The 72,089-nt window shown below is 40.1% G+C and overlaps 2 protein-coding genes across 3 annotated transcripts; both read right to left on the bottom strand.

Annotated features, from left to right (window-relative positions):
* Positions 1–5,065: 5,065 nt before the first annotated feature.
* LOC137273051 (uncharacterized) lies at positions 5,066–17,080 on the bottom strand. Its single transcript, XM_067805491.1, has 7 exons — positions 17,038–17,080; positions 16,883–16,928; positions 11,264–11,647; positions 10,029–10,892; positions 9,334–9,447; positions 8,560–8,676; positions 5,066–6,065 (listed from the first exon to the last, which is right to left on the bottom strand). Exons 1-7 carry the CDS (start codon positions 17,047–17,049, stop codon positions 5,545–5,547), a joined length of 2,058 nt encoding a protein of 685 aa, XP_067661592.1. The 5' UTR covers positions 17,050–17,080; the 3' UTR covers positions 5,066–5,544.
* Positions 17,081–24,201: 7,121 nt separating this feature from the next.
* Positions 24,202–67,650, bottom strand: LOC137273050 (sodium/myo-inositol cotransporter 2-like). 2 transcript variants are annotated; one of them, XM_067805489.1, is made up of 15 exons: positions 67,467–67,650; positions 54,558–54,629; positions 52,328–52,432; positions 51,523–51,582; positions 43,965–44,069; positions 39,633–39,738; positions 35,332–35,412; positions 30,530–30,738; positions 29,920–30,055; positions 29,361–29,468; positions 28,922–29,072; positions 28,324–28,492; positions 27,885–28,100; positions 27,101–27,203; positions 24,202–26,267 (listed from the first exon to the last, which is right to left on the bottom strand). In XM_067805489.1, the coding sequence occupies exons 1-15, from the start codon at positions 67,542–67,544 to the stop codon at positions 26,080–26,082; spliced, it is 1,887 nt and encodes a 628-aa protein (XP_067661590.1). In that variant the 5' UTR covers positions 67,545–67,650; the 3' UTR covers positions 24,202–26,079. The 2 variants fall into 2 exon arrangements, with proteins under 2 accessions (XP_067661590.1, XP_067661589.1); XM_067805488.1 differs by lacking the exon at positions 67,467–67,650 and adding an exon at positions 56,519–56,696.
* Between the last annotated feature and the right edge of the window lie 4,439 nt (positions 67,651–72,089).

Genomic DNA, 72,089 nt, shown 5'->3' with positions numbered 1-72,089 from the left:
GACTTGCATAAGCTACGCATTATTAGCTCCATGCATTGATTTAGGCATCGCATCAGAATAGGGAAAGTGTGTACAGCACTGCGAGGATTACAAATGCCGTTAGATTGCTCGAAATTGTGACAATATCTTGTTAATATTGAAGACTACGAGGTGTTTGTTTTTACATGATTGGTATGAGTCAAAGGAATTTTTAACTGTCATGCACCAGTGGCATAAGGGCACGGTCTAAATTAGACTCTGCTGAAGGGATGGTATAAATCCGGGTGACCTGACTTCAGTTTTTGCTCAGATCTGTAGCTCGTTTTCATAGTATATTGTTGCATATGTAAGTATTGTATAATTATTGTATTATGAAATTGCTACTTTTAGGTCTTAATCTGTGATAGCCTAGTTATCTTACTGTCCTTTGTCGATGGATATATATTTTGTCTAATCTTATGTTGATCTATACAACTCTCAGGGTCACGATGTGGCTGAAATAATGCCGAGGTGACTTTAATTTTTAAGTCACTCACTCACTCATTCACTCACGTACCCCAGAATGTCTCTGGCACCATAGCTTCTCTTAACGATAGCTACGGGTGAATTACAGTGTATATCTAAAATAGAATATTAACAGTGTCCGAATGTTTCAGGTAACGTGTGTGTGACATAATGAACAAATAAACAATTATTGTGGTTAGTGCGTCCTTCTGAAGTCGGGGAGTGACTGAAGCCACATCGGGGATTGGATCTCGGGTGACACTTTCCTCACTTTCAGTTTAATGAAATTCAACTTCTAAAGCCAGTTCAACATGCCATGTCACAATATGACTACTAGAGAGCTGAATGCTGCTTGCGTCAGGTTTCAGCGTGGCGTTGTCGACTCAAAGTTGATAGGAACACGATTTGGCAAAAAGATCAAGTTATAGACCGTCACCGTATTGTCGGCCGCTCATTATTAACGACCCCACAAGATCGACAAATTCCAACCGGGCGCCTCCTCCTCTGGTCGAGTCAGCAACCTGCAACAAAGTATCTGCAACGGAGGTGTGCCTGCTGGAACTTCTCGACTCTCTACCGCCAGACGAACAGCCCCGGCAGCTTATTTTGACGCAGTAGAACACTTTCTCAAAGGAAACTGTTTGTGTCTTGCCAGATATTCCATACGATAAACATAGTCCCAAATGCCAAGCGATCAATTCACACTTAATCACCGCATATGCACCATATAGTTTCCTTGAAAAGTGTCAAAGAATATAATATTTGAGAAAGTATATTACGAAAGCTTCGAGAGCATGATATTTTGCGAAAATTGAGCTCGCAAAAAATACCTTTTGATTGGTCAAACGCAATAAACAATCAACAAATAACGAGTGTCATTATCTCATCAGTTCATATAATCAACACAGATCTAGGCAATATATGAATTAAGTAATGACAAGAATTTGGGGGACCATTACTTGCTAGCATTACTCGTACTCACATGTTACATTTTGTACTTCCGGTTGTGACAGAGTTTAAATTCAATCATAGAAATTATCCCCCTTGTGATAAGCATCGAGAAAAGTATTTAAATGACTTCTATAAATGAAATAGTATTCGCCAGGTAGGTCAGCGTAAGTTTTGACATTCTGGAGTGAACTGCAGAAGGAAATGGCAATTAATACGGTACCACAAATGATGCCTGACATGAGTATGACACAACAATTGTCACAAAACTCTCATTTTACACAGAAACTATACTACATCTGCAATCTGAGATTGCCATTGATCGCAGCTAGGAATAAGTGACTCAGTTCTAGCTACACTGAGACAGCATTCTTGCAAACTGTCTGTGAAAATCCGGGTTAAATGATGTGACCAACGTGATCGGATGGGCAAGCTTACTGAGCTGGATGTCATGTTATCCAAATTGCTCGCGCTGTTGATCACTGGATTGTGTGGTCCAGGCTCGATTCTTTACAGACCGCCGCCGCCGGAATATTGATGAGTGCTGGGTTAAACTACAAACAAGCCAAACCAATCCTTGCAAAATTCGGGAAACAGAATGGGAAACCCATGTTTTTCTTTGGAATTACATCACTACGAAATGCGCCTCAACAACACTGGTTTTTTGCCTGTTGAAGTGTACGAGACCGGTTCAGTCTCGACCATATACTGACCGCCATTATCTACATTGTAGATAGATCCTCTGTGTTCAAATTTTGCATCCCTCGAAAATATGATATTTGTAAGCGGGAAAACAACCCGCATAAAGACCACAACGTGTGTCCTGCTGCTGAAGATGAAATGGTAAAACAGGAGCATCCCGGTACAACGTGTGAAGCCCATGTCAGGTGTCCCCCGCCGTCATATTGCTGGTATATTGTTCAAAGCAGCGTAAGACCATACCCTTTCATAGTAGTCAGAACACGAGATTTAAGTCTGCAATGAATGCACTTGTCAGCACATACTGAGAAAGTGACGAACAAGTTTCGACGTGGCAGTGATCTAGTTCATCAGTATTTGCACGGCCAAGGCCGTGGCATGTAGGTCAACACATGTTTCCATTCAAGTTGTGTGAGTAGTAATCAGCTGTCTTCATTAACACATATACTGATGTCGGTCGGTCACGCTGTGAATGGGCACGTATACTTATGCCGTTCTTGGACTTTCCTCAGAGAACATGTGGTGACCTTATTTGTTTGTTGTTTACTGTCACACTCAGTCATATTCAAGTTATATGTGCTGATAGTCAAGTCTGAACCGGGCAATCCTTTCACACAAACAGACACACATTCATCACATCGAATCAGATTAATCTTTAGCATTATGACAAACAGGAGAGGCTACCATGTTCCGCAGTTTATGATGTTGTCATGCGATATAAACATGGTCTTTCTCCTCAGTTACATTTGTAGGCTTATCGTTATATTTTCGAAACAAAATGTTGAAAGGGTTCTTTATCGTTCTTTACGTGAAATGTAAAGACATACGTCATTTTACGTTTTTGACAATTTGACGTTCATTTTATCACTGCCCCAAAACTCGGATATATTGACATGTTTAATAAAAATCAAACCACAAATCAAATTAGACATCTGTATAACGCTACTTATTCGGAACGCTACAGGCCACCATCATTTGACTGGTGTCGGGCTGTAAGTTCTTACGTTTCTCGGGGAACAGCGGACAGAAGCACAGGTCATGCCTACCCTTAAAGAGAACATTTGGTGTCATCTCTGATTTTTTGTGATTCTTTAAATTCATTTTCACAACGTCTTTGCACATAGCACCTAACAGGATCTAGTTCTAAGGACAGCCAACATACGAGCCACCATTATCGGCATTTGCAACATTATTGTCATACAATATTGTTAATGTTTACGTCTAATGTCATTAATAATGCTGAACTCGTTAATATAAATGAGCATGAACTCACTCAATGAGTGAATGAGCGTAAACATTGAAGTAACTTCGGCATTATTTCAGCAATATCGTGATTATGAAATAAGATTTCTATGACTAAGACCCTGACTGAATATAGCTGACCTAGATGTATGTGCTCTGTTGTGTATAATGTTTCTTTTCATGCAAACAAGAAACGCTTACACAGCCAAGTAGTGTCCTGAATGAACGCCACAAAGGCCGTTACATGATATCCTGTGATAACGTGTGTATTATCAGGGATCCTTACTCACGGTCACGATTCATTCATCACTTCAGATAACCCACTGACGCTGCACCTGGGTAATCCTGTAATCTTCTTGTTGTTTTGTTGTTTCTGTTTGCAAAGCCTCTCCTCATAGCGATGCAGTGTTGAAAAACCGCAAGCCTGATAAGTTGGTGAGCGGTCAACTGACATGCAAGAGGAGGTCGCTTTGGCACGGTATTATGAAACCAAGTTATAAACTATTTTCTTGAAATACGACAATTATTACAAGGAAGGCTCATGTTTGTACAACTGAAATCTGTCATGCACATTGTAGTAACGTCTTACTTTGCCTTATACTGTCTGTGTGCTAATTATCTGTGTGCTCGACGTTACAGCATGTGATTTATGAGAATAAACTTCCTCTTCTGTATACTAGCAATATATCCCAAACATGCATTATTATACATGTACATATGAATGAGTATCTGTTTGAAAAGAGCCCACGGAATAACCTACCAGACACATTTAGTGTGTTTATAAAGTGACAACACAGAAATCAAATTCGATGGAACTGTCCATGTTTTGTAAGTGCTAATGTGTCTTTGACTACCCTAAAATTGTTTGCTCTCTTTTTTGTGTTAACAGTCATCTGATGAGACATACAGTGGACTTAACCGACAACTGCAGCTACTCTAGTTTAGTGCCAAAGCGACATATCTTTATAGAAGCTTAAGCGCTGCCGTTGTCCATGAATGCTGTCCACTTTTTCAGTAATTTTAGTAATTGCGTATGAAGCAAAAAGTGTTTTAGAAAGTATCAGTGATGTATGGGCCTTTGTCGATCTTTTTGTCATGAGCACCGAATAAGAACCGATTTTTTGTCATACGTACCGCATAAGGACCGATCTTTTGGTCATAAGTACCAAATGTAGAATTGTGTCTGAGGTACATGGAGATTATTTATAATAACCCAAACACTGGATGGTGCGTTACTTGGTTGCGATGGTACATGATCAAGCTCAGATTATCAAGCCAGTCCTGAAGACATTACTGCCGAAATGTAATGAGAGAGAGAGAGAGAGAGAGAGAGAGAGAGAGAGAGAGAGAGAGAGAGAGAGAGAGAGAGAGAGAGAGAGAGAGAGAGAGAGAGAGAGAGAGAGAGAGAGAGAGAGAGAGAGAGAGAGAGAGAGAGAGAGAGAGAGAGATGATGCACAATATGATCATTGTGCCCATGTGCGTGCTTATAACCTAATATCTTGGTATGAAATCTAAGAATGACATTTAGAAGTGACGCATATATAAAATGGAAAATGTTTGAATATGTCGATATATTACTTCTTTCTTGGTCTGTTCGACTACCATCTTTCGTCGGGCAGTTAATGAAAGACCACGGGCTTCTTCTGATGCCCTGAAAATGGACATTTCAATAAAACCAAAACAAACAACGGCATCGCTTTTGAAGCATTAGTTTACAACAGACGGAGGTCATTGACCCACATTTTGACAATAAGGAGACGTCACAGAACAGAACTATCGAGCGTGACGACATTCGAACTTGGCATTTGCCCATTCTACCAGCTGCCATTTTTTCAGTGCTTATCAGCGTGATTTCCAGTTGATGCTTACATTGCTGCACCGGCTAAAAATGCTAAACCGGAACGCGAAACAGGTACATATGACGATGTGAATCATAAATCTCGTCAGTATTGAACCCAAGTTCAAACAAGCCGTAGGACATACCGACGTGTCAGTGAAAGTGAGACATCACTTTCGTCATCAAGGCCTGAGTTCCTTATGACGTCACCTAACAACGGGTGTGTTAATGGCCGCCGTCAAGCAATCTGGAGGCATCATCAAGTTACAGTGGGCGTTGGAATGATAATTCTTTCCATTATAGCCATAATGCCGAATATTGCTCACATTATAGTGTCATTGTTCATTTTTGTTTAAGTGTATAACAATTGCTTCTGGTCTCACATGCAGAATGTGCTTCCGACTGATACTTGTTTCTCGTTCTGCTGTTTGATGATGACGTGTCTTATGCTTTACAGATGCCAGCCATCTTGAAAGGAATGTTGACAAGTCCACCAGAAATATACTTCCAAACACCAGCGTTAGAAAGGCGCCGCCGATGTATCCAATTCCCGCAGCCGACATGCGAGTATCTTGAATGCTCACAAACTTTCTTTTAGATTTGGACAACATGATGGGGTCCACTGCAAGCTGTTTCCTAATTTCTTTGGCCTTTTCTTCTACTTCTTCAATTGTTATGTTCTTGCAAGTACATTGGCATGCATTTGAATTACTTGTGACCTTCACTTTGACTGGTACCTCGTGAACAGTTGTTGTCAAGTCTTCTCTTGTGACATGCATCTGTCTGTCGGTAGTGACGTCATCAATTACGGACGATGTAGTGTCTACAGACAAAGCAGGGGAGTCGGTTGTAACTCCTTCAAAAAACAGAAATGAGTAAAGATAAAGAAAGACGTCTGCACTAACTGTACACAAACTGAATATAGGTGCCTGTGAAACATTTCACCAGATCATTTCAAGTGTATGTTAGATCTGTCAGTGAATCATCATCAAGCATGGCTGCCATTAGTCATGTCAAGGTGTACTGGAGACCATCGAGATTTATCACTGCTGTATTCATTGGTAGGGTACTCGTAGAAGTACAACCTTCGGGACCTCCTTTCACAAAGCACTAAAGTGATCTTTAGTCATTAACGTAGTGCAATGTTAACAATTGGGAGTTAAGGGTACCATTAATAAAAGTCACGTAATGAAATGAGCCCATTTCAGTCATAAGGGTAAGAATTTAAATGTGTACAAAGTTGTACCTATCACAATGTTTCAAAATCAATTCTCTGTAAGGTCATAGATATTAACCTTTCAGTTAATATTTATGCCAAATATCCTTTCCACAACTGACACGGTGCATGGAAGTGAAAAAAACTCCACAGATTACTGATGACTTTATGATCTGACACAATTTAATGTGTCATCTCAGTTTGTAACAAAACCCCATTACTGAGCAGTGATTACATGTTGTTACGAATATTGTAGACGGACACAATGTAAGAAATATATACGACAAAACTCTTTCCGTATTCGTAAGAAGTACATGCATGTATATGAGTTGAATGTAGGTCGTAGCTGTATCTGAGCTGGTGTAGGCCGTGATGACACAAGACAACGTTGGCGAAACGCCATAAACACATGCAATGGCTTGCCAACTATTTACAAGTTCTCAATACTAAACATGCAGCACACAATGTACAGTCAAAGTGATCTGATCTACATGTTACATACAGTAAAATATAAGGCAGTCGAACTAGACTAGTGCGAGTTTTGGCGTCGGACAATGTATTGTCAAGAAACGTGTTATTTGGTCTTCAGTACATTTTCGATATTCATTGTATGAGATTCATGATGATCCAATGCCAGGTTTGTGTGTAAACACTTCGAGGTTTTCAGAGATATTCCTAACAACAACGTATTAACCAACATCACCCACAATGCATCGGAAACACGATTTACACATAACTGGATTGTTATGATAAAAAGAAGGAAAGATTTTTACACATAAATGTTAGGCCTTCTCTTGTCGAGTTGACAAGTGTGTTCATTATGATGAATGGAATTGATTAAGTCATCACCTTCACAGGGAAGCGTCAATGACGCAAACAGAGGCGTGTTACGTGGTGTTTACCATGACCAAACACACAGCGACAGGTACACGCCAACACAGTAACGAGTTATCGATTTCCGATGTTTTAGTCTGCCGTCATGTCTTTGACCACCCAAAACGTTTGCATTCGTAAGCGTATGTTTTTTATTGAAAAATGCTGAGATCTCTTAGATCAACTTGGATGATTAACATTAAGTGGTCCATGTTAAGTACAGATCTTCGGCCATGTGATATAAAATACCTTCCAGTTCATCTGAAAAGTGGCGAGGATAATACATGGAAGATGTATCAAACATTTCTTGCATGGGCTCCGAAAATGTGCACAACTTCACCAGCCTTCGTGTACCTTCTCATTTTCATGTATCTTGATTATAACATTTCGTTTCGTTTCACAATTGATGAATTGTGTAAGTGGCACTTGATATAGTGACTCGTTTTAATACGATTTAGTTGTAAATAAATGGAAAGTAACAGGCAACATATACTGGACAAAATAGTTAAAGATATTTGTAAATTTTGTAATTATGAACAATGACGTATTTATTCACTGACACCCATAAAAATACCAATATCCCTAACTTATTTTGTCCAGTATATTTTTCCATGGATGGATCGTTACCTTTTTTAGGTGCATGCTTGTGACTCAGAGATGTGTTTGTGTGCAGTTTTGGATTTCCACTTCGGGTGAGCCTTGTTTTTCAAACATAAAGCATGACAGTAGTTCTTGTGGCCCAGTATCCACTCATTTTGCATAAATTAAGAAGTTCCTCATTATTTCAGACAGACCGAGTTGTCATGACCCGTGTTATCACGGAAAGAATCTGGCAATGCTGTGTCTCAAACAACAATGATTGTTTGGCCGGAAAAAATGGACCACTTCATCTTCGATTGTCCAGGATATTATCCGTCCATCCTCTTGGTATATATAACTTGGACCTAATCGCAATATACATGTTACTTTCCTTAATAACTGTAAGCCTCATTTCCACATCAGCCATCTATAATTTAGCAAATACTTTCTCTCGTCTCTGGCTGTAATTTGATTGTACGCCTAGGCTTACCTCTGTGCCATAACATCCGGACGCACAACAAGTTATAGAAGGAAGAAACTAACTGGCTAACTGAGGATGAGTTCCTGTCTTACACAGGTATCTTTGAACACTGTCTGCATATATTTTGCGCTGGGGATGATGGGAACGTTTCTTAAGGTATATACAACGTGCACAAAATGTTGAGATAATAGACGGTCTTACCCGTGAAACATCTTTCTCCAGTGAAACGAGGTGGACAGATGCAGGTGTAGTTACCGACGAGGTCTTGGCACGTGCCGCCATTTCTACAAGGCTCTCCTAAACAGTCGTTGACTTCATCTGGACAGAGTATTGGATTATTGTTATAATTAATGACACTTTATTGTATTACAATTACCTCGTGTTGAACGGATTCCCAAGCATGTGGTACTTAGTAGATACCATACCCTAAAGGGTGCTACAGATTATATGAATATTGTGCTGAACCGGGCTAACATTCCTCAATTAAAACAAGCTAGTAATGAACCGTTCTCAAGGGATGTTATGTCTGTGGGTCAGTGTTGGTTTTCGTCAAAATCGTACATGTTCAAGCTGTATGACAATGACAGTGCAATGACAGGGACTCAACTCGAAGCTCAAAAAGGCACTAGAATTTGTAATTTACAGAGAAAGCGTAATCCCACTTTCGAAATGACATTGTGCAATCAATGGTCCATGCACAACATCAGACTCAGTGGTACATATCTATTTTTTTCAAGTAATTAAAAGGGCAGTTCGGTGATTCGGGTATTTCCCTAGGTGGTGTGCGTGTGATCATGCGTGCATGCGTGCATGCGTGCATGCGTGGGAGTGTCTTATTTTGAGTATCAGCGCAAGGTAATGTTTCATCCTGATGTAGCGAGACACCCGTAACACCCAAGAGAGCAGCATATTGTATCGCCTATATTCGTGATGTAAACCCTTCACTGCAGTTATCTAAATTGTTTACATGCCTACCGTTTTCACATAGCCGGCCTCTGAACCCTGCAGGGCAGTAACAGCGATAGGAATCCCCGGATTCGTAGCAGACTCCACTGTGTTTACAGGGGGAACCGTCGCAGTCTGCTCTCCCTGTGACATAGATCCTGTACTCATTCTGAATACAGCCATACATGGACGTTTCGATATTAACAACAGAGTTAGGAAATATGATAAATAGATATTATAACATTATATATCTGAATATGGTTACTAGTATATTAAATATGATGCTATCACATATGTTCGTGACTTTAATATTAAATGTTATGATAAAATGGTGCATTTTTCTTACACAAGTCGACCCGTGAAGGTCCCGGGGTAGAATAGGCCTTCAGCAACACATGCTTGCCATAAAAGGTGACTATGCTTGTCGTAAGAGGCGACTAACGGGATCGGGTGGTCAGAGTAGCTGACTTGGTTGACACATGTCATCGGTTCCCCTTTGCGCAGATTGATGCTCATGCTGTTGATCACTGGATTGTCTGGTCCAGACTCGATTATTTACAGACCGTCGCCATATAGCTGGAATATTGGTAAGTGCGACGTAAAACTAAACTCACTCACTCACTCACTTACACAAGTCACAGGAGGTTAATATTCCAGAAGATTGATCTAAAATATAGTTCAGACCCTTCCAAGAGAAAGCATGAACTATATAGTATAGGACTTACCAGAAAAATTGTCGAGGGCAATTCCAGCCAGATATCCATAAGCTTTGAATGTGATGAGGCCGTGTACTGTTGCCCCAAATACACTTCCGTCACGATGCGATAGAGTGAGTTCGCCTTGTCCAGCAGATATAGACGCTGTTGTTATGTCACAGCCAGGGATGTCACGGAAAGAGGAAGACTGTGGAATGAACTCCAGACCTGAACTGTCATTCTTGGCCACAAATACTGACACATACGGGACCAGGATGTATCCAGGTGTACTTGAAGATGTGATCAGATCCAGAACATAGCTGGAGGTGTATCTTTCAACAGGGGGCATGATTGCCATGAATGGATCTCCTTCTAACGCAGACCCATCAGCAGCCTGCCCCTTCGCAAACTGAACAACCATGACCGGCTTGCTGCTGGTGATACATCTGTAATCCGCCTGGGTAAAATCCAGATCCTTAAAGGTTCTTGCGGACAGGACGTGTCTGGTACCGTCCGATTCGAAGACCTCTGTGCCATGCTGTTCAGCAACGATCCGGTATACAACCCCACACTGGCGACCAGCAATTGGGCCTAGCGCATACTTCCTGCCGAATGCATATGTTGGGATCAGCATTTCAACCAGATTGTCTGGAAAGTCCACCTTCTTTGGGACTTGTGTGAGAGGATTTCCAGAGAGAACAGCAACTGGTTTATTAGCCTTGATTAGAGTCCCCGTGATGTCTCGATCACAGTACACTCGTACAACGTCCCTCATCTGCAACCTGAAGGCCAGGATATCCCCCTGCATCATCCGTGTGCTGTTGCAGTTTGCTGTTGTGCTCAGTGTCACGTTTACAATCGTGTCGTTTTCTGTTGCAGCAATTATCACATGCCCTGAAACCAATAATGTTGATTTCTGAATTATTGTCATGTTGGTTCGTATTATAGCAACAAGAGAAGGAATGACTGCTTTAGGGTGCAGGGTAATGTTTAGCTGGATGTAGACGTTCGAGGGTGTCAGAATGTGGACTCTAGCCTACACTCCAGGAACACATTTATGTAGCAGTGGATTTGTTTGATATGTACCCCTAAAATGACAGTAACATTAATAACACTAACCACATGAGGACTTCAGCCCTTTTTTCCAAGAGAAACCTAACCTAATTGTCGCTCGATCAGGGATGCAATGCTTGCTATGCGTGAGGCAAATGTGTGATGATCCTGTCGTGATACACTCACTCATTCACTCACGCACTCATGCTTACCTCCTGCACCAGCGTGGCTGTAGTAGGTTACGGCGATGTATTCGTTCGACAGGGTCTTCACAGGTAGAGCCAGGAATCCGTCCATGGCATTGTACTGATTGACGTATCCGTACACCGACACCTTGTCTGACGCTACGATGTGGATGGCTTTTCGCTCCACCACCATGTTTGAAAACACCGTCGTTTGGTAGGGGAAGTAAATGTGTCGAGAACTTCCGGCGGAAAGGAAATGTTCAGTATCATTTTCTCCGTCCATCATGACGTAAACTTTGACGTCAGTCTCTGACGTAATTACCAGGAGATTAACGTTGTCATTAGTGCCGCTGTCGGGAAATGCTACTATGAAATTATTTCCTCTCTGGTCTATCCTTACCCCACAAACACCTGAAGTAGAGAGAAAAAATATTAATGCACATGTACAATGGTATAATGTTATGTATGTATTTCGTGAGTGCCCGAGTCAAGCCAGCACATGTCATTAAATGATTTGGGTTGTCAGGTACGGTAACTAAGTACCCAGGTGGTGTTAAGTTGTTTCCCTAACCTGAATATTTACCGGCATCCGCGAATCACTTGGCATATTGCTGACTGCGGCATGAAACAACGACTAAATATAGAACTTTGTGCACATGAATGCAAGTCTTGAATGTGCTAAAAAAATCCGTTTTGTGTAAAGGCTGTGAAATTCATTTAAATGTACGACTGAAAACAAATGATGGCGGGTATTAGTGGTTATTATCCACGTAAATATTCCTAAGATAACTATATTCGGAGAAAGAGGACCATTTGTATGGATATACAACTTTTTATTCTGCATAGACGACGTTTCTCCATAGAATCTAATGTCGTTGTCAAGCGTTGTCAAAAACATAAAATATTGATATGAACCATATTCATTTTTCAACATAGTCCCCTTGTGAGTTAAGACACTTGTTCCATCTTTTCTGCCAGTCGCTGATGTCATCTCTGTAGAAGGCGCCATTTTGGTCCTCAAACCAAGCCTCAGTAGCAGCAATAAGCTCATTATCATCCTGAAATCTACGACCACGCAAGTGTTTCTTGAGATTTGGGAACAGATGGTAATCACTTGGTGCCAGGTCTTGAGAGTAGGGGGATGCGGCAAGATTTCGTACCCGCATTCCTGGGCAGCAGCGGCTGCAACGCGAGAGGTGTGTACTGGAGCATTGTCTTGATGTAGAAGAATACCACGTCTGATCTTGCCCCGGCGCTTCTCCTTGATTGACTGTCGCACTTGCCTCAACAAGTTAGCGTAATATTCCCCATTCATTGGTCTTCCTTTTGGTAAGTAATCTATGTGGATGGCGCCTTTGCTATCCCAGACGACTGTCGCCATTACCCTCTGCACTGATCTGGAGGCTTTGAACTTTTTGGTCCTGGGAGAAGTGACATGTTTCCATTCCATGGATTCTTGTTTGCTCTCAGGATCATAGTGGTGGATCCAGGTTTCATCACATGTTACTAGCCTAAAGTGAAAATCTTCTGGATTCTTGTTGTATCTGGTTAGCATGGAGTTGCTTATGGTGACCCTTGTTTGCTTCATTTCACCTGTAAGCATTTTTGGCACCCATCTTGCGCACACCTTAGACATGACGAGATGTTCGTGAAGAATTGTCTCGATGGATCCGTGTGAAATGCCTGTGGTCTCCTCTTACTCGTGTAGTGTGATTCGACGATTTTCCAGCACAAATCTATGCACTCTGTCAATGTTTTCCTGACTAGCGCTTGTTGTTGGGCGACCTGGACGGGGGTCATCTTCAAGACTCTCTCTACCATGCTTAAATTCATTGACCCATCGTTTGATGGTAGCAGATGAAGGGGAAAACTGGTGAGAGCCTTTCTTCAATGTTCTTCGCCGAGTTTCCTTCAAAAACTAAAAACTTTCTGCTCTATACTCAATTTTATTCATTTTCACTGCCGTGAGGGGGGTCTCTTTCTGTCAATGTGAGCTGTTCAATAACATCTGAGAGTAGGATGCCAAAACTTATATATCACATCAGCTACACCCCAAGGTTCAATGTCGTACCATAGGCTGTGACACCTGGGTATGAAAAATGCTCAAGGCTCAAAACGTATTGACATCCCCTCGTATATATCCATACAAACAGTTCTCATTCACCATCTCCTCAATTTTTCGATTGCCTGTCAAAGAAGACCACATTTTCAGACCAAAATCAATGCGTCACCGTCGTTTTCTTTGTATTTTTGTACCATAAACAGCCACGAAAAGCAATACCCAGCACATACATGGTTAGATTGTACGAAAGCCTAATGCTGCCACTTTTGTAGCATAAAATATTTTTCAAAGACAATTCTCGTTTATTCGATTATTTACTTCGAGTATTTTCTCGTTATTTCAATTATTTTTTCGTTCCTTCGATTAATTCCCCGTGGCTTCGAATATTTACTCGTTGCTTCATGTTTTGGTCAAAAACTTGAAATTTCGAGTATTTACTCGTTGCTTCGTTTTTTTTTCTTAATTTCTAAGTTTGATGAATTTAGCATGTATATTTTAGGAGATCTGCTCCGAGCAAGATGACATCTCCATAGTCACACACATCCTACACCCTACACCATCCGACTTTCAGTAGTCATAAAACCAAATTTCATTTCAATAGGGAGGTTGCGTACTCTTGCAACGACGGTATCTTCCCATAAGGCAGACCTCACAAAAGACAGACCACTTAAAACAACACACTTTAGGGTTGTTTGCGTAAGGCTTAATTAAGCTGATAATAATGACATGTGCCCAGGTATGTGATGTATAAACTATATTTTTATTGTTTTCTCAAAAATACAAAACGTGAAACATAGAACAAGTATATATAAATATAAATAAAATATTTACGTGATATTATTTGAAAAGGCACAGCGTTTGATATATCTGGATAATTTGAGAGTGAGTGGTTGATAAATCATATTTCATGAGAAAAATACATGTACAGATAGAGGGATTCACACAGAAATTTTTTGTTAAAAATGATATTCGTTGTTCGGCAAGTGGTGGGCATGTTAGTAAAATATGGGATTCGTCACATATGGCTTGACTACAAAGATTACAAAGTCGGTTTTCTTTCAAAACATTCAGACAGCGCCCTGTTTCCATTGGTAACCTATGATTTGCTGTCCTAAATTTTGTCAGTGAAATTCTACTTTGAAAGGCTGATTTAAGATAAGGTTCTGGAATAAGTGCATTTTCATACATTGTGTAATGAAATCCTTTTGATGGTTGAGTATTACTTGAATTCCAAGATTGTACAAACTGGTCTAACTTTACTCGCTATACTTTGTATTGACTCCGAGTGAGTTCATTAATTGAATAGGGGTGGAAAGGATGGCTGAGCTAATTAGTGTACTCACTGAGTCTATCTTACAGGAGGTCTGTCTTTTAGGAGTGAACCGCAACTAAGAGTTAGCTATGAAATGATACCATATAATAGATAACTTTGAGGATTTGACCGAAGTCAATGTGGTCAAAAAGCACACCATTTTGGCATGAATATCTGTACAAATTGGTTTCCTTCCAGTCTCCGCATACAACACGTAATGGCGAGCACTTTCCTTTACGCAAAGCAGTTTTCTTGAAAATATGAAATAAACATTTTCAATAACACTTAAACTTTCATATGGCCAGAGGTTGTATAACAATTTCTAAACCTAATGTTTTTTTTATCAGGCCACATACCACAATTTTCAAGGGTACAGCTTAATTAAGCGTTATGCAGCCAACCATAAAATGTGCTGTTTTAAGGGAAAATGTGTCTTTTGGGATGTCGATACCGTCCGAAGCATATTTCCTAAACTATTCGTGATAACTTCATCAGACTTGGTACACATATCAAGCACGATAGATAGGTTTGCCATATCAACTGCCTCTAAGTACAACCTTCATAATGTCATTTCGATCTTTATCAGTACTTGAACATTCCCCTGCAAAACCGAATGGAGAAGAATGGTATGTAACGCAATATCCATGTATGAGGAAAATAGGTGGAAAAACAGATTATTACTAAGAGAAGATCTGATCAAATACAGGTCAACACATTCAAAACTTAAGTTTCATATACTATGGAGATTAGCGCTAGCATATCCACATCTTAGATATTGCATCCAATACTCTCTAAAGATAGCATCTAGACCAATGATATCTCGCGAATGTTCCAGATGTGGTAGACATGCATTTGATTATGACAGACATGTAGTTTTACACTGTGAGTACTATGTAACTGAACAAAATGAATTCTTCTCCACCCTCATTGACCAACTGGATGTTGACAGTTATGTTAAAATTGAACTTTTGGATGAAAATGAAATGCTTGCATTATTCTGGGGAGCGGCTCAAACATTACCTGGAATTGTTAGCTTGACCACTTGGGAAAATGTGTCACTATTATTTTGTAAATATGTATTTCATCTCAAGAAGGTGTTGGACAGTCCTCTCTTTTCTGTGCAGCAATAACCGGCAGTCTGTGTACATATGTTATTGAATAGTTATTTACACAGCTTATGACGTTAGCATTCATATTTCTATTCTAGCATTCATATTCTATATATTAACATTATGTGTTTGCTCTGAGTAACATCAGAGATGCTGTAAATCTTCTGATGTAAATTCTGGAGGAAATAAAGAAATTCATTCATTCAATCATCTTGCTCGGAACAGATCTCCTAAACTATACATGCTAAATTCATCAAACTTAGAAATTAAGAAAAAAATTGAAGCAACGAGTAAATAGTCGAAATTTCAAGTTTTTGACTGAAACTCGAAGCAACGAGAAAATACTCGAAGCACGGAGAAATTAATCGAAGGAACGAAAAAATAATTGAAATGACGAGAAAATATTCGAAATTTCAAGTTTTTGACTGAAACTTGAAGCGACGAGAAATTAATCGAAGTAACGAAATTAATCGTTAACACCTTGGATCATCGCCGAATGTCTATTGGAGCAACGTCGAATATGATCCAGTGTTCCACATTGATAACTTCAGGAACGTTTCTCAATGCGCGCTATGATATAACATGGACATTCTTTGGCGATTATAATTCTTGGAAATACACACACATGATAAAGGCGGGATATAGAGAACAATATACCCCTTTGGCAGCAGACCTGTGAAGGTCCCGGGGTAGAACAGGCCTTCAGCAACACATGCTTGCCATACAAAGCAACTGTGCTTGTCGTAAGAGGCGACTAACGGGATCGGGTGGTCAGGCTCTCTGACTTAGTTGACACATGTCCTCGGTTCCCAATTGCACAGATCGATGCTCATGTTGTTGATCACTGGATTGTCTGGTCGATTATTTGCAGACCGCCGCCATATAGCTGGAATATTGCTGAGTGTGGCGTAAAACTAAATCACTCACTCACTCCTTTGGCAGCAAGCCTTAACAAATGGTGAACGTCTATTTAATTGTCCAGAATTTCGATTTTCCTTTTACTATAAGCTGACAATTCATGATAATACTGTTCGAAGTGGTTTAAAACCAAATTCATTTTTGCCTTCATTGCATTTAATTTGTCCCACTCTACAACACCATTCACTGAAAAAGTTGCTTTATCTCAACGAATATATCACTGGCTACATGCATTGACCACCTACCTGGGACAAAGGCTTGTACAATCCATGCAGCCACTACCATCTGAACCTAAAACAGATTTGCAAAGAATAAAATGCATAACAAGACACGAGAAAACAATTACATGAAATGTTCTTCAGCCGATAGCTTGATATCAACACTAAAACTCATATCTTACCCAAAACAACATTTCGCAGCCCTGCTAGAGGCGCCGATCCCACAAGTGTGTTTCTCGCTTCTTTCATACTGATATTTTAATTACGTGTCCTTTTCATCAATCAAGAGACGCTGGTGTTCATGTGCCATTTGATGATAAATGTTGCAATTAACGGAAACCTTTCAACGCAATTCTCTTCCCCGTGTGTGTAGCGGTCTGTCACTGTCAGGGCTTATACGCCCAAACACGGTGTGTTGTGTCACATGTGACTTTGTTTTAGGTGTTGTTGACAGATGTCGTCGTCATCAACCTGATAATGGTAAAAGAACAACACATAGTGACATACCTTTATTGGGTGGGAGAGGTTGATATGCTAGGACTGGACAACACATAGTGACATAGGTTTATTTAGGTGCGACAGGCTGATATCCTGTGTCTGAAACAACACATAGTGACATACCTTTATTAGGTGCGAGAGGTTGATATCCTGTAACTGAAACAACACATAGTGACATACCTTTATTATCATTGAAATCAGGGTGGCCCAGTTGACTAAGCTGACCATCAACCGCGCAGAGATGGTCCACTACGATACTTGTTAAAGGAGATCAGATCTCAGCTCGCCCTGATCACGTTCTTTGGTTTGTCACCACAACACCCATTTCGTCGGTCTCGGCAAACGATGAACATCTCGGACATACACGGGCTTTTCCCTCACCCTGAATCAACTGACATACTGATCATGGCACGAACCCTAACTCACCCACTCATGTGTCAGTGTTATAAAGCCCCTTGTCATTTGAAGGTGTCTTCACAAGACAAACACACTTCCTCATCTGATTCACCCATCCATATACAAACTCAGTTAAATAGACTCGAAAGACACTCTTCACGATCCATTTGTGTAGATCATTGATCACGCTGTTGATCACTGGATTGTCTGGTCCAGACTCGAACCGCCGTCATGTAGCGGAGATATTGCTGTGTGCAACGTTACAAAAAGTAAACTAAACCAAACCAAACGATAACCGTCGTGGAAATTAACTCCAGTATGTAACTTTCCGTTCATAAAGTTCCAACTCTAATTGTGTGTCCTGAAAAATAGACTATTGATGTCAATTCACAAACAGATGAGTACACTTGTTGACAACAGGAGACGACACTCACCACATTTCTTGGCGTTCTTCCGTCTATCGTGCCTCTGGCGTCTCCGACATATTTACGTTTCAGTTTGCAATTACAACAGACAGTATTCCGACATACTAGGGCATTGAACAAATTCATATATTTACCTTTTTGACGGGAATAGTGAAAATGTTGAAATAAACACAAGAGAACGATTTTCTTCCATGCACCGATAACGCATGAATACACTGACATGTTCTCGAGCAGATAGTTCTCCAAAACTGAACAAACTGACTGATGACGAAAGAAGTTCATGTCAAAGATTCTTGGATGGTTCATCACGATGTAAGCATGGTAGTTAGAGATTTCTTAAGTTCACACTTCACGATTTCTTGATAATTTCAAAGTGCAGTGCGCTTCTACACTGCCAGTGAAGTGGACAGACAGCGTAATGAGAATAATTTATTCTCAATTTAGACGTATCAAAGACGAAGTGCTGCAGGTTCTTTAGACTTTGACAACTGCGGGTATAAACTAATAATTCAACATGTTACAAACGTATCGATAAGTGATACATACAGCCTTCGAACCAGTTGAACCTTAATAAGAAACCACGTAACCTGATGTTCTTGCAAATGTGATTCAAGTGGCTGAGTGTGCGAATGCGGTTTCGCGCCGGTTTCAGTCACATTCCTCCAAATATCACGGCGATGACATCAGAATGATTCAAGTGTTCAGGTGAGAGAAGTCGAACCCGGGTGTTAACGTTTTATCCACCAGACAATATTACCGCCTTTTAAGAACTTACTTTATTTGTCTGTAAAGTCGCTGTTAATTAATCACATTAAACTAGCAGTTGGTGATTGTCCTTTCAGACAGAGTGTGAAATTTGACCAATTGAAATACCCAGACTTACAACCTAAAACTGGCACCGGTTCAAACCTAACCTGCCAGAATTATACATGTCTGAGGGCGCTCAGTATGCCAGTTATGACATTGCGCCTGCGTGGGGAGTCTGCAGTCAGGGTTACTTGTTTGACTTGGGTGCGTGGATCTACAACCAGGGTTACTGGTTTGACTAGGGTGCGTGGCTGTACAGACAGGGTGTCTGGTCTGACTGGGGTACATGCGGCGTTTGCAGACAGGGTTATTGGTCTAACTGGGGTGCGTGGGTCTGCAGCCAGGGTTTCTGTTGTAACTGGGGTGCATGTGAAGTCTGCAGTCAGGGTTTCTGACAAAGGTGCATGGGTCTGCAGCCAGGGTTTCTGTTGTACCGTGGGTGCATGTGAAGTCTGCAGTCAGGGTTTCTGATTAGGGTGCGTGGGTCTGCAGTCAGGGTTTCTGACTGGGGTGCCCGTGTCGGCAGCCAGGGTTTCTGTTCCTACTGAGGTGCATGGGTCTGCAGCCAGCGTTAATGGTCTGACTGGGGTGCGTGGGTCTGCATCTAGAGTTTCGGTTCTAACTGGGGTTCATGGAGAGTCTGCAGTCAGGGTTATTGGTCTGAGTAGGTTGGTTCCGTGGATCTGCAGCCAGGGTTCTAAGTCTGACTGGAGAGTTTGCAGCCAGAGTTTCTGGAATGACTGGGTTGCGAACGTGAATCTCCAGCGTGACGAGCGAACGCTTTAGCCTCTAGGCTACCAAAACGCCCCGAATCATTACTTTTCACTTGTATATGACAAAGATAAAGTTGTCGTATATAAACAAACTGCACTTATGATACATGATAAATTAGTCTGCAAATATGTCTGCAACTGTAACTTTGACAATTAGAGATTAATTATTTTGTTTATTTCTGGATATCATCACGTCTTTCGCAATATATATCAGTCTTGAAAAGAAGTTAAGAAGGGCCTCTGAATCTTTCCTATAACCACAGATATTTTGACATGGCATACGGTTATACTGTTTGGAAATAGTGACGTCCTCTCAACAAACCACAGAGAATCAAGACAAAGCTAATGTCTTCAGTTGGCAACGAAATATAAATACTGAAGGTCATTGTCGACACAGATAACTGGGTCTAATAAATTCGGACAATCATTCTCTGACCCAACTAGTACCCCTGAATGGCCATGCTTACTATGACACGCATGAAACGACACACCCAGGAACCGACAGAAGTATTCCTGGGTTGGTCCTGCAGGCACCATATTCCTACTCTACGTGGCATCAAAGCAACGTGATATCACACAGCTTGGAATCACTAGATGCATATTCTCCTCAACATCTCTCACTTCTATGTTATTACCTAAAGATCTAAGAACGACTGGTGCTGAAGAACTTTCGTTCCATACCGGACTTGTTGCTATGAATACAAACTGGGAAGCGTCATTCGAAGTTTCCATCTCGGGGAATCTGTAACGTAACTATCCTGCCCCCCTCAGTGCCAGCTCACCCATTTTCACTTATGATGAGTTACTCACTTCTAGGTGCTATGGTGCCAGAGCTCTTTGAGTGCTCATGGTGTCTCATCCTGCTCACACTGCGACGGAGAACCACCGTCTTCATCATTGGCAAGGTTTTCAGTTGTACTGTTTTCACTCACCCTGTGTCACCTTACAAAACAATACAATGGAACTGTGCAGTATCGTATTAAATCAAATTTTAGGTGACATTTTCAATCACGTTTTTTGCCACGAGTGCATCTGTTGTGCATCTACGCATATGTGGAAGAGCAGTTAAAACGAACATTCATATATATGACCTAGAGTGACCACGGCAAGGCAGGACATGCACGTCGCTTTACTTAACCGATTCGTGACCGTCGGTGACCATCAGACTGTTCATGGTGTCAGGATAAGCAGAAACACTATTTGACGCCAATTACTTGCTCCGTTCACGGCGACTAGCAGTCCGTCCACCACTTCTGCAACGCCATAGATGTGCAAGTATAGTCTGGAGCAGACGTCACGGACGTTGGAATCAAAGTCAATGGTCGTCCGTGCTCGTAACAGATGAAAGCTGGTTTAATTTGTCTTTTAATGATGGTCTTCGGAGAATATTCCACAGAAGTGCTAAACTGTTCACTTATGCTACAGCTGGCATACACAATTGGTTTGGCGGTGGGTCAGTCATGGTTTGGGTCGGTATCATGGCTACATGGAGAACCCAGCTTCACATTATTGATGGAAATTTGGTATTGAGATAAAATCTTGACCCTCACAGCTGTTCCCTTTTTGCAGGCTATGCGTGGATGTTATGCTCTTGATCCTCTTCTACAGGACGAAAAAGCCAGACCTCACAGAGTAATCACTGATTGTCGTCTTCAAAAGGGTGTGGAACGGATTGTTACGAGTGTGTATTGTGTGTATATTTTGTTAATTAAGTAATAATTATTATTGGGACACAACGTTTAGTGTTTCGAATAATAATTATGATGGGTCACATTTCGTATAATAGATGGTCAGCATTTTTAAGATTTTGGTAGCAGGCTATCCGGAAATTATCTGCCTTTGGTTTTCTATTTGCTGAATTCCATAGATTATTCGAGGGCATTCCACGTGAGTGGCGATGGTCATGTGTACTCGAACTTTCGGGAAATGACTGAATATATATACACAAAGGCTAGTTGCCGTGTTGGAGGGGACACATTCACATTCACTGGAGTATCATCATCAATCACTGCCAACGCTTCATCTTCATAACCGCCGTCAGACCTCTCGCTGTGTTACATTCTGCATAACTGTTTCTCTCTCGCACAAAGCCTTTGGTGAGTTTGCTATATTATATTTTGTGACCCACTGACTTACATTTTGTCTCTCTTGTATTGTATTTGAAATCGGTATTGTGAAATTGACTTGTGACTTTGTACAACTTGCTCTCTTTGCCAATAATAATATTTGAATGTTTTAGACTTCTCTTTGTTCTGTTTTGCTGGTTCACAGGGGGTTTCTTACATCGCAAATTCTTAACCGTAACAGGATGGACTGGCTGTCATGTTTACCAGACCTCAATCCAATCGAGCTCATGAACTTGCAGACGTGTTTACAGAGGTCATCCTGCTCCACAAGATCTACAGGGTTTTCGGGGAGCTCTTGTGCAAGAATGGGAGGCTGTTCCACAGGCGTTCTTCATGAACTTGATCGGAAGCATGAGATCTCGGTGTAACTTTGTTCAGGACCAAAGAGACGGCTACACAAATATTGATTGTTGTGACTTTCCTCTTTAGGGGAATCCCTTTGTTTGATACCTTTTTCTCATAACATAGCACCAGTCACTGTCCTCTGTTAATAAACTATGTCTTTTTTGTATAAATTTGCCACAACATATATTATTTTGCATTATATTACGTCATTGATACATTACCATTCAGTAATGACGCTGAGTATATATGATAATTATTTATTATAATTATTACATGCATTCGTCTCCCAGCACTTGATTCTCACAGATATACTCCCTGACAATAAACACAAATGCATGGTGTCGGTGGATTAGTTTAACGAATCAAATCATCGGAAAGCAGCTGGGTTTTCCCTCATGACACGCTTCTACAGCTGACAGCAGTTGCCCGTATTGACATGACATGTCTAAACACGTGTCACAATCCTGTACAACCAGTGCGCTTCCTGTGTACAGATTAGCGTCATTTTCGTCTTTACAAACACACCATTCTGCATTACTAAAGGATGGGCATGCCATGTGCCTCACTCTGGCTGGACAACCTGTTACAAGCTGGCGGTTCGTCTCTGACGGTGCTGATGTACAATACAAACCTGTCATGACAGACACTGTAAAGGATGTGACAAATCGGGACGTAGTGGTCTGAGGGTTATGATGCACACACGTGGTCTACAGGCGGAGAAACCATTTGTTCTCTGTTAGTGCAGGAATTCCAGTGTCAGGTTATGGTTACAAGGGATCAACGAAGGGTATACCCGATCTGGATTCACCAGTTTCCAAGTAACCAGTGGTCGGTGTCGGCTTCGGTCACAACATGTGTTAAATGTTGTTCATACAGATCAAAGCGTGTACGAACGAAAACACTACTCTTTAATCTCATGTTCATGCTTAGGTTGCTGGTCTCACACGTGCCAAGGCCACTTTGTCTGCACGTGAAAGCTCATTGATGTGTGTGTTTATGTTTGTGATTTTTGTGATACGTCTAAAGGCACATAACTGACGTAATACTCTCATCGTCTTCTCCAGCAAGCACCCTCTTCTTCTGTGGGCCGCCTGATCCCCTCAAGCTGGACATATCCATGCTCTCAAGTCACCGATCTCAACAAAGAAGAACTGGACAAAGTCACTGAAAAGGACGCAAGAGATTCCAATAGGAGTAGTGGGGGTCTGTCATATCACTGCATGGTGTGATCTCCGGGGTCATCCTGCTGGACACTGGAAGTCTAGATCTGGTAGAGACTTTCAAACAGTTTACAAAGACTTGAGGAATTTGCGTACGTCTAAGCTATAAGTGGGTGACTTTAGTTTCACGCCGCACTCAGTAATATTCCGGCGATCTGTAGATAATCCAGTCTGGACTAAAACAATACAGTGATCAACATAATGCGTATCGATATACGTATTGGGAACCGATGACATATGTCAACCAAGTCACCGAGCCCGATCCCGCGATCCGGTTAGCTGCCTCTGACGACAAGCGTGACTTTCTGAAGATCAACTCTAACCCGTATCTTTACGAGTTCTAAGGTTTGAGTGATCTTCGTAGGGCGTCTTTTGTCTTTGCTCCAAGTTTTTACTTTATATAAATATACCTGAAAGACATGTATTGTTGCAGATTACATTGATTGTAAATTGATGTAGTTTCAATTGTTTGGTCAATTCTTCTTGTCGCTCTGTCGTGTTTTACCATTCCAGTTGATGTGATATCTCTTGATCTGAATGTGAATTTAGGTAAACCAATACAATAAATCATTTCTGTCTCAAAAGGTGGCGACATATGTCCCTGAACAGTGTGTCAAAATACGAACAATAGTGGCCAGTGTCACCAAAATACCATGTGCGCACACACAGCCAATATGATCATTAGTGAGCGATTTTGGTTTTACTGTAACCAGTAGGCATCATCCACCGCCCTAAATATGAAAAGATAAGCCCCGGTCCTTTTGCTGTACAATAAGGTACATCGTTTATTTCTACAAGATATCGATACAAAATACTCTGTATACAAAGATCATGTATTACTGCATACCGTTCTGTATAATACACAAGCCATCATCCATGTTATTGTTGTTTGCGTTTTAAACCTGTACAGTTACAAAAGTTTACGATGTTTCTATTTGTAACACCTGAAAATAATCACAATCACACACATTTGTTATCATAGTGTAAAGATTGTCTGGTTATTTGTGACCCCGTGACTGCATACATTGATATTTCATTATATAACATATACTGTATGAAATAAAGTAGGAAACAATTGTTGAATGTTCCCCTAAGAAACACCAGATACTAATGTCGTATTTTGGACTAAAACGTTACTGTAGGATGTATGCTTCTCTTGAGGGGAATACGGTCTGATGTATGCAGGTTGCAACAGTGTTATAATAGCCGGTAGGCGAAGGATAATACTATAGGGAGAAGCATACAACATATTTATCTAACCGCCATGTTAACTGTACAAAATATCTTTTCTTTTATTTGAAAGATCACGACCGACTTTAAGACAGGTAAACAAATGCCTCTCGATTGGAATTTGAAAATGAGTGAGACATAATCTGACAAGCTTAAAACTGCATAAAAACGGTTACTTATGTTGAAGTCGAGTGTGCAAACGTTTCAGTGTATAAAATAGTTTAAATACAGCAGTGAAAGTCCGTGAAATAAATGTCTCCAAGGTGAGCTCCAAAACAGCGCGAACAGTTTCCAACTCCGTGCACTGCATGCGTCATGTTATGACTTCATGCGATTGTTACCGATTGCAGTTACCGGTTACCGTGGCAGCTGGAAATATTTTTTTTTCACTTGTCACATTTCTGAGAACTAACTTTAAAGCCTCATTGACCATTAAAATTAATGCATTTTACATGAAGGTAAGATAAAATTAGTAATGCCGTCCTCAAATACGCGGACACCTGAAACATACTGACAATGTAAACATATAGATCTCCGTCCCAGTTGTCCCAAACTTACTTCTTTAACGTTCAATGACATTTGAACCGATGGTAACGGGAGATATTAAAAATTGCACACAATTATCAAGTAAAATCTTAGGCGAACGGCCAATCTACACGATCGAAGTTTGGTGTGTGCATGCTTGGAGTGCATGAAAGGAAACACGAAGATTAATAACTAGTATCAACAAATGGTTTATATTGTCATGGTTGAATTGTACGATCTGCTTAGAAGGTTCAGCTATAGATAAAAGTCTGCTAAAAGTGATGAAAAACCTGATACATTCAATTTCACAGAAAATAAGAAGCAATGGTGTCCAATCTAACCCGCTCACTACTGACACCTCTGATGTTGACAGGACGCTTCCACAGCATCAAACAGAAGACTGTTGTGCGTATATGGTTTCAATGTCTCTATGAATATTCATATGCAATCACCTAGAAAATGAACTGATGCACACTTAATGCAAAATAATGACTTCACTTAAAGAATAACAGTGATGAATAATTCTACTGAAATAGGTAATTGCTCGTGGCAACCAAAGTAGGATGTATACGTCTCCTTTGTTGTTTCCAACAGTTTCATATTTAGTTCATTAAAGTAAATAATTTGTTTTCAAAATTCTAATGTTTGGCTTTTCCGAGGTAGTCGATATGCGACGTTGATCCGATACCTACTGGTATGTTCGTGAACAATGTGCTTTCTAACTTAAATTACTCTGCATCATGCAATATTTAGAATACATACAAAAATATTTTCTGAATGTCCCGAAAAGACTCTCGCAATTCTGAAACATTAGATTACAAGTTTTGACAAGACATTATTTTCTTAAGGTTACAGCACAACGGCTCTACATGCCCGCTCCTATCCATAATATCCATATAGAAATGCAAACACACACAGAAGCACAACAGCATTAACGTCGAGGAAGAGGTTTAACTTTTCTGAAATTTTAAGACTGAATTTCTCTTGTATTAGATCAATCACGTTGCCCTCCTCTGCGGCGTTTTCCAGCTTGACGTCCAGCGTCGTCGTCGTCTTGGCGTCATCATCTACAACGTCAAAGAAGTACGTATATCCACACAACTTATTTCACAGGTGACGTCTGTGTCATACTATTCGGTGTTTTATCCAAGAGGTACTACAATGATGGATATTTGTTTCGTTTTGTATTTTTTAAAAATGATGTTAATGATTTTTTAATGATTATTAGTTGACAGAAAATGAAAACAAGGAGTATTCCTTCAGAGGGAAATGAATTTGCATTCATAACTATTTGTTAATTTGAACACGATAGACAGTTATCTGCTCAATCTAAAACAATAAAACAACGTCGCTGTGTTTGTTTTATAACTACAAGTATGGAATAATATTTATGGTTTATACATGAAACACTGAGTTGAGAAGAATCCGTATCACCACTAGAGAGAGAGAGAGAGAGTCCTAAATCACACAACTGAACATCACTTTAATACTATATGAAAGGTAACAAGCTTAAGTAACACAATAACGACGGAATAAGTAAAATATGTTTTTAGGATTCTTGCGGTGGTCATTATTAGTATAAAAAGACTAGCATTGTACTATGTTGGCTGCTACGTTGAAATTACAAATAACACCAAAACATAACCAGTAATATGAACATTGGTGGCAGCAATATTCACGAAACTTACGTTGGGCTATATGGGAGACACACCATCACAGATCCACCTTAAGAAATTGAGAGAGCAAAGCGTTGAATTTTCTTTACGAGCCAGTTAAATTTGATGTGTGGCATCTACAAAGACATAACAAGCCAACGTCTAATATGATGTTTCTACTGACACGACCATCGACCAAACGGTTCTGGAAATATGTGTGTCAGCAGTTAACAACGAGTGCTTACTCTGAGTCATGCTCTTCTTGGTGTTATCTTGTTCCTTCACCCTGTATTTAGCGTTTTCATGGCGGATCTTTTTACGAATACTCCAGTACGTTAATCCGTCCGTCTGTAAACAATGAACATAGATATCATGTTAATAATACCCACGTTCTTCTACACCTACAACCTACATCTTTCACAGGTGCGTGACCATCAAATGTCGTTTCCATTCTTTTTACACTTAAATCATGTGATCTTCTCTGGAAACAGTTCATGTCGGTGTATTTTGGATAATCCGTATTTAAACATTAAATAATGCAAGTTTGGCCAATTCTGTAATGTGTTGTTTCATATCGTACATGCCGACATGGGTGTGTATATCTCAGTTTGTTTGCATTCACTGATTTCAGATTATAGCCTTATAAATGACAGGTACCCCGGTCGTCTTAGGTGCCGCTGTTTAGAGGTGTGTCTCCTGGGCACGTCAGATACATCTGACTGTTGGTTCTGATGCCGCTCCGACAATTGTTGTCTAACACTGGCAGCTCTATACCCGATATTCTTGGGTTCACAAAAGTAAACACCTGGATACTGCACCTCAGCGGGCTTCTCCTACATCACTTTGGCATAACTGGAATACGGCCATTGACCCAACTCACTCACATTGACGTCCAGTCTAACAATGTTGGTGAGCTCTTGCCTAACGCCACAATAGTCCAGCTATATGGCGGCGGTCTGTTAATAGTCGAGTCTGGACCTGTGTGTGTGAACATAATGAGTGAGACTACTGTCCAGTGTGACTACTTACATATATCTTGTCCGGCTCTTCCGTCATAAGGCTGACCGTAACGGCTACAATGGTGGTCACACAGAGGACGATCCCAGAGAAATACGTAAAATGCACCTTAGAGACGACACTGGGCCTGTTGTCCACATTACCACACCCAGGAGAGGGATACACGAAGTCCAGCACAAGACGACAGATCCCAACAACTTGTCCTACGGCTACGCCCCAAAATGCACCCTTGGGAGGAAGAGTAATTTAATATACTTGGCAGCTTATTAATTTTGTAGACCCGTTCTATTACGAGTCTTAGTTCACTGATCCGATTTGCGTCCCTTTGACAGATAGTTTACGGTAAGTCACAGTTCGGGTACTTTCCAGGTACAAATGAATAGTTGATCTTCATTAAAATTCAATAATAACATCTTTCACATTGAGAAGTCAGTAGTGTTAATGTACAAACCTTTTCATTGATTCTGGGTACAAATATAGCGAGGATGAAAAGTGCACAGATTGGTGGCGCTATGTAGCCATTGACAGCCTGGATGTAGAGGAAGAGTTGTCCTTCCTGAGACGACATAATCAGCGGAATCCAGCCCAGACTCACAGCTACAAGTACCAGAATAAACGCCCTGAAACAGTGGATAAGTGAGTGAGTGAGTGAATATTGTTGTATTTGTATCACTTGTCAGAATATCAGACATGTGCTCCACACACCCTGTCAATGTCCGTCCGTGCTGCTAAGTGCCAGCATGTCAGTGGATACCAACGCTTCCAGTGTGTGATGTAAAACGTCCTGTACAGGAGAAGTAACGTCACATGCCATCCATGCACTGCAGCCGTAGGGAAAACCGGCCTGTGCATACATGCATTGTTCTGATCAACAAAATAAAACTTGTCTGCTTTTTAGACTTAGATGTTCCCTAGCTCTGACTCCAGTTCAGTCCCTGTATGATAGTGCTGAAGACGACTAATTAACGTCGCTGAGCTATTATATCATTTGGGTCTGATCATGTACTCTCACCAGAGATAATGAAAACCGTCTTATCTTGTGGTTTTACCTGCCCACGATGAGAAGCTCCCGTTCAGTAGCCGCTGGTCTCGCCTTTCTCCACAAGTCCATAGTGAACACTGTGCCGGCACTGTTGAAGACCGACGTCAGCGAGCTCATCAACGCCGCAAGCATCACCGCCATCATCAGCCCGCGCAGTCCTACAGTAAACATACATGTTAAGTTGAAATATCGATACAACCCATGTACTGAGATCCTGTGTGTATGTGCATGTTTTCAGAGCTATTCCCGAGTGTGTCAGGAATATTCATTTCATATTCAGGAACGTTATAAATACTCTAAAAACATTGAACTTGCAGGCTCAAAATTAATGGGAATCGGTACTGAACACAATTGAATGCATGGAAACAGTGCTAAACTATTCTCTCAAACTACTCGCAGCCTCCTATTTCCAACAAGATGGTCTTTAGGTTGTGTGAGGAACTCACCAATGGGTGCTAGGGTGAGGATGAGCTTTGGGTAAGCAATATTGGAACATCCAGCCTCGTTCCCACACACCTCTAAACACGTGGCAGGGTCCGCGCAGGCCACTTCGGCTGCAATGTCAGGTCAAGGAATGAGGTATACTTCTACCGGTAATTCATTAAATCAGTGAGGTGAGACTGAGAAACTTAGGTATAAAATGACTGCTCGTTATACACAGTCACAGCTTGCTGATATTCCACGTTATGTACTTAGGACGTGCTCAAGTCGTTAACACTGCTATGTTCACCGTATTCACTAAACTATCACCCATGTTACCCATCATAATATAAACTACTCTCTTCCCCATCAACAAACTACATCCATATTAAAAGGTGCTTGCAATGTAGCATCTGGTCAAACACACGCACGCATGCATGTACATACACAACAAACAGAAAAAAACCCAATAAAATCAACAAACTGTTAAAGCCGATGCTTGTGCCAAGACTATTTTCCAATAGGTAAATACTGTAAAAAAGTTGGCCTTGGCCACAGCAACAAGATGAGAACACCGGCGATTACATGTATAGAGGATCCTGCTGACCATGCCGGGCAGAATGATGAGAAACAGTGGCAGTATCTTCAGGTAGCCTGCAAACACTGTGGCGCCCTTGGCGTGAGCCATGTTCTTGGCAGCTAGGGCTCTCTGGACTAAAATCTGAAACAAGACAAAAGAGCTGTCTGTAACTAAAAGAACACAAACTATGTGAATAAAAGATGAATACTCTCCAACTACCATTATAAGGGCATCCATCGTGCCGCTCTTTCTTGATGTGTGGGCGGTATGGGTAGCCTAATGGTTAAAACATTGCTGGAATATTGCGAATAGCATCGTAAACCCATACTCACTCACTCACTCACTCACTATTGAGACAACAGTACTCGTGCACCAGCATTAAAGTTATGTATTTGCTGTCAATGGCAACAACAATTCGTATTACTGAGACAATATATTGTGCACACTATAATGCTCACAAGCATGATAGAAGAATATGGATTAATTCAATGGTAATTTAAGTCAATACGTGTGAGCAAAATGCAGCTATATGCCTGAATACCAGCGCCTTGAGCAAGCACTAGTGGGTGGATATGTGCGCTTTATAAATATCCAATAATAGTAAATAAGTAATACCTGGTCGGCACACCACGCCCACAGCGATGCAACGGTTGACCTGATGATAATCCCTGGCCATGGCAAGTCGCCAGTCACGGGATCCCGGAAGATATGAAATGCGTCTGCACGAGGCATCCCGCACGTGTTGTTCCTTGTCGCATTGGTTTCGGGTATAGCATAGAAGTATTTGGTGTACAGGCCGTCAATACCCCCCACTTGCACGAAAGCTGAAGTTAAAAATTTGGATAGGATGTAAGAATGGGTAGGCCTATGTTCAGAGCCTTCCCAGAAGTGGGGAACACACGTACCTGTTAGCTCTACGTAGTTATCTTGGATCAATGTATAGCAAAATAAGTATAGTCACACAACATATAGGCATATTATAAATTGTTGGGGTTTGAGTTCAAAATCCCTAGCAATAGTTTCATAAAATTCTACCATTCAGATATAGAGAAAAATGCGATCAAACCTTGAAGGACTTTTAGAAGTGGAATGCATACAAAGAAACAAGCGTACGCTCGGAAACGTCCAGTGATTCACAACAGAGAAGTTGACACATGTAAAGTTTGCATTTCTTTAAAAACTGAGAAATCAACACTGACTTGTTATGGCAGGTAGATGTAGTTTAACGTGAGTTAAAATTTACAGTCACATTGGAAATATTTCAGCCGTCTCGTGCCTACAACAATAATTACAAGTAAATTATAAATATGTGTCAACGAAGAACAGCGAAACAGTAAGATAATCACACATATACAGACTGTACCCTTGCTACCTGCAGGGACCCTAACTGGATTTGCTCCATCCCTTCAGCCGCTGGCGAATGTAGGGAAATTTGGCCAAAATTTAAAACAACAACAACAACAACAACAACAACAACAACAACAACAACAACAACAACCCCAAACATTTTCAAGCCAAATTGACTTTGATAGTTTTGGGACTTACGTACCCTCTCAGAAGGACGATAATTTTACGATACTTTAAACTCCTTTGAGGATACACTATCATACAGCCACTAACAATCGCAGTTGTTAATTCAAAAATATATTTAATATTATAAAAATGTATCTTTTTACAAAATATACTGTTCAAAATCCATGCACTAATTTTATTTCCTATAAAAAAATCAATTATTTATAAGAAGAGCATCATATCATTAACTGCAATTGCGTATTACATGACTCACAAGCTGATGCGCCTGACAGGCGGCGAGGCTTTCACAAGCTGATGCGCCCGACAGGCGGCGGGGCTTTCACTTGTCTCTCACAAATGTGTGTTTTTCAAATTGATATACACCGTATAGACTTTCTAAAAGTTGCAAGGACATGCAGAATAGAGTTGGGTACCCAAAGATATGGAATTCAAGGTATTTTTGTCACAGAGAAATTGGTGTTTTTGGACCTTTTTCATTTTTGTTTTGTAACACCCAAGCTGGACTATTTCCAACAGCCATGGATAGTGACCTAACCAGTTCACAGTTCAGAAGCGAAGCAAGAGAAAGAAAAGAGGCAACCTTGAGAGAGGGACAAGGGCTGGGAGACAATAAGTCACTGGTTACAGACCAGCACATGATTCAACCAATCACAACACAGAACCAGTCAACACTCAAATCTTATACACATTCAACCCCCTAGACTTTCTCCAACTGTTAAAGTGTGTCTTTTAAATGCTCAGTCAGCTTGCAACAAGTGTGTGGACATTGTGTGGACATTAAATTTTTGCAAGCTGACTCCGAGGCGACATCATTTGAATACATATTTTTCCAAACTATTCATGGAAAAACTGCTACCAATGTTTTGGCTTTGTATCGACCGCCACCTTCCAGGAGGAACAAATTAACAATTACAATGTTTCTTGAAGAAGTCTCTAATTTACTGGATATGCCGTGTGTCAAGTCAAACAGGTAAGAAACGGAATAGTGTCACAGTAATAATGATAGAGCTCTTGCAATCGTACAACTGTCTTCAAATTGTAAATGATTCTACACATATTTTTGACTGGGTAATTAGATGTAAAACTGACAAATTCATCACAGACGTTCATGTGTCAGATCTCCAGCTATCAGACCATTTCCCTATCACACTGCATCTCGACATGACTCGACCCCCGCCACCTGTGGACACTGTCAGGTGTAGAAATATTCAAAAGATGGATATGGCGTCATTCCGTTCTGATATATTGAACTCAGATCTTCTTAAACATCCACTGACCGATTGTGAGGACTATGTCAAACTACAACTCTGTGCTTCTTGAACTGTTGGATAAACATGCTTCAGAGAAAGTGAAAACCTTTCCTCAGGGATCTGATGCAGGATGGTTTCTCACTTCAGATGTGAAGACAGCAAAGGCTGAGAGGAGGAGTGAAGAACGACGATGGAGGAAATCACGTTTTGAGGTACATCGTTAAATTTATTGTGCCGCAAGGAATAACGTCACGCTTTTACTGAACCTGTCAAAATAGGACTTCATAAACTCAAATATGTCTGAGAGTAAATCAGACACTAAATCGCTGTATGAAGTTATGTTCAAGCTGCTGGGTAAACAGCGTAATGTCTCACTCACTGACACTGTGTCTCTGTCCCAGATTGCTGAACAGTTTTTTTCCCTATTTCCAGAAGAAGATTGATGGCATTCAACTTCAGATAACTCTGGATCAGGCTGCACCTGACATAATTGGTGAAGTGGTAGAACATGGTTGTTCTAATCAACTCTCTTCTTTAAGTCCTTATTCAATAGATGATGTATTGAAGATTATTAAGGCTTCAAAACCAACACCTTGCATTTTGGACCCATTTCCTCCCAGAGTTGTGATGAGTAATATTGATATACTTCTCCCTGTCATCACAGGCATTGTAAATTGTAGTGTCCTGTGTGGATCCATGCCTGATTCCTATCGACATGCAGTGGTAAAACCATTGCTCAGAAACATGGACTAGATGTGGATGTTTTGAAACATTATGGGCCAGTCTCAAATCTTCCATTTATTTCCAAGGTTATAGAAAGGGCTGTTATAGATCGTTTGGCACAGCAAACGATCACCATTTCTACGATCCATACCAGTCTGCATATCGCCCACGAATCTGCACTTCTTCTCACGGTGAACTCATTGACCCTTGGTATTGACTCAGGAAATGCAGCATTTCTGGTGTTGCTCGATCTAAGTGCGGCCTTTGATACGGTTGACCATTGAAGATTACTTCACCGCCTAAAAACTGACTTTGGAATCGCAGGTTTATGTTTGAAGTGGTTTGAGTCATATCTCTCAAACTGTCTGTTCTCTTTGTCAAATCCAGTTAATCTTACTTGTGGCGTTCCAGAAGGATCGGTCTTAGGACAGATTCTGTTCACCCTTTATACCAAACAGTTTAGAGAAGTCCTTGACAAGTATCAGCTACCTCGTCGACAATCTGCTGATGACACCCAGTTGTCCAGTTGTCTTCAAGTCACAACCAGGAGAAGCAGCAACTGCAGCTGAGTGTGTCACTTCATGTTGTGCCCGTATCAAGAGCTGGATGAATGTTAAGAGACTGAGACTGAATGACAGTAAGAGAGCATGCTGTTTGGACCACGTTCAAGGTGCGAGCTGTCTGATCTACATGATCTACAGATTGGGAGATGTTTCATTCCACTCTCCACAGAAGTCTTGGGAGACTTGGATAGTGAACTATCGATGTCCAAACATGTCACGTATATTGCAAAAGTCTGCTCAAATCAGCTTCGCAATATTGGCAATATACGTAAATTCCTAAGTCAAGTTTCTGCAGCTGCCCTGGCACTTTCTCTTGTGATCTCGAGAATTGATTACTGCAATGGACTTTTCACCAACGCTCCAAAGTCGGCCATAAACAAACTCCAACACATTCACAATACGGCTGCCAGGATCGTGTCTTGCTCCAGGAAGTATGATCACATAACCCCAATCCTTCGTACCCTCAACTGGCTCCCAGTACAACAAAGGATATTAAGCTATCAGACCCTGTGCTTCGTGTACCAATGTCTGTCGGGAGATGCTCCAGAGTATCTCCGTGCCTGTGTCGCACCATATATCCCGGCTCGATCTTTGAGATCAGAGTCCCAAAATTTGCTGACTATCCCAGTTGGACAGAGATCCTTTTCATTTACAGCTGCGACTGAGTGGAAGCAGTTACCAAAATACATTAAAGACTGTGCCACTTTCTCTCTGTTTAAATCCAGACTCAAAACATATCTGTATAAACAAGCATTCTGTGGTGAGTCAAGTCAGTGAACCCTTGGACTGTGCGCTTAGAGCATCAAATATTCACGGAGTCATGCGCAATATAAATGAACTATTATTATTATTATATTTAAAAGCAACAATTTAAGATCATATCACTAATTTCAGTGTTACATTAAATCTCTAACTGCAATATTATGTTATCCTAATACAGCATATATAACATCATACAACTAAATGACTAATGACCTATGACTCAGAACGTTCATGAACTTAGAAATTCATTGTAATTTGACAGGACTGATTTTACGTATGCTCTGGTGTTGCATGATTGTCTCGAATACATCAATAACCTATAGGCACTAGGCCACGATGGATTCATGTGTGATCACAGTTTCATGTTTACATGTGAACAGAACAGACTGAATAACGCACACTCTCTGGTGATACATGTCACAGGCAAGAACGTGATGAAACAAATGTCGCATTCTCGTCTTGTCCCTTCGCTTCCTCGTCTCCCTGTCTCTAGCTACCTCTGTCTCTAGTTACCGCTACCCACAACTACAGGAGGTGATGTTCTCTCCAGGCCACAGTAGTGCTGCTTAGTGAACAGAATACTCACCCATGATAGCCAGTGTCACGGCTCCGATTAACATCACTATAGTTTGGAGGGTGTCCGTGAACACGACCGCGGCCAGACCTCCTGGAACACATGGGATGATTCATGCATAACCAGGGATTGTTCAGGGCGTCATAATGACCAATACGTGTGACGTGTATAGAACTTCATATATATCAAATGGATACATAAAATCTACAGGCCTGAATGAAATCTTCAGGCCCCACTAATAAAAACAAAATGGACTACCCTGTACTCAATTTTACTTTGTTCGATGCTGTTACTATATGGAATGAAATCACATTCCTGTCAAAAAAGGATATCGCCAGATAATTTATGCTGGGCGCTGGGCCTCCTTCGAACGCTACTGACAGCTGTTACTATTTGCTGCTTTCGAGCTGGAAATCCATGCAAAACTGACTACAAGGAAACAGAAACTCGATGAAAGCAGCCGGTGCACCACAAACAGCCAGAAATAAATGATATTTCTCTGGCGCTTCAACGACTATTGGAGACTGAGACAGGCATTATTCCTGGGTAGAGATAGGGGTTAGGGGTGACGCATAATAGCATACTACATTCTTGATCTTCTTGTTCTTGCATTTGCACGTCCACTCTATCAACACCCCAGCCGCCTTAACGATACGGTCAGCTTTAGAAGGGATAAAGTGAGAAGTGAGTTCTCTCGTAGCCCCAGTATTCCAGTCACAGAAGTTCACAGGGGTTCGGGAATAAGTTTTCTTAATGGTCAAGTGCGGCGTGATCAAATTATGCATTTATTCTTTCCATATTCTCCCATGACGCACTGTACTGAACACAACAATAGCGTTTCACTCTTGTGCAGTCCCTTCTTTGTCAGGCCTGGCCGGGACCATTGTTTAAGAGAGTAAACACTCAATGACGATAACAGCATATCACACAATCGCCTCTCAACAATGTTTAATAACCCTGGTATATGCCTCTCCATACACATATATCTAACAACTCAGAGTTGTAAATAAAAATGTTCTTGCAGAACGGACATATCTTGTGCGATAAGACATCTCATGGGGAAATGACCAAACAAACTGAAATGACATTTATGTAACGGAATGAACTATTTCCAACGTCTTTGCTGGGACATCTAAATGATTGAATCCGCAATGCTGTTATCGCCACAGTGAATAACGTCATCCAGTGAGAATTCATTAGAGGGGCGCTGATCCACACCTATTAATGCTCACTTGTCCACTAATCTAAATCCAAGGTATGTTCACAGATTAAATACGCTCCAAATAAAGAACTTGAATTACAATCGACGTACGCACGGGTCAGTGCGACCCACTTGTTGTGAATGATCTCGCCGACACACACACATGTGTATATATATTTGTGATCCAACAGAAAACTATATTGTATGTTTATTGACTTCTCTAAAGCACTTGATACCGTCTGGGGAATTGGACTATGGTCAAAGATGTAAAAAAATGAAATCAAGGGGAAGATTCTCACTTTAGTAGTTAATATGTATGAAGATATAAAATCTCTAGTACAAGTGAATAACACAACTTCTGATTACTCCCTGTGCCTTACTGACGTCCGACAAGGTGAGAACCTCTCTCCTTCTCTTTACTTGTCTCCCTATTCTTGAATGACACACAATCTTGTTTATACTCTAAAGGTTGTGAGGGTGTTAACGTTGATTCCATGATTATTGTGTGGATTCAATTCATTGTATTACTTTATGCTGATGGCCTACAGAAGTCCTTTAATGCTTTTAACGAGTGTTGCATTATGAAGAAGGTAAACGTTAATATTGTGAAAACTAAAGTTGTTTTATATTGAGGCTGTCCTGCTTTGTCATCTAAACTTGCCTTCTTGTACGGCAGAAATTGCTTAGAGATAGTTTATTCCTATACATATCTTGGAATTAACATGCACACAAACAGACGATTTATTTATGCAATAAAATCTCTATGCAAAAATGCACAAATTGCAATGTATGCTCTACTCAGGAAGTCTCAGAGGTTTGGGGGTTTGAAAACCTACCCTTGATTGAACAAATTCATCTTAAGCAGGCCTCCTAAACTCTACCCTAAACGTTATGGTATATGGGGAACAGGAAGGGAACCTCTAGATATCAAGATATACAAGCGTATGCTAAACCTTTGGCATAAATTACATTTCCAGACAGGTGTGACTAAGTTCTCTGAAACTCTCTTTAGTCTGTGAGGTTAGTTTTTGAAATTAATAACAATGACTAACCACGCCTAACGTGTATTGTTTAAACCATATTTGGAATAATCCATCAGGGTACTCCACCCCATGGTCAGTTTCAAACTCTGAAAGGATTCTAAAGGACCAGTTCTTCCAAAAGTGAAAGGGCGATATCACTGCAAGCTCCAAAGTCATATATTATTGCCATTTCAAACAATCTTTTGGATTTGAATCATAGCCAAAGATAACAACTGATGAAATTGCGAACATCAGACCATAACGTCCCTGTGATAACTGGCCGTTGGAATTGATTACCTACGGCGAAAAGACTTTGTCCTCTCTGTAACTCGCCTGCTAAATCAGATGAGTTCCATTATCTCTTTAAGTGCGAAACTTTCACCCAGGTGAGATATGAGTATATACCCAAAACATTCTGCCAATTCCCAAACGTATCTAAAATGGCCATTCTTCTTCAAGCAAAAGAGACATGCATCCTACGTAACATTTCCCGATACCTTAAATTAATATCATCAAAACTCAGGAGATAATTCCTGCATTCCATAAAAATTTCCTCCCGTTACTTGTTGCCATGTACGGTTTATTCGCAAGGCATTTGTGATGATATGTCTGACTTATGCATGCAGTTGTATTCATGTTCTGCGGTTTTACAAATGAATTATAACTTGTAACTTATATCCATGTATATTCTGTCATCTTGGTATATATATATAAGCCATACATATATGTAAACAGTTGTCAGGTGTGATGATCAACGAGATAAAAAACACCAATGTAAAAACTCTTGAAACAGTGACATGACCAGTTGAGAAACTATCGCTAGTTTTTACTTCTTTGAGTGGCATTTAGAAGGTGGTATGATGAGCAGGAACGATGTTTATGGAGAGAAAACGTGTTTATTGCAATTGCAGCGACGTTTCTACATTACTAATTGGCATGTAACCGTCGTATCAATTGCAACAATAATGCCGTCTATCCATAAAAACCCCTTCCTGTACATCACTAGATGTTTGTTTGCCAAGTTGAATCGGTTAGAGAATTTAAAAAACGAAAGTGAGTTGTGGTTGGTTCGCTCAACTTCCCAGCGTAGACACCTGATTGGATAAAAAGCCAGCCAAGGGAGGTAATAGATGTATCGGGCTGAGCCGTAGATGCATCCAGGGTATAGTGGAGACTTTTCGGAATGTATACCCTGGAGATATCGAGGATGTACACAAGGCCGCTTAGGAAACGTATAAAATGTATACATATTACAATCATGTTATCAGTTCTCTAAACACATGTGTACTTTTTATGAAGTTCCGAAGTGCATATTAATATAATAATATATAGGACAAAAATTAGACAAGAGTCTAAAGACATATATCAACATATATTTTCTATCACTAGCAGATGAAGTTATACTTTAAAATGGGTTCATTTGTAATCGTAACAATGAAGATGGAGAAAATAATGAGAAAAAAGATTTCATCTATGTTGATCAATGTCAGGATCTACATATCATACATATTATACCAGTTTCGCTTGCAGGTGGCGCAGCAGAAATGCCAACCCAGTCAAGTATTCTGGGATATTATCCGGGTACTGGCGGGAACAAAATAACAAAAGCAACAGCCAAACTCGTGGAATTGCTTTGGATCATTACAATTTTGACTAGATAGCAGGGGGACACTGTGGCGTACAGTAACTATCAAGTTAAAAGATTACGGGAAAGGTCACGTCGACGAAGAAAACTATCATCACAATCGGTTGTATCCTTGCCACATTTAGTGGCGTTCATTTGTTAGACTCAAATGTTCATACACTACAAAATAACATTTGTTAGACTCAAATGTTCATACACTACAAAATAACATTTGTTAGACTCAAATGTTCATACACTACAAAATAACATTTGTTAGACTCAAATGTTCATACACTACAAAATAACATTTGTTAGACTCAAATGTTCATACACTACAAAATAACATTTGTTAGACTCAAATGTTCATACACTACAAAATAACATTCTGCTTGGTCATATCATATGAATAATGCTTCAGTTTCATTTACGATTCTTATACTTGCTCATTGCACCTGGATAAACATACCGACAACTGTATAGAGAGCGGTCACGGCCAGCAGTGGTACAATGGACAGATAGATATTCCACCCCGCTGCCTGTTGGATGAATACAGCACCGGCGTAGATGTCTACCTGTAGAAAAAAGCATATGTTGAAACGGGGGCATCCCGCCAGGCCGACATTTGAAACAAATGGAGATACAGATGGGTACGCCAGACCGACGTTTGAACCAAATGGAGATACAGATAGGTACGCCGGGCCGACATTTGAACCAAATGGAGATACAGAGAGGTACGGAGATACAGATAGGTGCGTCAGGCCGACCTACCGGTGTCGTTTGATAGTACGGGGTGGTGTCAGCACATGGCGAGTTCACCACTTACTGTATATACTTTGTAAAAGGACTGCTTATTTGTGAATACTTGTCACAGAGAGTATGACAATAAAAGAATGATATACATATATTTACCAAACCAACACAGTGGAACCATCATGAAACACACGTACCAAAGACCATCGATCATTTTAAAATTTGGCGTGGTCGCCTTAAGATGTCCATTTCAGAGGCTCAAACATCACTGTAAATTACATCACTGTAATTAGTCGTAACTGGGGGAAAGGAGGAATGAAACCCTCTTTTACCAGGTAGAGGGTAGAGGCTTCCATAGAAGAGAAAACACTATTGTACTATAATATGGACACCCGGTTCTTGACTCTCAAGGACAGACTTGAAGCGCCAACCGCATCACTCCAAAGCATTTCGAGAGGATTTGCGCCATGCTTGCACTTGCCATGAATAAAAGTGTATGACATGTGAATGAAATAAATGTATAAATCTGACGGATTAATTGGAATGTCTGAATGTATTTAAGAAATGTATGAAACGTGCTTGTCATTCTATATGAAGTGCGCTTAAAATATATGTATTATACAGATAAATTGCCCAAAATGTATATGAAAAGTGCTTGTGAATGGTAAATTGTATAGATAGATGAAAGAACAAATGTTCCTGTTATGAAGTAGTGAAAATATTGGCTACAAATAAGCGAATCATCTTGCCAGGCGTAAGAAAAGGTTTCCAAAACTATTTTTTGACATGTTCCCCAGGTTTTTTCCGCCACTTTCATTGTTTCCTTTATAGATTGAAAAGGGCAAAATGTTGCGCCAAGCCGACTTGCTAGAAGGAACTAAAGTGAGCAAATTAACCCTATTGTCGGTGCCTCCCTGTTGACATGTCAATTCCCTATAATATTGTTAATGACATTCTCTTAAGAGATTATTTTGAAAAGTGAGAATTTGATCACCTCAGTAACACTATATAGCCGTCCTTAGCTTATCTAATTGAGATACGGGGACAGCATCACAATTTTGCAAGTTTATTGCACGTCCACAATGGGATGTCTCTTCAAAGTGTGTGTGTGTGTGTGTGTGTGTGTGTGTGTGTGTGTGTGTCTGTCTGTCTGTCTGTATGTATGTATGTATGTATGTATGTATGTACGTATGTATGAGAACAAGAACAAAAAACCCAAACAATAACAAAAACAAACAAACAACAATAACAAAAACAACAACTAAAAACAAGCACACAAAGGTCCAAACCCGAACAACAAAACACACACAAAGTGTTTGACAGTCCCTTTCAACCCTTATACGACCTGCATATAATGTTTACATTTTTATGTAAAAACAGTTGTTGACAAGATATAGATAGATATAACGTTACGAGTGTGTATTTTCTGTTATTAATTAAGTAATAATTATTATTGGGTCACAACGTTTGGTGGATTGAATAATAATTATGATGGGTCACATTTCGTATAATAGATGGTCAGCATTTTTAAGATTTTGGCAGCAGGTTTTCCGGAAATTATCTGCCCTTGACTTTCTATTTGGGTACTTCCGGAAGACGGTTGTGGAAGCGGTCCACGTGAGTGGCGATGGTCGCATTTGCTCGAGCTTTCATGACTTTGGTGAGTTTGATATATATATTTTGTGACCCATTGCCTTAGAGTTTGTCTCATTTGTATTGTATTTGAAATCGGTATTGTGAAACTGACTTGTGACTTTGTATAACTTGCTCTGTTGCTCTATTTGCTAAATAATAATATTTGAATGTTTTAGACTTGTGTTTGTTCTGTTTTGCTGGTTATCAGGGCATTTCTTACACCTTTTGCCACGGCAAATTCTTGACCGTAACAATCGGATATTTATATAGCGCACATATCCACGCACTAGTGCATGCTCAAGGCGCTGGTAGTTTTCCTCGATCACTGGATGTCAATATCAACAGCTCATCGTATTTCAATCTCAACCCCCTTGGGAGTATACAACTCTTGTTGCCCCTTGGCGCACCGAGTTTACTGAGGCTTTCTCATCCTAACGAGGTACCTATTCACAGCTGGGTGGACAACCATCACATCATTCATCACTATTGAATTGTCTAAAATAACCAACTCAAATTCATTTGCTGTAGGTGAAGTCTCATCATAAACGTAGGATGCATGCCATTCAAGTGGGTAATTCACATTCACTTCTATAGACACAAGAACTCTCTTATTATACAATATAAACGATGATCGCGAACAAACGAAAGAACGTCACCCTCTCTACATATCTTGCTGTTTAATTGTCTCCAAAATGATCACCAAAATGTCACAGTTTCCTGAATATGCTATCTCAGAACAATCATTGCAAATGGAGGAAGCGTGATAATCAAAAGGCAGTTCGTGTTTCGCCGGACTATCATACTCACGTGCATGTGACCTACATGCCATTGCTCTTAAAGACAACACTCGTTTATAACAACCTACTTAAGAACCTGGGTCATTACAGTGGAGTAGTCAGACCACTTCATTGCTATTCATCTGTTAATCGTGCTGATCCATCAACATCAAATCAGTGGCATTGGGGTAGCCTAGTTGTTAAAGCGTTCGCTCGTCACGCTGAAAATACGGGTTCGATTCCCAACATGGATACACAGCGTGAAGCCCATTTCTGATGTTCCCCGTCGTGATATTGCTGGAATATTGCCGTAAAAAACGCCGTAAAACATTACTCACTTCCTATAAACTCCCTATAAAACTCCGCTGAATAGTGTTTGCACCATGTTATATATGATCACCTGCGTCTCGTCGTTTCCCGTTGGCGTGAATCTTTATGTTCAGGTGTTTGTGCCAGATATGCTAAAGGATATGCTTACGTTTTCGTTCCATCGCCATCTGATACTCATTCATGTACAACGACTCACTGGCATACATTTTGATTAACGTTATATGATTAACAAGAGGTGTGTTTTGTTCAGACACCACTATCTGCAAACCACCAGTTTACAATTGACAATTGATACCTGACGCGTTAGCAGAAAATGGAGAACACAAACAGCAAGCCAAAACAAACAAACAACACACATCAACAAAACAAAAAATGCAAACAAACAAACAAACACACCAACAAAGAAAACCCCCCAAACAAACAAACTGCCTGAAACAAATTAAACATTTTGATTCAAAACCGCCTCCAGGTGGTTTTACTTGGCGACCCCTATGGCAACCGCTTCCACTGTCCGAACAGGCGTTCCCTTATAGTTTCGTGTAAAAAAACCCACCAGAACCCATTTTTCTCGTGCGTTTTGTAGATACAGAAAATCAGTAATTTTGTGCAAGTGTTTGCGGCAAGTCCAAGTCACATCTAAGAACGTGTCCTGACATCTTATACGTTTCTCGTTTCTTAAATTTCGCAGATGATCCAGGGCGACTGTATTATTTTATATAACGGGTATTTCGGAGTATAATTCAAGTAGTTATAAGCCTATCAACCAGCAGTAAGACAAAGTGCAGGATACAATTTCAGACGGTTTGAGATTAGCTCAAAGAATACATGGCGAGTAAGACTTGAAGTGTTTCTCTGGTACCAGCTAGTTCTAAAATTATTATTACTGCCAAATTTCCAAGACAGATCGCTAAACGTAATCATAAGAGATCGTTTCTAAATGAAGAAAGAATTTTACGATACCGTAAAACACTTTTCAATAATGGCGATATTAGCTGTGCATTCCGCCGAGTGGTGGTACAAGCCACAAACACACGTGAAGGCACAGTCACATTGACGGATATGTTATCTTGCACAAAATACAATAAAGACTATGAGTGACAGAATGAATGTTGCGTCTGTCACCAACTTCCATTCAATGAAAAGGTGAATATATGTTTCCATGATGTGGTCATGCTGAGAGTCAAACACGGTCTTTTGTTCAACGAGCGAACTTTGTAACCAATGGGCTTACCCAACAATCAATCTGTGGAATAAAGTATTGAAGGCGAAGTAACGAAGCAGTAAATACTGATACAGAGGTGACTTACCGAACATTTTGTGATGACATATAGAATCAGCGCCAACACGCTTAGATAGGGACGTAATCTGTTGCCACCAAACCGTTTCTGGAGATATTCAGGAATAGTAAATATCTGAAAAATGTGAAAACTTGATTACTTGATCCGAAAATTCATGCAGTCTGTCTACAAACTTGAGAAGAATAGCAATGTGTTGGGAGCACGTAATCCGAACGATGAGTCCTAATATACTTTCGTGACATCCAGTATGAACATACATATAGATGATTTTTAGTTGTCTGAACTTCACTTGAAGAAAGATGAACCTTGACGAACTTGTTAACTCAGAATCTCCTGAAAAAAGTAGAGGATCATGATAATATGATAAAATGCAATAAATTCACGTCAGTAATGAAACGAAGATTAGTAAACAATTTGTAATGTAAGTGCGTAACGTCGTTAATGTCTGCAAAACACAAAAACCCCACATCCTATACATTAGTTCAACGAAGTGCAACCACTGAACTGGCGTCACCTGGTCATCACACACGAAATGAAACCCTGGAGCAAGCGTATTCAGGCGTATTCAGTTGTGAGGTAATATAGCCTGCTGGCATCCCGATCAGAAAAAGATGTCAAACGGTAAGCTTGGCATTCCCAAACTTTTAGTTAGCTCAGCTACTGCTACGCAAATATAGCAGTACGCAGCTCAGACATATTTCCCACTGAACACAGGGAGACATGTGCGTCAACGCTTTACACCTCTGATCACTTTGGCGGAACTTGGCATTGCGCAGCATGAGGAGTCGGATAGATGCCCTTTAACTGTGAAAGGGAGATTCATATATATGCATCCTTAAGTGAATGAATGTTTGACAAATCATCATCACCGGAATTCTATCTCCTTTGACAGTTTAATGCATTCAGCGAACATTCGGTGTAAATGCCAATTAACATCTTACAAAACCTGACTGACCTAAGCAGTCAGAGAGACGGTCACCAACTTATGAGATCATCGGCCGAAACGGACGAATTGTGTGGTAAGTCGTGGCGTCCCACGACTTAATATACATGACTTCTGTCTCCGTCATCAATTCTTGTTACTTTCCAGGGACGCACACTAACGCTCTTGGTCGTATTTATAAATTTGTCATTCAGAATGTGTTGAACACAAGTATATCTTATGAATGGCAATACAGATGTAACATGCGTAAAGCGAATCAAACAAATCGTTTTCATGATGGAAATTACATTTCACCTATTTTAGATGAGTTGCATTCTAATATTGGCCCTATATTCGCATTGCCTTTTATCCCTGACAATTTCGTATTCCACACCATTCATTTTCACTGCGGAGAACTGGGCTTGTATTATTACAACAGTAGAATGTGTCTGTGGACGGTATGTGTATACCCTCTGAATATATATCTCTATATAGTCAAACAAGCTTGTCAAAAAGAGCCCTATGCTATTATCACTGCCTGTGGTCGGGAGTATGCATGATAGTATGTTAATACCATTTGACTCGCAAATTCATCTAATTTACGTTCAGGAAGACTACAACGCTTCACTACTTTTCAAAGATTAAAGATTCAAATCGTTTGAAAGTTTTGTGTACAGGTTGCAACTTATGCCAGTCTTCTGTTGAACAGTATTCTATGCTTTTAACACTGTGGCTTGAATAACAGCACACATATGTTGTTGTGACATATGTTTGATACATATTGAATAATTTCAACTTGAAAATATGAAAAGATCATATTTATATTGGCAGTAACTGATATTTTCTATTTTTCTGTATGCCCTGTACATGCATACTGGCATGTTTTAACATGAAATCCCCTGAATATCAATATCGTATAACTACTACAAAAGACTGTGTCTATTTATTCAAATGTCAAAACTGTAGTTGCTCTAACCATAATTAATCTAAACATTTTTTTTAATCCTTCTGAATATCATATGAAAATTCATTTGCACCAACGATATTAAAACACATTTTCCTTTCGGTTCATTAAATCAGCTTAACTTTTAACCAGAACAACAGGTTGTCCATAGTGCACAGTCAGAAACATTCTTTGCATGATTGAATATATTATTCATGATTTTCATGATGAAGGGAAAGGTTGGAAGTAATTAATACTTATACAATTGAATAGATATTAGCAATTTCTATTTCTTTTTGCAACTGTTTATGCTAGACTGTTTACATTAAAATATTCAGCAGTATACACTGATATGGTTAAATGTGCTGTCAGGTGTCAGCTCCCAGAGATATCAGGAAGTGTGTGAATGCTAAACCTGAGTCTGACAACTGATAGTTTATAAAACAATCTAAATACATGTAGTTCATCCGAGGTTTTAACGCACGGAAAACTCTTTGAAGTTGCACTTGTGGGAATTATGCATGTATTGGCAACTGATATTTATAGAACTTATCGACAGTCGTCAACAGTGACCATGGAAAGAGGTTTGTATTTTGTAGTCCGAAATGAGTGTGGCCGTACTATAGAATCTTGTACGTCTAAGATACACTCTTCAAAAAAAGAAACGCAAAATGAAATTCAAAAATAATACTTACAATGTTGTACAGATACGAGTAAACTGTACACTCGTATGTAAACTCAAACATTATTTTAAGGTTGCGCGTTGTTTCTGGACTGTTTTGCTTGACCAAACGCAACCAGAAATGATTTTGAATCAGGATCAATCAGGATTGTCATGATGTACGTGGAAGCACGAATATCAGGCACAATGATTGTTTCTCACCTGCAAGGCATGAGTACAGCATGTGACTATAAAAGACCCAAATGAATCTCACAGTTTCATCCACGATCTTTGCAAGCACTGTACACGAAAATGAGACATCTCAACGCTGCCGATCGATATAAGACAACTGGACGATTGCAAGCTGGCGAATGAAAGAGTGAGGTGGCAAGGATCTTCAACGTTCATCCCACCACGATAAGTCTATTGTGGGTTCGATTTCGTCAAACAAATTCGACAAATGGTCGATACATGGACCAGATTCTCCGTTCTTCACCTTGTTGACCATCAACAGTAGCTCTTCCAACAGGACTACACAGCACGTGCCACCGTGGACTACCTGGCCAATAACAACATCAGTACCCTCCCCTGGCCCTCGAACACTTACGGGTACGTCGACGTTGTAATCCACCACAGAATATTCAACAGTTGTTCCACATGCTTCAGGAGGAAGGATTCCACAACGAAACATCCAACGATTGATTCGACCTGTTCCCAGGAGGTGTCGAGCAGTGGTAGCAGCTGGAGGAGGTTACACGAAATACTGACTTCAACACTACCTGGTGGACAGCAGTAATGATTGTGGATGACTGTTATTCTCATGAAACATGGACAAGATAGCAATGCATTGCTCCACAAACTTTCATGAATGTACCTTTGTTTTCCGCTGATCCACACGTCCTTGAATAACACGAAAGTTTCATAGTTGGGTTTTGCGTTTCTTTTTTTTGAAGAGTGTATTACGACAAATACTAAGATAACAGTATATATGTTGATATTCCAGGTTGCTAGTTATGTAAATATCGCAAATCACTTTTGGGCTTTTTGAGTAGGTTTTTATATCATTACTTTCGTCCTCTGATCGACCTTAATGAAACAGGCGTGAACAATGCTGTATGTAGAAGCGCAAAGCGGGCATTAGTAGACGTCTTTAATGTTGCAGCACGAACATACATGTCAACAAACTTACACTTATCAAATGCTGATGGGCGACGAGGACAACCCTCGGATAAGTACATTGTGTCTATGCATTCGTGTTCTTAATTACATACTTGCAATGATATTTCATTTAGGGCAAGCTCTTTTAGGGTCATGGTACGCAGGGTGGACGCAGGGTTCATGGATATTTTCTTAATAGATAGCAGTGAGGTGTAACAGGTTTTCATAACGGGGTCTTGCACGTGCTTGCACGTGTTGGTGGTTAACGCCCCTAATATTGCGCTAGCCACCTTATATGCCATGCAGCAGTACACGGCTACCTCGTTCCCACACATCATACCATCATACTCGGAGCTGTTTTATCGCCTTATGCGGGGCATCAGGCAGGGTTATAACAAGTGCTTCTTTTGAAGCCTTTAGCCGGACGCTGTTGGGAATAGAAATGCAATATTTTGCTTCCCGACAGTTTTCTTGAAGAAGAGACATTGATATACCAGCGGTTACGTTATTTTGTAAAGACAAATGAGTGTTGTTTTACGTCGCATGAAACTATCATGACGGTGACGCCAGAAATGGCCAGCTGCTTTCATGCAGTTAAGCCAAGTGTGAAATCCGGATATTCGATGTTCAACCACTCTGTATCATCAGCAGGTGCGTGGTCTGATGTGAACTGCCGTATGGCATAGGACTCATGGTACCCCAAAGTTAAGTTCTTGTTCTCTGTAGTATCCCAAACGAAATGAATTTTCACGAAAATCTTTCCTCTCTGGTACTCACATTGGTTATTCCCTCGCCAGCATGCCTCACTGTATAAAGGTACTATAGGCGTTGACCTTAACCTTGAAGATTACGCAAAGACCCTGTTGATTACGCAGTGAGAAACTTGTGTCACCCCTATGATGTAAAAGTTGACTCTTGTAGTTGAGGAAGTAGAACCTTTAAAAAGTGTTTATTTATTTCTGTTTTTTTGTCATTTTCTGATCACAAATAAATGATAAATTAAATTTATTTATCATATATCACGTTTTATCTTCACATCATATCATTTTTGATCACAAGGAAATGATAATATATTTATCATTTATCATATATCATATCATATCACATCAGTATTGAGAAAGTTCACTTGTGAGATGTCCATTCTCACTTCAGCTGTTGATAAGATGGACAGCCGCGTCAATGAACTGAAGCGGTGATCTTCCCGAAGCAAGATACCCGCCGCGAGGTCTATCCAGGTTTCGATAGATCTTTGAGCTTGGTATGGCAACTGTTCCATGATCGATCTGTCTCAATGCCAGTCTGACCAGTGAGTCAGGGTCATTCTAAGAGTATGAGTATTTTCTATTCCCAAATAGCCTGTATTGTGTTTGTATGGGTTGAAGGCGAATTGTGATGTAGGCGAACTGAGACTAAACAGTCTGCGTTAGGTGATGACAGGCGTGTCTACGTTATGTGGTGAATGGCGTGTTATGTGATGAAAGGCGTGTCTACTTTACCTGGTGAATAGTGTGTCTATGTTATGTGATGAAAAGCGTGTCTACGTTGCGTGATGAATGGCGTGTCCACGTTATGTTTTTGAATGTCATGTCTACGTTATGTGATTAAAGTCGTGTCTACTTATCCTGGTGAATGGTCTGTCTGCACTACGTGATGAATTACTTGTCTTCATTACGCGATGAACGGTGTGTAAATGTTATGTGATCAAAGGTGTGTCTATGTTACGTGATGAATGATGTGTCCACGTTATGTGATGAAAGGCGCGTCTATGTTGTGTGGTGAAAGGCGTGTCTACGTCTACATTATGTGATGAATGGCGTGTCCACGTTACGTGATGAATGGTGTGTCTGCATTACATGATGAATGACGCATCTACCTTATGTGATGAATGGCGTGTCTGCATTACATGATGAATGACGCATCTACCTTATGTGATGAATGGCGTGTCTGCATTACATGATGAATGACGCATCTACCTTATGTGATGAATGGCGTGTCTGCATTACATGATGAATGACGCATCTACCTTATGTGATGAATGGCGTGTCTGCATTACATGATGAATGACGCATCTACCTTATGTGATGAATGGCGTGTCTGCATTACATGATGAATGACGCATCTACCTTATGTGATGAATGGTGTACAGTTCAGTTTACAGTATGTGACTTTACGTTCAGTTTATTGAATGGACGGTCTACGTTCAGTTTATTAAATGGTGGGTCTATTTTAAGTTTATTGATTGGTTGGTGTACCTTCAGTTTATTGAATGGTACACGTACGCAAAATCTGTACAGAATTGTAACCTCAAAACAACTGACATGGTTGTTGAGACCAGATTTAGACAATACATTTAGATACGTGTATTTAGAGAATATTACACGAGTCTTTGTTTGCAACATCCAATAGTTACCAACATTTACAAGTAAGACCAGTACTGGTGGACATTTCTTCCTGTGACTCGTGCAACAGACGGAAACATTCCTTCCTTGACGTCATCATATTGTTAGTATTATTATTGTTAGTTAAACAGAGGTCTTTAGATTAGAACACCGATACTACATGGCGCCAGTACCAATGGATATTGTAATCTTTTAAAATTTGAGTAATACAAAAATACAACTTGTTCAACTTGAATTCTTCTGACCGATCGTAATTGAACTCAACATACAATTTATTTTTCGGAAAAGAGAAAAAAGGCACAACCTTTCTCCCACGAGCATTAAATGATCGGCCGGTAGCTGTTTTAAGTCAGTGAGTAATGTAGGTTTAACTCCTATCACCAATACTTCAGTTGCATGTCTTAAGTTAACTACACGTTGGAGAAGACACCCGGTGATATCATGCATTAGGGGAAGACCCCTGGTCGCAGTACAGCGGAAGAAGCCCCTTTGATATCAGAGTTCAGGGGAAGACCCTGGTGATATCGCAGTACAGCGGAAGACCCCAAGTGATATCAAAGTTCAGCTTAAGATCCCGGTGATATCACAGTTCAGTGGAAGACCTCTGGTGATATCACAGTACAGCAAAAGATCTCCAGTGATATCATAGCTCAGCAGAAGACCCCCGGTGGTATCGCAGTTCAGCAGAAGACCCCAGGGATATCATAGCTCCGCAGAAGAATCCCGGTGGTATCGCTGTTTAGCGGAAAGTCCTTGTCGATATCACAGTCCTGCGGAAGCCCCAGTGATGTCACAGTTCAGCGGAAGACCCCCAGTCATATCACAGTTCAGTAGAGGATCCCCGGTGATATCACAGTTCAGCGGAAGACCTCCGGTGATACAGGTACAGGGATTCTGTACCTGCATGGTGTGTGATACCACAACTAGCCACGGACAGAGAGACAACAGTTCCTCCCAGAGTGTGAGGTTACCAATCTCTGGATTATCACAGGTGAAACTATTTGAACTCAAGCATAGATTTGGCATATATTTATCTGATTATATGTTGTTTGACATTTCACAATATTCCGGCAGAATAGCGGTGGTTTGTAAATAATCGAATCTAGACCAAACGATCCAGTGATCCAAGAAGTGTGACCATGCCAAGGGGGGAAATTTGTGGTATCATGACCATCTACGCAACTGGAATATGATCCGGGATTCTGACCCCCAGAGCCTGTTGACCGTCTCCTACGATGTGTTTAGTCGCTTTCTCCGAAAGAGTATTGGTTGCTGAAGATATTCACTGATACGAAACGAAAACGATCACGCAGTTAAACTAAACGTCCACTACCTGCTGCCTTAACGGCTTGAGGGTTTGGAACATTTGCGACGTGTTTACATTAGAAACACTTTGCCTCGCCAAACATCAAGCTACATACAAACATATTCAGACTAAAATATGACATGGAACATGAATATTGATGGTGAGTGTATTTACTTACCCCGGTGGATAGATAGATCGGTAAGAAGACCCACCCCAAGAGCAAGAGCAGCAACACAGCCTGAAATCACAACAGTAAACACTGTGTCAAGGAGAAACCTTCAAAGGCTGCTAGAATATAGAATCAGGTCAGTATATGTTTCAACAAATGCGCATGCATAATTTATATGATGTCGATCAGCGTTACACTCACACACGCACGCACGCACACGTACACGCACGCACACACGATATGCTGCGGTGAGGAGTGACACGGATTTTCATCTGGAAATTTCATGGGTAAGAATCACATATAGAGCCTTTTTGTCAACCAATTAAAGATAGTGGCTCACAATAGATCTGCCAATATGAAATTACAATTTTGAAATTTTAACATGGTCAAATGAATGACAGGGGGCAGAATAGCACAAAAATCGACTTAAAGAATTTTAGAATTTTAAATTTTAAACGTCAAACGTGACTATCCTCAGACACAAAATCCACTTAGATCATGATTTGGAAGTGGCAGTTATATAACTGAAATACTGTTCCAAGTGGCGTTTCACCAAACTCACTCACTCACTCCAACCACCTGGCTTCAAGCCATCCTATAGCTATAATCTGGGTTACCAGTGTATACTTTACATACTTGCACATTATCAAGATTCAGCAAGTGACAGTCCGCACACGTTCTTAGCAATGAATATGTATGTACTCAATTTTGGTTTTAGCTGGTTGGAATTAGAATAAGAACACTTATTCACATCTGTACACAATAAATCATTAATCATAGCTTTAGACCACATGACAGCATCAGTGATACTTACACCCCACTCAAATGCGACAACGGCTATTCCAGAGGCCGCTCCACTTCCAGCCAGCCCGACGAAGTGTTCACTACCAATGTTGCTCGCAAACAACGAAGCTCCAATCTGTTTCAATCATAATCTATCGTTGATTTATATAATACAATATATGTCAAGAGAAATGTCAGTTATCCTTTGAAGATGTATATGTGCGTGTGTATGTAGGGTCCGTGATGGTTATTAACATGACAGTATCAGAACTGCATTTAATACTAGACAGACTAAAACATGACCTTGTCATGCACTACTGCAAATACACACAGCTGTGCAACTTGATGCATGGATTGTCCCGTGCGATGAGTAACGTATGACTACACAATGCCAGTTAGGAAATGATCAAATGTGTTATATCTGGCATTATACATCTTAGGTAAAGTGCAGATTATTGTTAGGTCGAGTCACATATTCGAACGCACACTCTTACAGTCAAGCACTCGACCGCCAGCTATCTAACCCACTCAGTCTCTGCGCCTTCCGCCATCAAAGCCGGACAACACGACCAAAAGGTATGAAGACACAATGTCCTTAAGAAAGTGGTTATATCTGGGATTACACATCCTCACTTGTCCGACTTCTATTTGTGATAAAGGTTTTGATGTTCAAATGAATGACAAATCTTCTCTTCGTAATAACTCAATAACGTTTGAGTTAAAGTTTTAATTATTCGCTTGTTCACTCGCGAATATGCAGCTTATGGAAACTTGGTGAGTTCAGATTGGGAATCCGATTTACACACGTCCATTTACCAATTTATCATTTGATGTCCATGCATCATAATTTCATACCTATGTATCTGCGTACCAGACAGTGATTTGCTAAAAGTTACGCCCCTTGTGCACGCCAGGAGCCTATTATCGTGGGCTCGAATACTGGTTGCCTAGATAATGTTTCTAGTTTATCAACACCACAAAGTTGTGAGTTTGGCCACAATTTATGAAACATGCATCACTGCGGACACGATGTGATGCAACAGGCATGCCGTCCCTGACGGTGTGACCATCTCATCCAGTCTTGTTACTGACAGCTCCCTAAGAGGTTTAGAAATAGGACAGTGGATGTGATATGAATATCCTAATGGGATACGATCTCATGCTATATTTTATTAATGCCAGATGAAAATGTCACTCAAATTACATCCTTGATAGGCATTTAAAAGTTGAGTTGATCACTTGCTTGACAACGACATTAGAATCCATGTCGAAACGTCGCCTTTCACGGAATAAAGGTTGCATTTGATTCTTCACTGGAACTGGACTGTATTTCGTATGCCAAATGCAACAATACATTTAACACAGCGTAAAATGGCACAACGCAAGTCGTGAACGCCATATTTGCTATATGGTAATAGCGTTTGGAATCCCAGTGGTGTAATAATTTGTGAAGCTCATGTCAAGAGGATTTTGACCATGATCTGAATGGAATAATGCTGGGAGTGGCGTAAACCAATAAATAAGATTGGACATGCATACATTAATAAATAATATGTTTAGAATAAAAACTGCATTAAGTATTCAGTCAGATATGCGTATTGATCTTGCCAGGTGTGCAGATCAGAAGCAAGGACACTTACATATGCTCATTTTTAACACTGTTAATCTGGATAACACAAAGTAATTCTAATGAATGTGTTTCCCTGGTAACTGGTAAATTTGACATCTGTCATGACAGCACTAGAAGTAGATCAAATGCAAGTAGCAGAGATTCGTAACCTGCAAGGACTTAAAAAGACCTGTGTCCATTAATGTCTTGTTGCTAACTGCCACATAGCATTTCTGTCCCACAGGACCTCCCCCCAACCTCCCCAGACCTCCCACACTCACTTACGCACACACCAAACATTTTAACGCTAAAAGGAACATTTTCATATGTTTTTCAGTTTTCAACTGGCTAAAATGAATTAATTTACAGGGGATATACGTATTTACACCTTAAGCTGTTTGCGTATGCAAAAACCCTTTAACTTCCGTGGGATAGTATATTATGACATTTGGTAATGCCATATAATGTGCAAAATAATTTCTGTGAAATATGCATAGTATGGTGTATTCATTTGTCAACACAATATAACATGTGATCATGTACATGACAGTGTATTTACACACGAAGTACGAAATATGCGTCAAGCGTCACCACATATGAGTAGAGCGTCATATGTGCATATAGAACTTCATCTTGTTTCTACTATACTTACCGGAAACCAAAGCATTGTTCTTCCAGCTAGAAAGTATCCCTTCACGCTCTCTCTGTTCTTGCGGCACATTGACTGAAAGAGAAAAACAGAGACTGTGCAGAATTGGGGGAAGGTGATGTCAGGATTGACATTCAAACTGCTGAAAGGATGGACGATTGGATGATATCACGAACCTTTGCAGTACAGCACCTTACTTCAATTTTATTCCCTCGTAAAAACAAAACGATACACGGTAATATTAACACATACCATGTGTGATACCAGAGCTAACCCCATGGGAGACGACAAAGTGAGTAAGTGCTGCTCAGTTCATCAGGGTATTTTCACTATATCACGACCCTTTCAGCTGAATGTGGGAGTTCTGCTACCGAATGGGTGACGTTTGTTAGGGTGAATGCAAACCGAAAAACATATAATCAATGTGACTACGGGATTAGGTGGCAAAATCGTCGAACCCTGTCCATCTGCATGTCTGGCCTAAGGTTACTTGAACAACGACACTGTGGTCTCAAGTAACTGGTTGTGTTACTTGGAGCCCCACCCGGTTTTTAAGTTGATCGTTATAGAATAACCGAGTTTAAAATGCATCTACTATGCTCATAGTAGTGCGTGTCGACCGTGGTGGCGATTTGTATCTAGTATTCATTTGGGAATGAAAGTAACTACATCAGCCATTAGAGTTGCCGGATCTACAATGAAGAGTCCAAATTTAGTTATATCTATTGGAATGGAGATAGAAGAGCTGGATAGTGTCAGGTTGAACCCGGAGGTGTTTCCAGTTCCATGTAGGCACTCAGTACTTTGTGTTTATCTTGGGAGGATGTTAGACTGGCATTGTGTGGCCAGACTCTGCATCTATAGGTTGGGTGCATTTCTCTGAAGGATGGTTGACCTCGCCCTAAGGGTCGCGTTCTCCACCAACTATGCCGCAACACATTTCACTCTCCTGTTTTGTTTTTATCTTAGTAAAGTTCATTAACTGGCGATCTAGTTGGTGCAAAGCGGACTCGCCATTACCTGTATGATAACGCGAGTCCACCATGTAGCACTTCAGTACGACAGCTAGAGTCATAGTATTGACTCCAGGTTGCCACTTCTTGATCCACCAAGCATGAGACATAACAACGACAGATACCATATTTTTATCTTTGTCGGGCATGGCTTTACGAGGGGATCAAACACAGGCCTTTCACTTTTCTGGCTGACAGTTGGACTAAGGACGTAAATTGACGTAAACCTGATGAAGAAACTGAAATACTCTGAAAGACCCTTACTCCGAATATAACGTGGCCATAAACAGACATTCTACACCGAGGCGTGAAAAAATAGGTCAAATCTTTTTTCATAGTATATCTTAGGCTGTATTTTATGTATGGCGACAGTCACGTAGGTTAGGGGATCTGCGGCTTCAACATGCAGAGTGACAGGTTGTAGAGATGATACATGTCGACTCCATGTGTGAAGTCTTGTGAATGTAAACGTTCGTATGTGTGTTTGTGCGCATGTGTGTGTGTGTGTTTGTGCGTATGTGTGTGTGTGTTTGTGCGTATGTGTGTGTGAGGCAGACGGAGGGCTAAGGAGAGAGATCGAGGTACAGCGAGGGAGAGGATAAAGAGGCAGAGAGAGAGAGAGAGAGAGAGAGAAAGTGAGAGAAAGAGAGAGTGTGTGTGTCAGAGAGAGACAGACACAGAGAGACAGAGACAGATACAGACAGGTGTAAATTAATGCATACTTACCATCAAACTCACTGCCAGCACAAACAAGAAATACAAAAGACAGTGAGAGACACAGAGAGAGAGACAGAGAGAGAGTGTGTGTGTGTGTGAGAGAGAGAGAGACAGAGAGTGTGTGTGTGTGAGAGAGAGAGGCTCAGAGAGAGAGAGAGAGAGAGAGAGAGAGAGAGAGAGAGAGAGAGAGAGAGAGAGAGAGATAGAGACAGGTGTACATTAATACATACTTACCATCAAACTCACTGCCAGCACAAACAAGAAATACAAAACAAGGACTAGAATGTCCACCCAGTTGAAAACAGCTACAACCATCTTGAAGGCTTGAAGGCAGTCGACAGTTCTGCGTACAAGGCTGGGTAGCAGGTAGGAATATGTGCACGTGAATGACAGTAGCTTCTGGACTAACCCATGCAGTGTATACAACGCAGCTCATTTACTATGCATATGCAAATGAACTCGGGTCAAATGTATACGCACTCAGAGTTTACTGAGCCAGACTGGATGACGCGACAATGCCGTGTTACATTACAACGTGAGTATAACATCGTACGTGGTTCATATATAATTCGTTCTGTGAGTAACGTGATGGCATTGTTGTCTTGAAAATTGCTCATGTCATCAGTCATTGGCATATATTCATTTCAAATCCTACACAAATTGTCCCTACGTTCACCTTTGCAAGTCACTGTTTTTGTTTTCCCGAGTATCTGCTGTCCTCGGTTATTTACTATATGCCATTAACATATACTCAGTCATTTTGTCCTTTTCACTTAATGGAGTTGTTTCTGAATATTATATAGACTAGATATTCTTTTGTACCGGTGTTCTGTCTGGAATTAACCTTTTAAGTTGTTCTTCGTAACATTCTGTTTGCGTTTATATGTATACGTTTCACTCTAGGTTTCACAAAGAGTTGTTACTAGCTGTTGTTGATGCTGCTGCTGGTGTTACATATGTTGTTGTTGTTGGTGGTTGTGATTGTAATAGGATGTGACATGGTGAAGTTCATTGTGTTGTGCTGCTTTATTGTGGTTGGGTAATGTTGGAGTTGTCTGTACTGTTTTTGTAGTCCTTGGTGTTGTTGTTGATAGTACTGTGTAGCTGTTGTTGGTGCTTCGATTGTAGCTGAGTCTGTTAATATTTTTATGCTGGTAGTAATCCGGAATGGAGCCTGATATCGATGTTGTTGTATTGTTGCTGTCGTTGATGGTGTCAATGGAAAATGCCACTACAACAGTAGTGGTGGATGATTAGTGGAAACGAACGCTGCTGCTGTGCAGTTTTTCTAGTGTTTGACTCACGGTACTTAATTTATTGTTGTTTCAGATTTTCTTGATTTGCTGATGTTGCTTCGGTTGTTGTTGACGTAGATGGTGTGTACTCATAGGTATGCACCCCTGTTGTGTGATGACATGTGTTTGGGTCTTGTATCATAGCTGCGAATGCAATGATACCGTTAATGTCTCGCAATGTATGGCTGTCTGTGTTTGGGTGCGGTATAGCTGTTTACATTGAAGGTATTCTGCGTCTGTAGGTCAGGAGGAGAATCGTAAATTGAAGGCATGTTAGGTCATGCCCTTTTTGCTTGCGGAATAGTGTGCAGAGGGACTATTTCATTTACATGTTATTTTCATGTGAGGGATGTAGCTTTACCTACACGTGTGTGCGTGTGTTTGTGCGAGCGTGTGTGCGTGCATGCGTGCGTGCGTGCGTGCGTGCGTGCGTGCGTGCTTGTATTGTATTATTAGGAACTGTTTAGGGTTTACCTCAAGTCAAGGTTAGATTCTCCACTGACACAATCCAGGCGGAGACTAAGGGTAATATTTGTTTTACAGGCAGCTGAGACGTAGCACAGAAACACGACACACCAGGGACTGTCAGTCGAATGGGGATATTACGATCAGTCACGTTTACTGACATAGTGGACATTGATAAATTACTACAGCCATGTTTGTACGCTCCATGACATCTACATTACAACGTACAAAATTGAACTGATACACGTATTGTTCAATGTCAAAGAAAGACCAATATATTGAGTCGGAAGGGAGGTAGGGACACACAGAGAGATAAGTATCAGTTCCATGATTGTCCACTTATATAGTCGACCCCAAGGCGAGAAGACCCAAGCACATCTTAACTTTTGAGTGTGCGGTTTACAGTGGCGTTACACGTACCAGTCTTATTCTCATTTTGACATGTTCGATTAGAGACTGCGAATAATTATTTCCATCGGTTGCATTGATTCTGTTCATCATGCAGTTATGATGTTTTTTTTATTTAAGGAATAATTTGTGCATTAATTGTAGTAGTATAGGCAATGATAGGACGGGACCATACTCCATTATTTTACGTTTTCCCTCCTCTTCCACTCCCACCGAATCACTCAGATTGTATAAATTGTTTAGGGGTTCTAAATACCGTTCAATGTTTCAAGAGAGGCAAACAAAACAGCCAATGTGACCCAAAGTAAGGGAGGCAAACAAAACAGCCAATGTCACCCAAAGTAAGGGAGGCAAACAAAACAGCCAATGTGACCCAAAGTAAACGACCAGAGTACAGGATTTGTTTAATTGAAAACGAGGCTAAACCCCCTGGATGCCGAGTTTTTTTCAAGCGCACATTTTCACAAGGTTTGAAAAGTGAACGTTGTGCGAGATCTGCGCTCGCATGGTCCTGCATCTGCGTACGGCTATACAATTAAACAGAAATGTAGAATATTTAATTTACTATCAGTTGGTATAGATATAACTGCGACTACCTCGGGGTTGTGAGACATAGACACTGAAAATTTTGTCCAAAACTTTTGTGTGCGATAAAAAAACTCAGTAAATTTCTCCGTTTCTTATCGTGCACCAATAAAAGCACTCTGCTACGGTAACTTTAATTTGTCATCTTTACGAAAAGTGTGAGCGAAGAAAATACAGCCTAATGTCTGAACGACATAAGTGTATATGAAGTGGATTTAAGTGCTAATGCATAACGTTATTCACACGAATTAAAAAATGACTCGCAATGACAAATTCAAAAATGACTCGCAAGGAATATCAAAAATGGATTTTCTTCTATGAAGTCAAACGTCGACAGAGATGTCATACACGTAAAAAAGATAAAGGGGCATAACTCCGCTATGTATTACATTAGGTCAATGTAACTCCGATCACATGGAGAGAATTTGCTGTGGATACGTACAGTATATTTTCGTTAGGTTTTGTTCACAGTGAACCAAACTATTCCAAAACAAAATTCCTCAGTGTGAAAGGATACCTTTTGGTAGTTTCACAATTTGTAAGAATAGATGTCAATATACTACATCAGAAAGCAGGTAGTAGCGATTTGGATGGGCCTATCCGATACATAACTCAGTTCTTCGATTCGTTCAGATATTTTTCATCAAACTAATTTCAGTATCTAAATATATCGTTCAACATGATATCATATGTGGATATAAGGTAAGCGTTTTTATTCTTTGAAAGCTTTTGATTGCTTGAGTAATATTTACATGGGGAGCTCTCACATTTAGCTTACAATACCACATTTTAAGCCTCTACACAAGTGTCAGAAGATCACACGTAGCCATTACTGCCACATGTGCTTTAGTTTCTGTGATGTACAATATTCAATACGTTGGGACTAATATTGAAGTTTCATATGAACAGGTTCATAAAACTGATAATATTAATGAAAATGATTTATACATTTTATGAAATGTGTAGGCAGACATATTTTTAAGGAATTTCCTTGTACATTGAATTTGTTTGTGGAGTGGTTCATAGACCAAACAATTATGAAAATTGATTAACCAGGTACGAATTTGTCAAAAACCTTTCATGATTCATTATAACTGTTTTAGATTTTCTAATCAATTCAAATTCGATTAAAACATATAGTGATAGCAGCTGATTTAATTTAAACCATAATTATACGACAATTGTTTAAATATATATAAACCAGGCTGTGTGTGTGTGTGTGTGTGTGTGTGTGTGTGTGTGTGTGTGTGTGTGTGTGTTGGTTTAAAAAAATGATGGTTTATTTTCGGTAGTTTCAATACGTTTGAAGATATAACTATTACTCCTTTAAGAATAATGCAAAATTAGTCCAAACAAATCTGCACAGGAGAAAATGAGAATCGAAAAGATAACGGGAAGCTGTGTCGCCAACATTCGTATGACGTCATAATATGATACATGCAGTGCCCGAAAACCATTCGATTAGTTGGTTTTGAGTTAAATATGTAAACATTTATTTCAACGTCTTCCAATTTTGTATTTAAACTATTTCATACAAACAGTCGTTTGCACACTCAACTCAAATATTATAAATCATTTTTATAGCAGTTTTAAGCTTGTCAGAATATGTTTCACTTAATTTAAAACTCCAGCCGAGAGACAGGCGCCATTTTGTTTACACGTCATGTACTCTGTAGCTATTTTCCAAATAACATAACATGATATTTTGTACAATTAACTTGATAGTAAGATAAAAGCGTTGTATGCTTCTCCTTCGGTAATAAGGTGTAATGAACGCCTCTTTGAAGCAATGTCACCCTGACCAAATTACCCTCGATGGCAGCATACAGCTTCTAGCGATTGGTATAATGAACTGTAACGTGGTTGCCATATAATATTACCCAGAATGGAATATCCACTACTTCTGTTATGGTATATATTTATCATACAAAAATTCATGTGATTGCTTAACGACGTTCAAACCTTACTGTGGAGCTTAGAAACTTAAAGCCGTCCCAATGTAGAATTGATAATTACCATTCGAAACCCGTGTGTAATACGAAACAATTATTAAATGAGCGAGTGAGTGATTAAAATTCACAGTCACTTTGGTAATAGTTTAGCCTATTGAGGCTAAACGGTAGATACTTTAGATGACAGTAGATGAATGATTTTGTTTAATGAAATCTGTCGCCAAATGAAATAAAACAACTAGTATTTCACCATTAGAGATAGAAAACTAGCATGCGAGTTAAAATTATATACTATGTAGGACATTGCAACACAAAATGGCCTAGATCACCACATTGATGATACGAATTTGTTATTAAATGATCACAACAACCCAACAGACGGTTGCTGTAGTTGCGTGGTGGACAGGACTTTCAATACATAGGTTTGAATCCGTCATCTGTTGTTCAACGCACTCAGTAATATCCCAGGTATTTCTGTCCTAGATAAACAACTTGTTCATCAGTCGACTGTATGCAGAGGCAAAAAGAATGAGTTTTCTGTCACATATGAATCCATTTCTGGAATAGACATCAAGACATCAGTAGATAGATCTTTAGATAAATCTTTATTATGTATTATATATTTAATTTATAAGTTGTTCACTGGTGGCGAGGGGACCATATAGGTTGAGGTACCCTCGATGGCAACCCAGTGAACAACGTGTTTATCATACCAACACCTCAATGTTAGTTTTGAGCTATTTGAAGCATGAGTGTCGGACCGTACACTGCAGCCAACCTGTGTCAATCAAACGATTCGAATCTTGCATCTTGCTGTTTTGTCCCGTAGATATTGTCTTAGTAAAGTCGCCGCGATGTAATTCCCCTTCTTAATAATCACAGGAACTAAATTTGAACATCTTGTCAAAATTTACTTATTGCACTTGGAGGCATTATTTGTAGCCATCGTTAGATACGGCGGATGACACAAGAAAAACAGATTTAGAGTTAGCTCCCTTCCATCGCTTTGCTTTCGTAAAAACATCGGCAACCGTGCATGATGCATGAGGCATGATGAACCCACCCCCCCTCCCCCCCACACACACCCAAACCCTTGTTATACCAAGAAGTATCAAATGAGTTTGCTATTGGCAGCGGGGTGTATTGCAATACACTTCGCCTGTACACGAAGCTCAATGAATATTGAAAATAGCAGAAGTGCACTCAGCCGGACACCCAAAAACATGTATGTGTGAGGTAAGATGTACCTCACACATAAATGTTTTGAGAGAGAGAGAGAGAGAGAGAGAGAGAGAGAGAGAGAGAGAGAGAGAGAGAGAGAGAGAGAGAGAGAGAGAGAGAGAGAGAGAGAGAGAGAGAGAGAGAGAGAGAGAGAGAGAGAGAGAGAGAGAGAGAGAGAGGGGGGATATGCTTAATTATGTTGCAAAACTCATTGTTTTACTAACTGCCATGCGTCACTGGCTTTGAACGTATCTGTTATGCAATGTTACTTCAGGCCACACCACCTTTAATCACTCGTGAGTTGATCTGCAACAAGTTGTAAACCTGTGCGACAGATGCTCATCTAATATATTTTGTCACAATACATTTCACATATTGTACCCTGGCTGAGTTATTGTAATATTGTCGTAACTGCACAGCACAGTGTCTGTTCAGTTACGGGGCAGTGTGCGTGTGGCTATATTCATGGTGTAAGTCAAGACTAGCACGGAATAAACCACCGTGGTGTAACCAACAAGTTACAGAATGTTCAGGAAGTTACAGAAATGCCTAGGCAAACTATAAATAGAAGGAGTAAGTGAGTAAGTGTGATTTTACACCGCTTTTAGCAATATTCTAGCGATATCACGGCGGGGGACACCGGAAATGGTCTTCACACATTGTACCTGTAGAGGGAATCGAATGCGAGTCTTCGGCGTGACGAGCAAACGCTTGACCCACAAGCCTACCCTATAGCCCCTATTTCATCAAGACCATACCCTTGAAGGTCAGGGTTAGAATATTGGCACCATATGTTATATTTGGGATTTTACTTTCTTAGTAAAGTACAAATTCTAGTACTTTTTTCGGTTGAGTCCCATCTGGGATTTGAAACTGCACACTCAGAGTCAGGCACCTAATCGCCAGCACACATAGTCAGCCGCCTAGCCCGCTCAGCCACCGCGACTTCCACAAAAATGAAAGTCGGACAAATGGTAGTCTAGACTGCGTACTTTGTGTACCCCACCGATAGGTGTAAATTGGCACGGCTCCCACGGCCGAAAGCTATGGTTACACGATGTCATTTTAGAAAGTGGACAAATGCAACATATGTCATACTTGAGATTTCACTTTCTCACTAAAGTACAAATTCTAGTACTTTTTTGGTTGAGTCCCATCCGGGAATCGAACCCGCACCCTTAGAGTCAGGCACCAATCGCCAGCACACAAAGTCAGCAGCCTAGCCCGCTCAGCCACCGCGAGTCAACCGTGCCAGTAACCTTTTAATACAGCCTCTTGAACTGAGTTAATATTTATCGTCACATCGGCAGTACTGTAGCCATATCGTGACAAGAGTGAGTGAGTGAGTGAGTGAGTTTAGTTTTACGCCGCACTCAGCAATATTACAGCTATATGGCGGCGGTCCGTAAATAATCGAGTCTGGACCAGGCAATCCAGTGATCAACAACATGAGCATCGATCTGCGCAATTGGGAACCGATGACATGTGTCAACCAAGTCAGCGAGCCTGACCACCCGATCCCGTTAGTCGCCTCTTACAACAAGCTGAGTCGCCTTTTATGGCAAGCATGGGTTGCTGAAGGCCTATTCTACCCCGAGACCTTCACGGGTTCGTGACAAGAACAATTAATGATGACACTGTAGATCAAGAAAATTAGAAACTAAAACCCTGTTGACGAAGAACAGTACAACCACTAATACATCACTGATATGGTTTTAAGACCGTTAATTAAATCTAAAACAGTTTTGCTAAACTATTGCTATTTGCATGGACCCCAACTGGATTTACACCATCCCTTCAGCCATTGGCTTTCACGCAGAGAATTAGCCATACATTAACATGATACAAAATTCGTCTAAGATCCTGGAAAACTTAAATTTACATCCAATGGTTTGGGACTTATGTAACCTCTCAGGTGGTACAATAATTTTACAGTACTTTAACCCCCTTTGAGGGTACAGCCACTAACAATTTGATTTATTAATTTAAGCTTCCAATTATAAAATGTTTATCTATTTACAAATCCCTACACAGATCTAATTCTTTTAAAAATGCAATAAATAAATGAGAACTTGCATTGTTAAAAAGATCCTTCATAGTTCGTGATTTGAAATAGTTGTGATGGAAATAGTTGTGACAGTCAAGTAAGATATGCTTGACCGTGCTTCTTTCATCACAATGAATACAACACGGAGCATCCTCACCTTTCACTATAATATTCGTGCGTAGTATAAAACATCGTCGCATATATAATGACCTCTTCAAATCTCGGCTGACAACCCAAGTAGGTTATATAATAAGGTTATATAATAAGGTTTTACTTTATGTAATTAACTGACCAACTTGGGTGTCTCACTTCTTTTGCATTAGATCACGGATATAAGTACTAATGCTAACTTTGTAATCAGAGTATAGATTATGTAGTGGTGTCACAGATTTGTTGAGTACTGCTCTGGCAGCAAGATCGGCCATTGTATTCCCAGAAATCCCTACGTGGCTGGGTAACCAACAAAAGACGATGTCGCATTGGCCAGTAGCAAGATCATTGATAATATACAATGCAATAATTTCTAATAAAAGTGGATGTTCACACGATACGTTTTTAATCGCCAGAAGGCACGAAAGAGAGTCTTGAATAGTTTATATATTATTTATGTTCAGGGAGTCTTTGAATATATTTAAGAGCCGTTATTATAGCGTTGACTTCACCTGTAAAAAAATAGAGCTGCTATCCATTGAATTCTGGATCCAACAGTGGCACAAGTCGCTACACCATCGTCTTTGGACCAATCTATAAATAAGGATTTGTAACTGCCGAATGTATTTGTTTCTGATTATAATATATATTTGTTTTTGATTATTTTGAACTGTAATTCATTAGTTTCTGATTTGTGAAATGTAGTTAATGTTAGGTCGACCTGTGGCCTAACCAGTTCAAGTCGTGAAGGATCTATATCCTCCAGCAGACGCTCTTCAAATGTCTCCGGACCGGAAACAACCACCCAACAGAGTAAGATTTTCAGAACTGCCTCTTTGTTCATGTGTGGAAAGACTGACTCTTTGGAGGTTGTCTTTGTTTTGGTCTGCTATGGATCAAAGGATGTCATCCACTGGTACCACATCGGTTGTAAAAATGTATGTTTAATTTCCAAACACAATACAAATGGACACGGTAGAAGATAACGGGGATAACGCCATGAACGATCAGTATAGTGTCACTGCATTTCCTACGACAGAACACGAGACAAGCGTCAGAGCATCTATGAAATAATGAAAACTCACTTTATATGTGCTGTATATCAACCATCATGTTATTTTCAACGGCAATTCTTGAACTATTGCTGCATTCAAATTTAAAGAATAGTTCTCATACTACCGATCTTGATGTAAATGGAATAGGCGATACACCTGCAAACCAACCGACCTGTGTCCACTGGAAGGCTTTTATCGGCAATCAGTAATCATTACACATCCCTGACAACTGAAGAAATTCCGTGTAGTATGTAACATTTAGTTATAAATATGTAAATATGTACTTTTCGATCAGTACTTCCTCACACACTTTTGTTATTAAATTCTGACATCTTTCCGTCTTTTAATGTACCGAACACCTATTACCCAAAAGTCGGATGGAACTTTAATATCAGTCATCATAGATTTAGTCCTTATAGCACGAGCCCATCAGTCACTGCTGGGAGTCATTATATATGTTAATTGATGATCCATTTCTTACAAAAGTTTAACACGATTTAATATCTAAAGATAAGTAGTCATTTAGAGATTTGTCTCAAGAAACAACAGATCATTCTGACCACCAGCGAGGTGTATGATATACGACATATACATCTTATTGCTTTTGCAACATTATGTTGCTGAAAAATTTCATCTGACAGGTCAAATACTACCTAGCTATAGTATTTTATTCTGATTTTCATTCAAGGGCTTGTAATGAATTAACATAGAAAACGTGTTTTTGACATAAATTTGAATTTAACCCCAGATCCATTCCCTGTATTATGCATTTATTTATATCCAGACAGATTTAACACATGATACATATGTAAATGACAGAAGACAGAAGCCATGCACGTGTAATCTGATGCTAAAGTACACGCACACCATCACACTAAAGTATCACATAAATTCACGAAGAAATGCACACATTGCGTAGCAACACTTTCACATTTCGCGCACCGTATTACCTTCCGACCGTTTTGAATTACATGAATGCAGCCTGACTGCCCGTTATACTAAGGGCTTAAAAGTATGCTATTCAGAAATCCAGTGCAAGACTTTAGTTACAGACAGCAAAACATCAACAAAACGACAAAACGTGACCTGTAAACGATCAGCTGATTCCACCGCCTCGCTTCGAATGGCCATTTCGTAATCCATTCTTGCAATATAAGTAGTCATGGCTATTCCCGTGTACAATGAAATTGTGGAACAGTTATTTCAGGACATAATACTTGATATTTCATCGGTCAAGGGAAATGATATTCGGAAGACGCGTGGTAGCCTTGAAGACAAAGCGTTCGCCAGTTTCACAGTAGGCAAGGGTTCCATTTTCCACATTGTTGATGTATTTCGTGTTGCTAGAAAAATGCTTTAACCGTCGTTAAACGGAGTGAGTGAGTTTAATTTTACGCAGCTTTGACCCCACCGTCCCATAACACCGAACGAGTACCTGCACAGTGGGGCAAATGTTAAACCATGACCACCCCTACGAAACTCTTGAACACGCTAGAGTGAATGGTGTTTTTCGCCACTTTGATACTGTATTTCAGGTTTTCACGGCATATCTGCTTGCTTTCTGTGCTTGCTTAATGGCACAGACCCAATAAGAATATATATTCGTATAATGAATAAAGTTTTTGAACATATCATCATGGCATCATGAAACTGACCCGATAATCAACGCTTATCACCATCTGACCATGAAACCGGACTTCACAGGCACCCCTGATTTTTTTCATGAACCTATGTCAATTCGCTTTAATTCACTGGAACGGAATTTCCTCTATAACTTTGTAACCATTAGGACGTAAGTCAGCATTGCACAATTAAACATGCTGAATGTGATACAAAAGAGCAAATCAAATAAAATATATAATAATATGAATAACAAAACTTACACATAGTAAAATGGTTCATCCAGTCATGGCTAATCGTGTTAACATGTTATACAGGTAATCTAGCAGTCATGTGGTAGGGGCTAAACACACACCGCACATCAAATAATAGCGTCATACTTACGACGATCCCCACAGCGAGAACCAGAGAAAAGTACAAGACAAGCACCACAATATCTATCCAGTTGATTGGGCTAGACATAATGCAGTGTTGTTCTTATTCAGTGTACATGCACAAACTCTCCATCTACTCTCCGCTTCGGAGCGTCCGTATCTTTGTCAAATACATATCTTTGTTGCTTGACATTGCAACACCTTGACCTATTCTAGACTGCTGACAATGAGATTGTATGTTTGTATCCATTAACCGGATGGTGTGTACACATTAAATCTTAGTGACATTAACGATAATATCTACTTATCTTTTCTTTTTTTAATTTTGAAATATAGTGACGCTTTGCTTTCCTGTTTCTGTTGGACGTAAAGGAAAGGTGAGAATCATGTTGTGTACAAGGGTGTTCTGACCTGATAACTACACGATACTGTTAAAAGGTTAAGTGTGAGTTGCAGTGTTGGTCTAAAGATATCTTTGTTTCAAGAATGTTCTGATAAAGACATATCTTGTGAACCTGGATGCACAAAACGATCTAAACACACGAGCAATAATTAACAAATACCTAAACCAAAATGCAATTTTGAAAAGTTTAGTCCAAACAGACTATCATACCCAAGCATATTACACTTCACGTGAAAGCACGTGTTTTTCACGATATCTCAAAAGCTGTGTTGCAATGTGCACGAACAAGGTGATGGCAAGCTAATGATGGACTAAATTTCATAACTGCAGTACGTGGGGTGTAGTTTTCTGAACCGGCTGAAAGACGACAGTACTAAACATTAACTTTTCTTGAAATGGCCAGATGTACACTTACAGAAAATACACGACGCCACTGGCATACATAACTAGAACATTAACTGTAAGGTTTTCAGTCGACTTATGAGGAAACCCGTGACCACAAGTTAATTAAAGCATCGTCCAAGAACAGGAAGACCACATGATACAGGTATCAGTAACATCAGGAGGCTCCGGGGAGGCCGCACAGATGGGCATGGACGACGTACTGCACCTCCGTGAAAACCGCAACTTGAAGACTTGGAGACACGTCCCCGATGGCCCGCGATGACTTCGTTACGAGACGGGTAATGATCCATGCAGATTTCAAGTGATTGCACGATGGACTTCAGAACGTGGGACACTCTGTTGACAGAGTTGCGAACACGAAGGTTGCCATACGACATTTTGACATTCATTCCCTTCCAAGGCTCCTAGCGCTGGTGGGCTCAAATACCGGATGGAACTCAACCCCAACAGTACTAGAATCTACACATATAGAGTGCCGAGTGCCTTCACCTATAGAGTAGAGTACCACCACCCCCAAAACGAGGACAGCAATTTGCCATGTAATACACGTAGACACCACGTTATAATGTTTGCTCGGTTTGGACTTTTCTTTTAAAAACTAAATTATTCCGTTTTCATTGGCTTTCAGAAGATATATGAACAAACTTGTTTGTTACCACATGTGGCCATGTTCTATGCAGAACACAGATTGTTCTGCAAGCAAATGAAGCAGAGAAGCAGATGGCATCAGATACCACTGTCACCCGAAGAGTCTCTTTACTCTTCTTTATACAGACAGACAGACAGACAGACAGACAGACAGGTTTTATTCAGTAGTGAAGGCCCAGTGGCCCATAGTACAGTTAATTTTTCTTTTTAACAAATATTGGTCACGTGACACGAAATTATGGTTTTACATGTAATTTAAAGATGGACATCAAATGTTTAATAAAACTGGCAGCTGATTTAATAGTGTCATCGTTATTAGATTTAAGTATTTTATATATCGTTTGTGGGGCATCATTAAAGCATTTTAAATACTTCCTTCGGCCGGCAGAAAATGCCTCACAATCTAATAATAATTCGTCTTCAGTTTTACCAGAAGAACAATAAGAACATGATACATCTTCTAGTGTATTTTTATCTTTTCTATAACGCTGTATTTTCAAGGCATGTAGAGAGATTCTAAATTTACAAAAATTTCTTAAAAGGGACTTATCATTAAGGACCCTAATATATTTTTCAGGTCCAAACTTCGATTTACATTGTGAATAATGACTTAGAAAACTCGATGGATTTACTGATGCGTGCCAATTCTGTATATATCTTTTATTCGTTGTTTAAATGCTGACAGAAACATTTTTATATCACCAACATCTTGCTTAAACCAAACATAAGAAAACCCGCTTGAAAATAACACATTTCGGTAGCGGTAATCAGGCATTCTTATAAGTTTCTTTATACAATAGTGTATTAATAACTGAAAGAGTGAGTGAGTTACAGTAAAAATGCAAGAGTGTCACGAGTATGAAAGGATAAGACCAGCATGTAAAACGAAAATATTTTAATTAAAGAAGACAGTGCGAAAAAAGGACCACAGGCTAAAGACATCCAACAACTGAAGGCAGATGACCGGGACCATGGAGGTGAAGTACACTTGGTTCCTGCATGGACCTGTACAGGGTTATGCAAGTGTATTGGTTGGGGGGGGGAGGGGGGCTAGTATAGGGTTATGTAGGTCGTCTGGTGGTAGTGCGGGGTTATGCACGTAGTTTGGTTGTAGTTCAGGGTTATGTAGGTCGTCTGGTGGTAGTGCAAGGTTATGTAGGTCGTCTGGTGGTAGTACAGGATTATGGATAGATAGAATCTTTAGATTTTCTTTATTTCCTCCAATTGAATGAAGATTTCAATGTGTAGTTATGATATATTTTACGTTAACTGATTAAGATGGATTTGTGCTTTAGTCAGGAAATGTTCATATATATACAAGTGTTTTACCAAGTATCGCCATTTCTTTATAAAAAGCTTACAATAATTATTACTTTTGCCCAAACATCCCTTCTGCTTCCATGATTCTATGGGACATCCACCATGTAGAAATGCATAGAATAACATCATCGTCCTGATCCCAGATCTTAACATCCAGATCTGTACATCCAGAATATTACGTATGGAGTTAAAAAGTCCATTTCGGTCATTCATATTAATCGTACATTACACAAACACGTGCTTTACACGTGGCAACACGTTTACAATAACATTCTCTTGAAACGATTTCAGCTGATCCATAGAATACAAGTTTTTAAATATCAGTGAAATGTCATTCTTATCTGTGGCTAGCATCCAGAGATAATGTTCCTTACTGGATCTTATATTAATATATCTTGACAGACTAAGTCTTGAGTGAAGATGGACATAAAATAGATTGTCTCTATGAGATTTAATGGCATCATTCACGGCCCTGGACCAGCTTTCCTTATTAATAAAATACTATTATTGACATAGTTAGCTAGTATATCGTTTACGTTATACTTACGTACAAGTTGCAGCATATTGTACGTTGCATGTAGAGCTATCCGAGCACATGAACTGACCAAGGCGAACTAGAAACATTACTTTGAAAACATAGTCATACTATGCATTACATAACCTTCCTAACAGGTACAGTCTATGCATATATCTATGTAGTACTACAGTGGCACAATATCGATGCCACCCAATACAACAGTACCGAGAGTGCGCTTGTGTAGTTCCGGAACGTTGTTTTTTTCAAAATTGTCGTTGTACAACTGGGAGCATTTCAAGCTCTTCAAGAGAAAATTGCATCCATTGAGGCCGGGTGATAAGATTACCCTCTCCCAGATACGTGCTGCAGATATAGGATTACGACTACCAAAATAAAATGCATTTTTATGAGTAATGTTCATGAGCACTCGTAACCTTTTTCGGTACGTTCAAGTGATGATTTGTCCGTACTTACATATACGCCTGCATATTTGATAGAGTTTCTGCGTGGAACATGCAAAACACCAATTGATACATTGTTGGTTTCAACGTTATCGTTCGGGCATGCAAACTGTAGAACCGCGCTCTTGTAGACATTATATTTTACTTGCCACATATGAGCATGATTTTCAGCGACATTGAGAAGACTGTGCAGGCCGTTGGTAGAGGAACTCATCCAGTTAGTGTCGTCAGCAACAAATGTTCCACTGCATTTACCCCATGGCAGGATTGAGCAAGGGTCTGATTTGCCAAGTTCATATAGGAGGTCATTAATGAATAATGTGAAAAGCCAGGGGAACATTACTCTACCTTGACCGACTCCTTGATTCACGGTGAATACATTCGAATCCCTCAAAGCATACAAATGATTATATGCGGCTACAGGAGAGTCTTAATATTCTCCATAATTTACCCGTAATTCCAGTATCATACAGTTTAATAAATAAGCCATCAAGCCATACCCGATCAAATGCCTTTTCGTCAGCTAAGAATGCACAATATAGAGGCAACATCCTTTCATTGTAATATGCAAATATTTTATTTTAACGTAAATTCGACCGTTTCAGCACCATGGTGACGCCTCAACCCAAAGGATGGATGGGGGAATTCTATCTTAAAATCTATCCAGGACTCTATTCTGTTAAGAAGTCTTTCAAAGAGTTTTCTTAATACAGACGTCATGGATATCCCTCTGTAATTGGCGGGGTAATGTTTTGGTTTACCGTGGTTGTGTATTGGAAGACTCTGTCCAAAAGAAAATGATTTAGGGGTGTATTAATAATGGGACTTAATAATGGCATTGGATATTAAAGCAATATAATGCAGTAGCGATCTACCAGC

Source organism: Haliotis asinina, chromosome 2 (genome assembly GCF_037392515.1).
Source record: "Haliotis asinina isolate JCU_RB_2024 chromosome 2, JCU_Hal_asi_v2, whole genome shotgun sequence".
NCBI classification, from domain to species: Eukaryota; Metazoa; Mollusca; class Gastropoda; order Lepetellida; family Haliotidae; genus Haliotis; species Haliotis asinina.
Note: the sequence above shows the minus strand (reverse complement) of the source record. Positions and strands in the feature narration are given on the sequence as shown.

Bases quoted from the DNA above. Each gene is read 5' to 3' on its own strand.
- LOC137273051 (XM_067805491.1), bottom strand. The intron at 11,648-16,882 runs GTAGGTGGTCAA...TCTCTACTTCAG, and splicing joins TGTACAAGCCTTTGTCCCAG to GTGTTTGTGGGGTAAGGATA. The intron at 9,448-10,028 runs GTAAGTCCTATA...TCTATGTCACAG, and splicing joins TGCCCTCGACAATTTTTCTG to GGAGAGCAGACTGCGACGGT.
- LOC137273050 (XM_067805488.1), bottom strand. From the start codon at position 56,599: ATGGTTGTAGCTGTTTTCAACTGGGTGGACATTCTAGTCCTTGTTTTG. The intron at 52,433-54,557 runs GTAAGTATAGTA...TGATTGAAACAG, and splicing joins GAACAATGCTTTGGTTTCCG to ATTGGAGCTTCGTTGTTTGC. The intron at 29,469-29,919 runs GTAATCGCCGGT...CTGACATTGCAG, and splicing joins CAGCAGGATCCTCTATACAT to CCGAAGTGGCCTGCGCGGAC.